Source organism: Morchella importuna (genome assembly GCF_003444635.1).
Source record: "Morchella importuna strain M04M26 chromosome Unknown Morimp01GS070, whole genome shotgun sequence".
NCBI lineage: Eukaryota > Fungi > Ascomycota > Pezizomycetes > Pezizales > Morchellaceae > Morchella > Morchella importuna.
In genome coordinates this window covers 31079-101208 of record NW_025763466.1, presented here as the reverse complement: position 1 = coordinate 101208, position 70130 = coordinate 31079, and the positions used below count along the sequence as shown (strand labels likewise).

Below are 70130 nucleotides of genomic sequence, written 5' to 3'. Positions count from 1 at the left end.
TGTACGCCCAAGGATGTAGTACCTCATCGAGGAACTACAGTACCGACCTTTGTGAGTACTAAATACCTGAAAAAGATCTGTCTAGAATGTAGGTCAGCATTCTCCCCACACGAACTCCCGCTCCCTTCAAGCGCACAGAGAATCCACGATTAATACGTGTATCGACGCATCCTTGCAACTCTGCTGGAACTCCACACCACTTCAACGAAGGATCTTCAATACATTCTTCGATCTCTACACATTCTACAGAGAATTAATTACACCAAAATTTCATTAAAAAAGCTGTCATAGGTCTGCCGTTACAAACACGGATACTAAGTCACTTCAACTATGACACCTCTACCGCTGTGCCTAGGAATCCAGAGTGCTATACCGCGATGCGAGCTGATGTGATACCAAAACAGACACCGTCGTTCGACCTCGAAATCGCAGTCGCTCGAAGGCAATGAAGCGTATCCTCACAAATGGTAAGCAATCTTGTAAGTAATACGTGAAATGGCATACGCTATAATTTCTGATTGTATTATTATGAGGAGAGCTGAGCGAGCCGCAGGGACGCTCTTAAAATAATCCTCCGACCTCCAACCATCGTACCGCCGTTCAACCTAAACTAATCCTAGCCCATTTCCACCAAGCCGCAATAAGTCTGACAAGTTGACGTGTGATTTTATCATGCAATACCGCATAAACCACGTGCATGATCTATAAAACTCACCTAATACTATCTACTACAGGACACAGCCTAAGACATTACTACGGAGTACACCCGAAGACCACCCTCTCTCTGCCCCCAATAAAGGTCTGTGGCATCTGGCCACAGATACCTTCTGCAGAAACAGTTAAGATCATCTCTCTCCATATATTGGAAAACCTGCAGCGGACTACACTGTCCCAAGGATATGCCCATCGACGTCGAAAGTACTGACAGTTGCCCCCAACTTGTACCAATGCGCCCAAATAGTGAATAAAGAAGATATAAAAAATACTCCAGGAATGACACCGCTCTATTCACATCCTCTGTGTGAAAATTGGTTATTATATTAATACCGATACACGCTCAACCAAGTGAGAAACCCTTAGTAATTTCTTAATTAATTACTATTTCATTGTATTTGTGACAGTCACTTCACTATAATATATAAAACCACTCAGATAAACTCATACGGTGCCGGACCACTCCGTGTGAGCGCACAACTAGTACGATACAGCAAGAGGACGTAACCCTAGTCACCACTTGACATGAAAATGCGATTTGCCTGAGTTGGGTGTACTTAGTCCGTTGCTTGCGCTCTCACAATTCTCCTATTCTTATTTCTGTGTGTGCTTGTGATATCCTCACACTACCTCGATAGTGAATTTTTCTGTATGCTTTCCGTATCCTATCTTCTTTTATTAACCCTTTGCTTCTTTGTTGTGTTCCTTATGCGTGCGAATGCATGCAGCCGAAGCTTCTAATTAATGGGCTCGAGATCGGTTGAATCCCGGCGTTGCTATAAGTCCTGTTACTTGCATATGAGCTCTAACAATAGGTTGGCGACTGCTTCAATTGCATTTGTGCAAATCCTCCGATCCAGTGTTTATATGTATTAAAAAACCTATAAATTTGTCAATATATTGCTTTAATTTAGCTTCTGTGTTAATAAAACTCGGTCCTTTTATTTCCCATAGCGGATTATGTATGAGATACTGGTGCGTCTTCTTAGTCGCTTAACTCTCGTCCCCTCTGATAGATTCTCTAATAGGATTATCTCCACTACTCAATAGATGTATCAGAATAAGTTTCTAATTTATAGATGACTAATTATGTGAATCAAATCGCGGTGAACCTCATAGTTGGTTCTCCAACTTAGACTGGTTTATATGCGTATCCAAGCGTCTTGACCATTTACAGCTTGCCCTCCTGGTTCATCTTCATCGCTTTACGATAAAACCTTCGCGTCTCCTTTTGTACGTCCAGACCTTCAGATCTAGACTATATCGACAGCTAACTGCGCCAAGGAGACATGCAACAGTTAAGTCCGTATCCTCAGTGTATGGGGGGCTAACTCAATCCGACACCGATGCAGAGAGATAACGTGCATCGCTCCATCAGTCGCATACCTATTTGCATGAGATTACGTGACTTGGAGATGTTACTGCACTCGCACTGATTAGAAGCACAAACTAAGAACTTACGTCTACTGGTAATGTCCCCCGATATCTCTACACTTACCTAGCAAGCACGTGATGGCCATCCTTACGATTTTGCTCACTTGGTAGTTTTCTACAAGGCTGGTTGAGTGTAGAGATCATCGGGCATTCAATGACAACCGCGTTGCACGCTGGGTCTAAATGTGATAGTTGCTCGGCTATAGTTGCGTCTAATTTAACTTGCTTGTACTGTAAATTAGCATAAGTTCTATTTACTAGACTAAACACAACCGCCCAGTGGTTTCTTTGATTCCCAAGTAAATCCGTAGTCAATCATCTATGAAGTTAACGCTAGGTAAATAAAAAACTACAATGAATACATATACATCAATCAAATCACAACTATCATAAACTGCACAAGGAAAGCAGGAGCTTACACCAAGATCAGGCCAGAAGATCCTTATATAGAATAGTATTCCCCTATCTTGCCTATGCTGGTCCATGCCCACGGTTACTCTGATAGTGATAGCTAGCCACCACGTGAGCCTGAGAGTACTTTCCGCCAACATGGCCCCTCAGCGTGTAGATGCAAACTGGGTTCTAAAAAATAACTCTCACCCGCAGTGCGCCTAAACCAGGACTCCGATGATTACTCTATTCCTATCTTTACATTTTTTTGTTCACCCTCCAAACTCACACCCAGCAAACAGTCTGAACCCCACCACCACCTTCGGACCTCACGTCTCCACCAATCTTCTCTCACAACAGAAACCTTCTCCCTCTCCCATTATTATTCTCTCCTTCACGCCTGTACTCCTATTACGCTAATCTCCCTCCTTCCGATGCTCACTATCCTCTCTCCGCCAACACGCTCGCCAGTGCCACTCCATCCAAAACTACTCCTCGGATGCTCCCGCTCACCTATGCCCCCCAAGCCACCTTCATAATCCTCTATCCCCTCCGGCCCCAAAGGAAAACAAAGACCATTCTCCTCTGAATACCAAATGAGCATATCTCACACACGTCTCTAAAACTGACCTAACACCCTGAGCTCCGGACAGATTCTTGCATTCCCAAATGCACTGTCGAAACAAAAGCAGGTGCACCTTGCCTAAAGTATCACAAGAATGCCCGGTACGCTTCGCATATGAACGCCTTCGCCTGCATTGCTTCTGGCAACTCGTTCCCTTATCTTGCTGGCAACGATATGCAAAACGCCCACCTAAGGTGTTGAGGTTTAATCCCGTCGTCCCGACCCTGTGAATTCAAACAAGTATAGATGAAGTAAAGTTGGGATCACCGAAGACTCCTAGCGTTCCAGCAAAGCCTGGAGGCGCGTGAGCGCGCCGTTTGGCGGCGCACCACGGCCGCCGGTTGTTTGGATGGTCGTGAGGTTTATAGTGGATGTAATTCATGTGCCGCTAGTGTGGCGCACCCATAATACTGATGTTATTAAAGTTGAGATTCAAAACAATGAAAATTATATAATATAGTTTGTGACTATATATAAAAAGAAGATAGGTCATTAATCTTATTCTTTATTCATTTGGGCGCCATTGGTCACTGGGAAAGTCTTCTCTTGGGGGTTCTTGATGGTCCGCTGCGGTTACATATGGAGAAATGTCTCACTCCAAAATCGGAATCACGAACACTTTTGCAGAGTGGCTGTACCATTTAGTTCTTAGAGAAGACTAGTCATAGCAACGTTGTAGAATAGGAATACGTCATACTTGTCACTAGGGTCAAAGGACTAGGATATTAGGAAGGAAGCGAGGATAACCCTCTCTGCCTCCTCCTCATCATCAATACAATCAGAAATAATCATCTCTCGTATTACTTCAAGATGCTTCATATCGATACTGCCTGCACACGAGCACTACCTTACATCGACGACAAACTACACGTGGAAAGGTGTGCCTTATGAGTATGTACGTTTAACACGCACCAAGTGTAAAAAATGGGTTCTTAACAATGTAGATCATAAGCTGAACAGTTATCTGGAGTTACCATCATATCATGCGCAGCGATTGGTTTGAAGGAACAATCATAATTCAGACTTATAACAGTGCCTAGTCCAGGTACATGCGTACACTCACAGTCATTTCCTATGTATAAAAAGCTTCTTTTTCTGTTGTCGGTGAATAATTCACCGTACCGACAATCTTCATCAGCCCTAAAGTGCCGAGACGAATGTATGACTCCGCATGACATTCTTTTTCTGTGCCACATACATACGATACGACAAATGTCAGTACACCACGTTTTCAAACGTCTGTACAATACACCTATGTAGATCTAGCTTAAATTCTCAGGTTATACACACATAATAATCACATGTACTTAGTTTTGGGTTGTGGAGGAGGAGGAGGAGGAGGAGGAGTGTGTAGCTTGTCTCGAGGTAATACCTAACTACAGCCCATAGATATCGCCATGAAAGCAGCATTGGATTTGTAACATAGCTTATTATTCGGCCTCATATGGCCTATCGTGATTAACTGGTTTTATATGGTCCGAATTCGAAATATGATGGTAAGCATATACATGTTCTAGATGATTCTGTAACCTGGTGTAACACTAAATTGTTAACCCTGCGTCTGGAGCTGGTTGGGAGGATGCGCTCCATCGTGTAGGGACTAGAGTTTACGTGTGTGAATTTCTACCTCTAGCCTCATATATCGGGCTTTGGTCGCAACGTGTATTTCCGCTTTTCAAGTAATGATTCTTATAAGAATTAAGCTAGTTTGAATAGTAAGATATAAATGCGCACATCCCCAGCGATCGCTCGGTGAGGCCCGTAAGCAGGACCCCAACATAGCATTCTTGTTGAGGGTGGGTTGTAAAGTATCTACCGGTACCAGCGAGTTTAATCCGTAGTACACTCTGTGGGCTTCTTTAGCCTTAATTCCAGTCATGGTTTGTGACCTCTTCTCAACAAATGTTCCCTCTCGAGTCTCAATCCCCTAGAGATTACAGTTTATATCTCTTATTGAGCATCACGACGCCAATTTCTGCGCATTTATTACGTACGAAGCTCGGGCCCAGAGTTCAGAGCTAAGACCTGGACCCAGAACATGTTTAGCCCCAACTATTCTTCCTTGGACTTTGAGGCTTCAGGCAACGGAAATAGAATCTAGATTAACAAAGCTCCATATGAAGTACTGTACCGAATAATAAGCGGCCAGCAATTAGTTCTATAACCTCTAAAGATTGAATTCCTTATCTTATAAATTCTCTTGCGTTCATATAGGTGGTTCCTTATATGTGGTAATGTCCATGAATCTCGTTAAGATGCCAAGAAGTATTCTGATATTGACACCACCGGCATACCCCGCTTACCAGAAATAATCTTGATTGGTTGATATTTGATGTCGAAAACCGGTCCAAGAGGTGAAGAGGCTAGTTACCACGATATTTCCATACGCGTTCTTAGTTTTTTCTATCCCGCTAAGGCCGGTAGTGTTCTAGGGGCGGAGAGACTATTCTGTTTGTGACCCGAGCTTCTACTCGATGCAAGGGATGAGGTTCCCAAATATACCTACCTGATCTAACGGCGCGTGTACGAAGATCGAAGAACATCCACCATAGGAGCACAGGAGTTAATTGCGCCTACTAGCTAGACACCCTTGGCGATCGTGGTAGGCTATATAAATAACTCATGTGCGTAGCTGATATATATGTGCATCATTCGCTGAACGTTCAGAGAAGGCATCCAATATTGCCTCGTACTCAATCATCCAAAGCTCATCTATCACATCCTTAACTTTCAAATAGCTCAGACCAGGCATCAGTTTTTCGCATACAAGGCAGTCCTGATAGATGAGAGGTGATGACATTGCTGGCAGTTCTCATATCGCACCATACCCGGTGGTAGCCCCAGAGCTGGTTCGAACTCCGATCCGGCTTTCACATGTATGTGCGGAATTCTGACCGAGATATCGGACTTTTTCGGGCCGGGCTACTCCGCTTTTACACATGATGGCTGTGATTCGACGCTCTCATGATTGGTAGGCTGCTAACTAATCTTAGTTGTAAGGCAGAAACGTTGAGGTCCGATGAAATATGCTTTTTATGCCCTTCTCCGCTGATAATACTCTTTTAGATTAGCTCAGCTTTGGCCACAAGGTTAAGAATTATAGTTGAAAAACTATCATTGACGTCTTGTCATTGCTGTGATTAAACGCCACCAGTTGAGTATCCCAATTAGTTTTATAATTTTTAGCCAACTCTTTACTTTTCTGTCGCGTTAAACTCTTTTGATTTTTACAGTCTCACAACGGTTCCTGCCTTAATTACGGGTAAACGCAAGTTGAAAATGTGGATGGTAAGGGTACGATATCATGTCCGCACACACCATCGTTTTGAAATATTTCGGATAGAAGCCCGAGTTCGCCATACAATAGGAGCGGTAAGGAGGCCGCTCAGGCCCAGGGGGTGTCTTTGCTGGTTGATAGCCCAAAAGCCAGAGGTATACCTAGGTTGATATCCTACCAGGACAGAGCGGCATAAGTCTAGTGGATGAGGCGGCGAACCTTCAAATATACTTCATTAATTATGAAGGATATGCATGATAATGAGGTTTGCTGAGTAACTTGAGTTGTAAGTCTATCACCTCTAACATCAAGGGTAATATACTGTATTCTGATATACAGATATTCAGCAGACACCTAAAATTCTATGAATGTAGACTGTACCTGTTGCTGTTGAACCCCCGATCTTTTGCTGTGTGTGTCAATAGACAAGACTCGCTGACCCGCCTAAATGCGTCTTCAGATTTCTCTGGGGGCGTTATAGGTATGTGATACCATGAACAAACTGTTATATACAATACCTAGCGTTTTCTGCAGCACATTACAAATTTGAGAGCTTCAAAAACCTCCCGGCAATAACAGCATTTGGACGACATATCATCCTAACTAAGGATTCACAAAGTCCTGGAAGCTCTGTTAGATCTAGCAGAAGCTAGTGTACCCAGTTACGAATCTGGCTGTCATGGCGAAAATATTAAGAGTGAGAGTACTATGACCGATATACCAATCTGCCTCGAACTATCAGCTCATAATTATCCCTCGCCAGAGAGGTCAACCAGCCAAGCCTATTCTTACCAACGACTGAGATTATCTTCTGATGTATAGAATTATTTTCGGAAGCCATAGCGTGAGGGTAAAAAGGGGAACGTATAATTTTTCATCCCCGTAGTTGATATACATATTAAAACGGAGTTTTTAATATGCTTTGTTTACCATAATATATCGAACACTACCCTCGAGGCTCTCGAGATGTGGCCAATAAGGGAATTACACATAAGACGATCCCCACTTCTGGCTTTAATAGCTTGAAGTTCAATTCACACTATACTACCATACTACAATTAATGCAATCTCGCTCGGCAAATTCACCCAGGATATCAAGGGACTTGTATACCTTTTAACTACCTAGGTCAGGTAGAGATATATGCCAAGCAACGTTATCCTATCCTCTAGTTGTCTATTAAGCGAGGATATCGCTTACGTGACAAGGATAAATATATTTATCTCTTTCTCCATTTCCTCAAACAATCAAGGTACATACACCTAATTAGCGGAGGTATCTGGAAGACCTTGCCTTACTAGTCCGGTAGACTTCTAAACCACGGTTCTTTATGACATAGTCATCATACGAACTAAACATCAACTTGTCCCCACTATCTTAATTCTAGGAAGCGTAGATGCTGGGGTTCCCAAGGAAGGAAGATTCGGTGACTATGCAGGCGGAAGTAGAGCCAGTGGGGGAGGCAACTCAAGACACGGGGGCCCGTTATGTGCTGAGAGTTATTGTTAGAAGCCAGTTGCACAGTGATATGCAAGTATCGGCAGCGTGTTTAGCTACCAGCTGGGCCCGTCTCGATTTGGCTCCCAGCCGCGCTGTGCTTGGCGCCATCGGCGGCTAGAGCGCCTCCTGAAATTGTCCAGAGCCTTTTTCTCTTTCAAGATTTTCAAATCGATTCGGTTTCGAGATTTTCTGAGGCCCTCGCCAGCAGCAGAAGTCTGCATGCAGCCTAGTGAGCGGCGAGTATTATTTGCCTCGGATGTGAGGGGTAGCTAGAGAGTGGAGGTGGGAGGGGATTTTCCGCTGGTTCCTCTACCTAAGTTATCTGAGAGCCTTATAGGTTAGTGATTATCTCGTCTCTCTAGCCTTATGCACAATCTGTACTCCCAGCGTTCGGTAACTGGAAGTGGATTCGAATCGCCCCGGTTCATAGTCGCTCACTCGAGCTCCAGGCCGAGCCCAAGACCTCCCCCGACAAAGGATCAACATGAGTACCATCCAAAATGATAGCCACGAGGCTGATGTTGATGCTGATGGCAACCCCTCCCATAATAGTGGTGATGAGGAGGACGATAGTAGTGATGATGGAGATGAAGAGATGAAGGTAATGACAAGGACATGGTGGATGGAAAAGCTTCGCAGTTGTCTTCCGCTAGGAAATGAATGACGGTTCAAATATGAACACGTTACAGAGCTACATATATAATCTACAAAACCTAGCTACCTGCCTCAGCACGGCGCGCAGATCAGAGTGATGAGTTCTACTTCCAATGGAAGGAACTTCCTTACTCGTCCACAAGCCCAACCCACGAGACCCAACGACTAGGACTTTCCAAACCACCATTAGTACTAGTACTCGCATACTTCTTACGAGAGAATTAAAAGTCATTCCAAGGCAAATATCTCGTACCGATCTGTTCTAGTTTGACCAGTCACAAAGTCGCTTATTTGGTTGTGTGGATTCTCGATTGGACCAGTCAGCCACTGCTACGAATCGTTACGACCCCGCAGCAGCCAACAATCATAAAAATATGTTGGTGTAGATCATCCAGCGTGTGATCTATCTCGTTTGAGGATTTATCGGTAATAAATCTACCATTGATTGTGGATTTTAGACCTTAGAGTAAGTCCACTGCACTGGTCAACTTAGGTTATGCTAGAAAATTTCGTTCCAACCTGCGTTGGCTGATACGGACAGACCCCAATCCCGTAACTTCAATTCCAAGTCACATTGGGTCTTGCAAGAATGAATACCAGATTAAGAAGGTCTTGTGATCTTAAGACGAGAAGGTGTTGACAGGATGGTGGGAGGGGATTGTATCTCGCACTGTCTAGAGGTAGGTATGTACGCCTTGAGGAAGTCTGTATATCACATATGCAGGTCCTCTACCTACACCACATACCCAATAATAATATTATCGCCGAAACATCAGGGATTACCACAATTAATACTAACCACGAAGTACGAAACTCCCAGGTCCAGTCAAGAGAAGGACGCCGTACCCTATTAGCCTAGTGAGTAGATGCGAAGAAGTACAAGGCACGCCTTAAGGTCTGAAGAATGCCTCCTCGTCACCAGACCCAATATTCTCGCTACTGACCATACCAGCATGGATCATATCATATCACTCGATCCAATCCTTGCCTATTGGAAGATAGGAGCACGGATAGAGTATAACTCTTATAAAACCTCATAAGAACCGCTCTCAGGTCAACGCCTGAATATGGTCCACCCTGGACCTATCCGGAGATATCCTCCGGATCCGGCGCCGCCAATTGAAATGGTACCACATGCAGTGCACCCCAACACTGCTCACCTATCTCAGGGCCGCCAGGTGATGTATCAATCAGACATAGTGCGTTTGGAATGTCACAGGTCCCTAGGTCCATTCATAGTCTATTTAGGCTATGTCAAATCTCAGCATGCGATTTTACATAAAACTCACGGGGTCAGTGAAGCCTTTAGGTGCATCACATTGGGGACGCCGAAGAGGCAGTAGGATTTCTTATTCCGATAGGCCCTGAAACAACTTCAGTTTTGACCCACAAAAAAGGTCTGAGTGTCCTTTCACAAATAGTGAACCAAAAGAGGACAATCGATAGAGCGCTAAGGATGTGACCTGAAATGACTCTGGTTGTGCTCCACTGCAGATGCACCTCGATAAATTGGTTCGGCGATGGCCGAATACCTATTGATTGGAGCACCAACCTGGGAATTACAGGTTGGGTGAGAACAATGTGTGTTTTTAAGCAATTCCGCATATTTTATATTATGATATATATAGATGGAAGTGGTATTGAGAGACTTAGACCGAAGCTTAAGGAGAAACAAAACGAACTGGAACCTAAATAATACCAGAGGCATCGCCCATAATAGACTGTACCCGAGATTTTATACTGATAGTTGCGATAAACGAACAAGTATTCTCTAGCTAGATAAATCTTCTATGGTTAACGTGTTGTGATTCAAAAGGCACAATCCTTTACCCCGCAAGTCAACCAAGGGCGGCAATGAAAAGGAATATAGGAAGAGGCAATAAGTTATTCCCTTTGAGTTGGTCGGCGTCTTACTCCATGGGCCAATAATGATAATGTCAAAATAACTTTAACTCACAAAGATCTCCATTCGCACAGATCTGATACCTGTCTATGTATGCAGTCCTTCATGTGGGCGAGCATTGCGAGATTTGGGTTGCGGTTCGGGGGCCACTGGATGACCAAATCAAGGCCTTTGCCTTTAGGTGGTCTCCCACGGCTGGACTATCGGTTAAAGGCTGATTAATAGCGGGGGTCAGGCGAGCGATCACTGCGTTAACTGCGCACGTAGAGAATATTACAGGAGGTCGCAATACGTGCTAAATTCAGACGAAGGGGTTATAGGTTAGAAATGAGATAACGCCGGGCGAAGTTTCATGCACAAGGCAATTTTATTCAAACCTGGGGTGGCCAGCTCTTATCTGTTCCTGGAGGGAGCAAACCACTCCACGCTGAGTGCAAGCACCGCAGCCACTAACCTTTACGTGCCTATCCATTCCTCCAACTAACAGATTGCACGGCCTATTGTACTTTTCACAAGCCTCACACCCCGGCGTTGATACCTTAGTATAACTATGCCGACCATCAAAGGTAATTAAGCCCTCCAAATATTTCCCCTTGATAACCTTGGCACATATCCAAAGCTCACGACAAGCGTCCTCAACGCTAGCGAAGTCCCCGAGGTCTCGGGTTGGTGGTATGACCTGGTATCGATCCAAACGCCGGATGGGTGGTGGGGCTGGGCGTGTTCTCTTGGCGCCACGGCAACCTTCGTTGGGGGAGGCGGGCACAGACAGCGGTCCAGGTTGAGTAGGAGATGGCGGCGGTCCATCGGGTTGATGAGCAGATGACGGTCCAGCAGCTTGATTGGCAGAAGACAGCTCGGCAGGTTGACGATAAAACAACGGTCTAGGAAATTGTGGGGCAGGCCACGGTTCAGCAGGTCGACGAAGAGATGGCCGGCCAGCAAGCCGAAGAGGAGAGTCTTCGATAGGCGGTTGCACACGGCTCTCCTGCTGTACGATAGTAGACGCCTTACGCTTGTTGGGTGGGCCAAGGATGGACGGGGCGCCATGGAGGAGAGCGAGCTGGCGGATGCTTAAAAAAGCTCCGGCCGCCGCTGTCTTGTAAACGTCGTCGAACAGACCTCTGAAGAACAGAAACATCTCCCTTGGGTCGTTGGGGACGTCGAAGTACTCTCCATACATGGACCATATGCTAGTTCTGCTGTCTGCGGTGGAGGCCGTGGGCAAGAGTTAGCAAAAGTGATAGTATATATAGGATAGATCCATTAACAAGCGGCCCATCGACAGAACGCTTCAACCGTCAAGCCTTACCTTGATTCTCGGCGTCGTTCCCAGTCGTGAATGTGTACGGAACAGCCTCGGGACTAATGGGCAGCGCAGCGATAGTTGGGACAGCTGTCCTGGGACTCCCGGCACCTTCAATCTTCTTGTACGGAACAATCTTGGGGCTATTGGGCGGTTTAGCAACAGTCGTACTGAGATCCTCATCATCGTCCTCAACTTTGATATACGGAACAGACTTGAAGAAATTGGGAGGTTTAGAGACAGCGGGGACAGCCGTAAAAGGACTCTCGGCGCTGTCTAGGTTGGTCTTGATGTACGGAACAGCCTCGAGCTTATGAAGCAGTTCGGCGACGGTAGGGACAACAGTAGGGGTGGAAGTCGGAGTAAACTTCAGGGCGGCGACAGTAGGGACGACAGTAGGGACGGTCAGACCGGGATCGTCCCTCCATACAAGCAGAATGCGCTTGGAGGGAGGCTCAGATGGCGACATGATTGCTGATGAACTAGCCGAAAATGAAAGGATCATGAAAGGACAAATAAAACTGTGCTTTGTGTGGGGGAAAGCCGTCGTCTGTTACGATTTAAATTTTTCGCCTGCATTGTTGTTCGCCGCTTTTCTATGGGAAGTGGGCTCGTCTTTTGGGGGCGAAATCCAATTCGACGCAGGTGAAGCCACAACAAAAAGCTGTCGATGTAGCCTTTGACGATGCCCGTAAGGTACTTGTAAAGAAAGCCATCTCGATTTGTTCTCACAATGCCGCACTGGACTGACGTATGATTAGTTTCCCGTCCTATCTGGTACATATTGTGACCTTTTTCTACTTACAGCTCGCTGCTTGGAGATACTTCTCTGAAGAGTAATGGAATCATCGACGCCGATAGCCAAAGCACCACGCGGAGTAAATAAACAAAAATGAATCTGGCTTTCCATCTCCTTGCATCTGTCAGTTTGTTGTCTCTCCCCCTCTCCCTCTCACTCCGCAACCATCACCGACGGGCATGTACTCTACACCTACTGATTACACAACCAATTGAGGGTACCCGGAAACAGGGAGATTGACATACAGGCGGCGAGATACCTTACAATTGGCTTATCCGTACTCAAGGTAAAAAGTTATGGCGGGCTAGTCACGAGGCACTTCCGACTACAGTCATATGCCGATCTCACGAATCAGCAGAGGGATCCCGGGGAAGAGTTTTCTAGATGAGGAATTACCTTGCAACCTTCCGGATGATCGATCGAGATCTTGCGGATGGGTTATTCGAACCGGGGGATTGGGCTGTCGGATTTATTGATTGTACATGTCTGCCGGGCATACTCTTGAGTTTGCGCGAGTAATGGGATTTGAATCGGAAGGCTGATGGATTCTTGTTATCTATATTTGCTTACCACATGTAGTAGTACTTTCTATCCCCATTTTAGATAAAGCGATTGAGTCAACCTATATTCCCAAGACTTATAATAATGCCATTGGCGTCAAAGATCATCACCGTAAGCTATATCGATAACAACAATTATCAAATCATAGCGGCCGCGGACATCTCAACCTGAACTCGCAAGCTTATCTTGGTGCAATTAAAGTAGCACATGCCCACGATCTGGAGAAAACCAGTGCTTCTATAATCCTGTCTAGGTCATATGAGCTTTCAGAGTTTCTAACGCGTAACTAGGTCAGCTGCCCCCATTGGCCAATCGCAAGCAATAGCTCAAGTAATGCTATATATCCCGTTATGGATGCGGGAAGGGGGGCATCATATCACTCGACTCGTGCGCACCGAGGATCGGGAAGGTGCGCAACCATAGACCTAGATTGGTTTGTTGGTAGCTAGCTGTCATCACGTGCGGGCGGGCGCGCGAGTGATGAGTGGTGAGCGGTTACTAAATAATAAACAATAGAAAAGTGGATACAAGCGAGATGGTCTTGGCGTCTCTCTCGACACACTCGAAACATTTCGATTCCTGTATACACATACTATTATTGATCACGAGAATTAAGGGGAAAAAACAAAGGCTATAGTCAACTCTCCCTATAGCTATGACGGCCCTCACGCGCACACTCGGACTCGCTGGCGGAGGTGTAGTAAGTATGTACTACGGTCCGCATGCTGTAACCGGCCGGAGCAGAACAACCTGGTTTGATTCAATAAGATCTGTCAAAATACTCCCCCACTTCGGCTGCAATTCCGGGGGAGGCATCACGTGTGTGTATGGTATTCTATATTGCTATATTGCTGACGGATTGCGTTTTTGTCTTTCTTCATAAGACGTTGACAAAGCGGTGCACCCAGAACCCAGGCGCTGCCAATATACGCACGTACGTGCATAGTAGAGGGAAGATACTAGGACACACCTCTCTGCTGTGAGATTGCACAACTCCTTGGCCTTCCTCTCCCAGCCGGGGCCATCTCGGTGTATTTAGAAGACAGGTTGCTGGAAAGTCCGGGGCGGCTTTCCACGACAAGATGTTTCCCGGAACGACGCGCTGCAGTTACCGGCGGGTTATTTTTCTTGGCGCAGTGTCTGGTTCGCATTGTTTAGGCACCGCGCGCCCGATTAGCCGGACGGGTGAATCCACGAAAGGCAGCTTACTGGGGAGTCCCCTCCTGTTCCTCCGAGAGTAGGACGCGGAGGGTCAGTGGGGGGGGGGGGGGGATTGCACGATATATGTACTCTATGTGCAGCAGCGGTGTCGGTGGTGAGGGTGGTGGCATGTTAATATGGGGGTGAGAATGGGGGATACATGTAGTTAATAGGGGAGGGGATGTGTGCCTGTAATTTAGGGCTGGGCCGTACTGTTCTGCGGGGGGGGGGGGGGGGGCCGACCACCAATAGTAGAACTACGGTTATAGAAGGTGGGGGGGGGGGGGGGATCTAGGTGTTGCTTGTTGTGGTTTGGTGTGTCAGGTTGACAGGCACAGCTGTACAGGCAGGGGTTGGTTGCTGGGAATGATCGAATGTCTGAATTCTTGGACTCTCTCTAGCTGCGACAACCGTTTTGAAGGCTCGAGCAGAACGTACGAGGGAGTAGCCTGCACCTGCCCTATTATTCACAGATAGTGCAATTATTGACTACCACTAGATAATTAGAGTCTTTACCAGGCGTGTCTGTTTTAACAACCGACGTTTTAGAGTTATAACGTTAAATCACAGTCAACATTAAGCTACCTACATACATGTACCTAGTCAGCGCCATGCCAATGCTAGTGCTGATCTCCTCAAAACCGCTAACACTATCATTTCTCGCGCCTGCTTTCTTTCTTGGCCTTTCAATATATTTTTTCCAGTACAGCGCCGCACAAAATATCCGCAGGCATTCGGGCCCGGAGTGCCTACTACCCCACGGACCCAGACGAACATGAACATGGTGATATTATATTGTCAGGTACCTGAGCCAAGAAAAAACCCAATATCACCATCGGAACTGCAGCACCAGCTTCCCTAATCCCAGCACGCCACTATCAAACTCCTTTTCTCCCTAGAGACCTCTCTCTATACGAAGATGAAAGGAGAATTAGAAGGGGAGGGGGGAACATCTATATAACGGCCTTCATCTCTCCCCAACTCGACTTCCCCATCCTCATCATCCTCCACTCCTTCACTCCCCAACGATGAAATACACCTTCTCTCTCGCCGCGGCGGCTGCCGCCCTCCTCAACGCCTCCGGCACCCTTGCTCACGGCTACGTCTCCGACCTCACCATCGGCGGCACCACCTACACCGGCTACCTCCCCTACAGCGACCCCTACTACGCCACTCCCCCGGAGCGCATAGTGCGAAAGATCCCCGGTAACGGCCCCGTCGAGGACCTCACCTCCGTCGACCTCCAGTGCAACGGTTACCTAGGCAGCGGGTCTGCGCCCGCCCCCCTCTCGGCCACCGTCGCCGCTGGATCATCCATCTCGCTCCACTGGACCACCTGGCCGGACAGCCACCACGGACCGGTCATCACTTATCTGGCCAAGTGCCCAGGCGCGTGCAGCAGCTACTCGCCGGGCACCGCCGCGGTGTGGTTTAAGGTTGCGGAGGCGGGCAAGTTGGCGGATGGAACGTGGGCGAGTGATCCGTTCATTACTGGGCAGGCGTACACGTTCACGGTGCCGTCGAGTCTGGCGGCTGGAGAGTACATTGTCAGGCATGAGTTGATTGCGCTGCACTCTGGTAGGTTTTCTTGGAATTCGAGGATTGGCCGTATGAACATAGACTAATGAGAGTAGCATATGCGTACCCCGGAATCCAATTCTATCCTTCGTGCTTCCAGATCACCGTTACTGGTGGTGGTTCTTCGACTGGTCCTTCGTAAGTCCTCCTGCTCGAGCAAAGTTACCCAATTTCAAAGTCAAGTTCAAATATTAACATTGAGAATAGAACCAAGGTTGCCTTCCCTGGTGCTTACACCGCCACCTCCCCCGGTATCGTCTTTGATATCTACCAGGGCACTGGTACATACACCATCCCCGGCCCTACTCTCTGGACTGGTTAAGCGGTGGGTGTTATTTGTAATAGCTTCGTATATATATATAAGTTTAGTGGGGACGAAAAAAAATAGGAGTGGTGGGTGGGGGGGTTTGGCTTGACGCCGTTTTGTATCTAAATTATATTCAGTCGTTTATTCTCGAGAGTTGTCTGTGCCTGGTCGTGAGCGTTGAGGCGCTTCTTGTGAAAAGTGACAGATGGCGTGAGATCTAGAGGTGTGGGAACTAGTGGTATGATATAAAAAAAAAAAACCTAAACTGCAGGTTTTATCTTTACTGGAGTTCTAGTATAAATTCCTACCCGAGCCTCGAATCACCAGTTTGCAAGTAAAACTCGAGAATCGAACTTATTCTTTGACTTGTAACTTCTTGCGAGATAGAGGGTTGATCGAGTGCTCGGGTTTTTATGTTTGCATGCCATTTGACATTAGAGGGGTTCATCTACTTGTACCCAATTTGGCTGAATTCCTATTGGTATGGACAAAGTGCACGGCTGAACCCAGTTACGCGGCTCTGCAGGGCGTCTCGTGGCACCAAGGATTTATGTACAGTACGATGCCAGTCGTGAGCGTCAGGCGCCCCCCGAACCATCACGGGTACCAGCACAGCAACCACAATTGATCCTTTGGAGAGCTGAATTTTTGTATAGTTATTGAATAGTAGAGAAATAAAAATAATTTGACATTTAATATCTTGTGTACCAACCCGCCGTGAAAAGGTTGTGAAAATTTGGTTGCGCGTGCGCGTTGAGACGCCGCGCCTGACGCTCACGACTGGCATCGTACTGTACATAACTCTCGCTAAGCGTAATTGAGAGCCAATCAGAACAGCCCTGATCACAACAGCTGCGGAATAGCTAGATACTGGATGATTTATATCGAGAACCTCGTTCTGTGGGTCCCAGACAGAGAAATTGGAGATGAATACAATACATATGTATTTTTGCCGTTAATTGTTTTTCTTCGACGCACCATATGACGCTAGAAACAACATGTCCTCATTCCAAGCGCGCTATCGGACACATGTTGAGCCACATACATCACAGTATCGAACTCGACCACGGTGTCACAACCTGAAGGCTCCTGGGCTTCTAATAAACCATACTCGCCTGTTTACATCTCTACAGTCTCCATCGCGACCGAAAAGAACAGAACCTCGGATCAAGTCACTCACCTAACGATCCACCAATACCCGAAATTTCCTTCATCCCCGATGGATCGATAAGCAATACGGAACTTTAGGAAACCTAAGTGAGCTACTGGGTATGTAGGAACCCTACGTTTTTTGATCTTTTGACATTTTTGGGGGTTAGGCTTGGCAACAACTCATTGTGGGCGACGTGGTCAACCTCGATCCTCTAATTAGGATTAAACTTTATAGATGGAAGCTTTAGAAGGAAGTTACGAGATTTCCTAGCTCTGCTGAGTTATGGGATATTATAAATTGGAGATGGGAATTGGTATCCAGTACTGTGCGCGCGCACACTGACATTAAAATAAACATGATCCTATTCCCAAGATCAACCGCATATGATATGTCAAATCCAATCTTCGTCGACACACAGTCCCTGACTCTCAAGCAAACACCGAAGCCTTGCACCATAACCCAACCAGGGTTACATCTCAATCTCATTCTTCATACAACCTGGGCCATCGATCTCCAATCACAGTCGATCACTCGGTGCCCAGACAAGCTTGGCACGAGGATCATGTTCTATATTTGGACGGCAGGCTTGGCGCGCGTCGGGAGTGGCTGCAGTACTGCGGTGGTTGCATGCCGATTCTATTTCTGACCCCAGCGTCGTACTGGCTACCACGGTTTGGATTGGATATAAACTTTAAATTTCAATAACCCCCTCTTTAATTGCGACTAAGGAAGAAAGAGAAAGACGCGGGTTGAGATTGAGAGCTGAGGCTCTAGATCTACTGGCTGATAAGGCCCATATGCCATGATAGGGGAAAGGATGTCCGTACCCCTAGCTATGATGTGCATGTACTGCAAGCAGCCATGTTGCATCAAAAATAACCAACTCGACGAATGCAGTAGTACCAAATCTACTGTCTCGCCGGTACACCATAGTACCTACAATACCATATATCCTGTCGATGCACCTCCACGCAGTGCATAATAAGGCCCACGATCCAGACCCCATGCCCAACTACGCACACCGCGAGCTTGAGAACGCTTCTATCAGAGTCCTCCGCAGAGAATAGTAATCTAGGCCTAGCCTTGGACCTTCCCGAACCGGGCCAAAGGCAGAATGACGGGAATTACACCTTTCAATGGCAGCTGACACGTGTTCATGAGTTGAAGCTTTTACATACAGCTAGCCGGATCAACTTCTTAATATAGACTTGATATCGAGACTGAAGTGTAGTTCATGTGGACCTGGAGACCATCCCCACGTAGTAGAGATGTAATTGATCTTTCTGCCTGCTGAGCCAGCAGCCAGCCAGGGAGTTTCGGTTGGCTTCTAGAGCTTGGACGCAATATATCACTGACCTACAATACGTGGAGAATGAGACCGTGCATGCATAGCTAGATAATATCGTGACCCTATAATGCGTTTTGAGCTTGATTCTGAGCAGACCGCTACTGACCCATGATCGCCACGCACCCACCCCAGCTGCACACTAAATGTTTTCCATGGCTCACCTATACAAGAACCGAGTCCAAACTCACATTCAGTTTCTAGTACCTTCGATCTACCGCCCCACCATGGTAGGGTCATATCCTAGGGTTAGGGTTTCCCAATCGTGTCTAAACACTATTTTTACCCCCGCCCCGTTTCCTCCACGAGAGCACGAGCCCGATCCCAAGAAACGCAGTCAGTAAGACAAGGCAGTCCCGATCTGGGTCCCGCACAAAAGTCTGCCTGGAAATCTTGATGATTTTGTGTGAGTAACCGGCGCACTGCTCGATGATCATTTTTTTCCCCCATCATTTTCTTGCCTTGCGTTGGAGACACACAACACAATGGTCGGCTTTCACTCATCCGTGGGTTGGGCAGCGCAAACTCCGTGCTCTCGTACGAGAGGTGGAGAGGAGGTAGGTTATGTAGGTGGTGGTGGTGGTGGTGGGAGGGGGGGGGGGGATTAGACTGATAATTGCGGTTTCAGAGTCTAAGCCCTGCTTGCACCCCCCCCCCCGGGTGGATCCAAAACGGCGCTAGGCCAGCTTTGGGAATTCATGGGGTGTGGAGGGGGGGGGGAAGAAACGAGTGCTGTAGAGCGTGATGGTAGATTATAGATACATGTTGATACATAGCTGGGTCGTGATAGTGTGCGCACCCATGGAGACGGACCCTGCGACATGGCGATTCATGGAATGTCACTCGGTGGGCGTTTGTATGTAGCTTGTTGCTTGCCAAGACCGCACTTGCACTTTCTGGGGTTGCTGAGAATAGAACCCTTAAAAATACGATGATATCATGCGGATCATATCGTTCTATTTTCGATCGAAGCAGAACCACTGTCAACGCGGCTAGCTCGTATCTAATCGGTTCTCATGTTCATGTCCATACTTAACGGTAACAAGTCCCCGGCCCGGGGGCCCTGGTTGTAAAATACCAGCCAGCTAGTGTACGTACGGCCGAAAAATGGAGTTTTCGTTTTCGCCTTTTTTCGACGTTTACGGCCCCGCGATGTGTTTCGGCCACGGTTTTGGGAGATGGTATTGCTCAGCAAGGTCCAAGTTTGTTTCTGAAACGAGCTGTCATTCGACGGCCGGCCATATCGCATATCTCCACGATGGGTCCGGGCCGACGACTAGGACTAGGACTAGGACGAGAAGGACGACGACGACGACGGCGCTTGGACGGTTCTGCGCAGGTACGGTGCAGGGAGGACAGGACAGGACAGGACAGGACAGGATAGGGCCCAATCATCTCGGAGATTGAGTTTGACATGCCTACAATCCCAGCCCCGCTAGCTAGCCAACTACGCCACAGCTTGCGGCGGGCCCAGGGTAGGGGTTGTTAGTCATGTCAGGAATGTCAACTGGCGCAGGTACGCTCAATAATCCTCCTAACTCCTAAAGCAAAGTCTGGTGTGAAAATAGTAAACCCCGACGACGAACGACGATGGGATCACTCAACCGAGCCTCGGGGTGTTTATTCTTTGCATATGGGGGGAGTGAGTGGGGGGGAGCATGGCAGAGCAGCCGTCTTACTGCATAAAAAAAAGGAGCCAGAAATATATCAATGTACTTATGCAGCTAAGCTGGGCTCGACTCTACTCGACTCTTGCTATGTACCCTAATCTAGCGAGTTTCTAAAAGCGGTGCTGCGTACCTGAAAAGTGCATTTCTCGCCCTTATAAAATACAAATACTTGCCTACACAAACACATACTAACCTGCTTGCATTGGACGGCTCGTTGCCGCTACTGCCTGTAGTTTACTCGGTGTCCTGGGCGTTGCCCTTGTGTAACGCGAGACGAGCCTCCTCCCCAAGAACTACTTTCGATCAGGTTTGTAGTGAGAGAAGAGGGGAGAACGCCTCGACACAGTCAATTGGTCGGGGGAGAGTGAGAAGAGGGAGTTTATTATTATAACTGTAGTCACCATATCTGTGTGTGCACGCGGAGAGAGAGTGTTACTGAGATCCTGAGTGAGGGTAAAAGTAAAAACAGTATATTGTATGTAGCTATATTAGATTATAGTCTACTCTAGATAGAACCGACTGGCTGGATCTAGTTGTCTATGGTTGATAATCAAAACCCCCCCGCGCGTGTGGCATCCTTGACCATGTGCCCGGGAGAGCTAGCTACCGGCTGATCGAAGGAGGGGGAGGAGGAGGAGGAGGAGGAGGGCATGGGGGGGGCTGGATGGGTTGGGTTTCTCGATCTCTGGCCAACGGGTAGGCATGCGGCTAGCACGGAAAAGGTAATGCGTGGGTGCATGTCAATGTTTGCTCCACATGTTTTTTTCCAGTCGGACATGTAGGTGCCGGGGTGCTATCGTGCGAACGACGTCGGGTTTAGGACAGAAAAGCGAAAGAAGGAAAAAAAATGCATGGCGCGCCCGCTATGACGCCAGGCAATTGGAGATATTTCTTCTATGGCCCTATCTGCGCTGTAGCTGTGTTGCCATTTAAACTGCACTTCGCCATGTACTTTCCCAGAGCAGAAGAACAAGTACAGCATCCAATACTGACTCAAGGCCTCTCACGTCTCCTTGCCTGACTGACTGACTGACTGACTCGGCCAAGTGGAAAAGTCTTAAGTAGCTGATATTGGGGCGTCCTTTTCCCAAACCCTTTTCTTCTTCCCTCTTTCCTGTTTTCCCTTCCCACCTTTGATATTTCTTCAGCCCTAGCTTCACCTATCATTAAGCAGCTGCTGTCGTCATATATATAAAAACTTTATATATATCATATTCCCTCGTTTTTTTTTAGAGCCTGGTTGAAAAGAGGTATAGATGGATAGATACAACGAAAACCCCTCGCAGACCAGTGTTGCTGCCTCTGCAATCTCGCAGCACGAGCTCATCTTCCACCGCGAGAAGGAGCCTCCACCACCGCCAGATGGTGGTCTCCGAGCGTGGATGGTGGTCCTCGCAACCCATCTCACTGTCATGAACTCCTGGGGAATCATTGCCGTACGTTCCCCCCACACTCACTCCATGATGACATATATACTGACTTAACAAACCAATGCACTAGTCCTTCGGCGTCTTCCAAACCTACTATGGCACCATCCTCGACGAGACGCGCTCCAGCATCAGCTGGATCGGGTCGATGCAGGTGTTCCTCCTCTTCTTTGTCGGCGTGTTTGGCGGGCGTGCCACCGACGCCGGCTACTTCCGCCTGGTGTACACGCTCGGCGCGGCGCTGCAGGTGCTCAGCATGTTCATGACGTCGCTGTGCAGCGAGTACTGGCAGTTCTTCCTCGCCCAGGGCGTGTGCAGCGGGCTGGCCAACGGGATGATGTTCTGCGCGGGGCTGTCGGTCATGAGCACGTATTTCAGGCAGTGGAGGGGTGTGGCCGTCGGGTTCGCGACGACGGGGAGCGTCACGGGCGGTGTTATATACCCGCTCATGGCACAGCATCTCATCCCGAGTATTGGATTCCCGTGGACCATGAGGTGTATGGGGTTTGTGTGTCTGGCGACGCTGTTGATGGCCTCGGCGCTGTACAAGACGAGGATCCCACCGAGGATCACGGGCCCGCTGATTGAGTGGGGTGCGTTCAGGGAGCTGTCGTATAACCTCTTTCTGATTGGTATGTCAACACTCTCTGACGATATGATGTGATATTATGCTGATAGGACTGCAGCGAGTTTCCTCATGTTCTGCGGCATCTACTTTGCCTTCTACTACGCGGGCTCCTACGCGCTCTCCATCGGGCTCGACAGCACCACCTCCTTCAACTCCCTCATCATCATGAACGCCGTGGGCCTGATTGGGCGTCTCCTGCCCACCTTCCTCGCCGACCGCTACTTTGGCGTCCTCAACATCTTTGCGCCCGTCACCATCTGCACGGGCATCATCATCGTGACGTGGATGACGGTCGAGACGTACAAGGGCATGCTCGTGTTTGTCCTCGTCTACGGCGTCTTTGCGGCCGGCGTGCAGGCGCTGTTCCCCGCGGCCGTGGCCGCGCTGACGGATGATCCAGCGAAGGCGGGGACGAGGATCGGAATGAGCTTCACGGTTGTGAGCTTTGGGTGTGTGGTGGGGCCGCCGATCTGTGGTGCGCTGATTGAAGCGGTGGACGGGGACTATGTGTGGGCGCAGACGTTCTGTGGTGTGGTGCTGATTGCGGGAGGGGTGTTGTTGGGGGCGGCGAGGGTGGCGAAGACAGGGTTCGTGCTGCGGGCGAAGAATTAAGGTGGTGGTGATAGTGGTGGCTGGGTGATGGATTCTGGGAGTGGAGCGGAGTGAATGGCCATGGACTTTGTGCCTCTTTCATTTGTAGAGTCTTTCTATTTTCCCTTTTCCGTTCCCTTTGTGGCATTGGAGTTTAAACGGTGCTGTCTGTAAATAAATACAATGAATGTTAATGAATTGAAGGGTGGTTCACTGTCCATACTTGTAGCTGTAGCCTTCCCAAAAAGCAAATGGCCAAATAGTAGACTCAGACGATAAGAGTCCGTGATTGGCCCACACGCACGTAAAAAAACAGGGAACGGAGGGCACAACCGGCGAGGATAACAGCAACTGCAACCTTCTTCCTTCTCCCTCTCTCTCTCTCTCTCTCTCTCGTACACACTCACCGAATTACTATAGATACACACAAGTACACAGCGCCAGCATAGATCGTGTCCCTCAGCTCTCCTCTCGCTTAGCAACAACCTCAGCCCCAATGACGCGCCACTTCAGCTGGCCATACGGCCACCAGTACGAGTCTGCTTGGGGGCCAGTGACATCCACCGTAAAGTGCGTCCAATACCATTATTCCCTTCCCTTCCCTGTAGTATGTAGTAATCAGATATTATACACTGCATGCACCCTGCTTACATACACCACAGCTTCTGCGAGATGGTAAACAACCCTAACCCTGCCCCACCACCACCACAGCTCCTCTGCTAAACACCCGCCTAGGACTACTACATCACGCCCTACATTGCAGAGTTCATCAACACGCTCACAAACGTGCTATACGGTAGGCAAACACACACGCACATATACACTCACATAAACACACATACACGCCTGGTGATATGACATATTTGTGGTTGGTTGATTATTCGTGCGGCGTCGTGTTGTAGTATATCTGGCGGCATATGGGCTCGTCAAGGCGCTGAAGGAGGACAAGGACTCGCTCTTTGTGCTGACATACGCCATCTACGCCGGCGTCGGCATTGGCTCTGTCCTCTTCCATGCCACGCTCAAGTACACGATGCAGATGGGTCGCTCTCCCCCCCCCAATATCTTTCCAGCAGCTGACATAGACATGTAGTGGACGAGCTCTCAATGCTCTACTCAACCTCCATGGTCCTCTACACCATCTGGTCCTTCCAGCTCGCGCCCACCTCGCGCCGCATCCTCGCCGGCGCCCTGGTCCTCACGCTTACCCTGCTCACGGTCGCGCACTACCTGCTCGGCGACAGCACGCCGCAGCGCGTCGTCTTTGGCTGCCAGATTGCGTGCGTCTTCTTCCGCACCGTGTTCCTCATGCGCACGCAGGTCGAGGACGAGGTTGCCCTGCGGAATATGAAGAAGCTGGCGACGGTGGGCGCGACCACGTTTGTGGCGGGGTTTGCGCTGTGGCTGGTAGATGATGGGGCGTGTGGGTGGTTGACGGGGATGAGGGAGTGGACGGGCATGCCCGTGGGGTTTGTGTTGGAGCTGCATGGGTGGTGGGTTGTCTTTCTTCTACGGGCTGCCCTTCCTGTGGGGGATTGAGGAGAGTGGCTAATGTGAGTGCGTGTGGCGCAGGTGGCATCTACTGACGGGAACGGGCGTGTACTGCTTCCTGGTGTTTGTGGAGTATCTCCATGTACAGATGAACGGGCTCCAGGACGAGTGGGAGTATTCGGAGGACGGGTACTGCGTCATGTTTCCGCGCGTCTCGAGGAAGAGTATGACACCAGTGCCGTTGAAAAAGTCTTTGTAGCGATTTAATCGTTGTGTCTTTTTGTGCGCTTTGTTGTTTTGCAGTTTTTAAAATGATGGCGCTTTTATTAACGAGTGGGTCTTTGTGCAGAGAATGCGCCGTTGGCGGGTGCCGCTGGGGATAGTACTAGTGGCGGTGGTGGGTATGGCGCAGTGGCGCAGAGCGAGTGATGGGCTGTGATGGAAATTGTGATGTAAGTATATTTGTGAGGTCCTTGGCTAGTGTGGGGCTTTGAAGAGGGGTGCTCTTTGGCGTGAGAATGGGACTTTAGGGCGGTTGGCGACTTGATGGCGGATGTATACAGCCTAGGTGGCGTGCGGGTTCGGGCCTAGATGAATAAATGAAGGGTCTTTGTTTGGTAGTGTGTTGGTCGCTACTGTGCAGTGGTTTGCTGGGCTTGCCGTAGAATCTACTATTATGGGCTCTGTTTTGTCCCATCGGGGCGTGACGTTAGGAGTTGATATTCCAGATTATTATGCGGTGAATACGTAAATCCCAGAACCACGGTAGCTCGCAAGAGAGAACGGGATATCACTAATTGCAGCCAGCGTTACCGAACCGACCTCAGATCCCAAAAACTACTGCGCTGAAGTGTTTCCACAACTACATGGGCCAAACTACAGGTGTGAGTTGTAAACTGGGTGGCATGGTTCCGGAACTCTTAAACCGAGTCCTCCCGGAGGGGGGACGTGGGCGAAGACTGTGTCTTGGCGTGAGGGGTGGGTTTTATCTTGCCAAAACAATGTGCCCGTCTCTGTCTCGGCCCCCTCCCGGAGCACCAGGTATCCCATAATCCGGTGCTTAGATGCTGTCTATTTTGACAGAACATTATAATTACTAAAAAAGGAAGGGTGGCAGCCGAATAGGTGTGTGATCCAGACACAAGCCACAGCTGAAATACGCCGCCCGAATCAATAGGCAGCTTTAACGAACTATGGGATAAGTCTTCCGGAGACATATTGGTATGTGGGTTAGGTTGTGGTAATCTGCCTAGGTGTGGACCTGAACACTCCTTGTCAATATTTTTCGTTGCGTCTAACTAGTATTGTTTTACGTCTCATCTACACGAGTGGAAGAAATCCTTGTAATGAGCGTTTTCAAAGTTTGTGGTTTTTCGTGTGTTTATACATATCTCATCTGCTTGGTAAAAGAGTCCGACCCAACATGTTACTAATTTTCATGTTTTCATAAGCTGCTGTTTCTTTGTTTTCATTGTCAATACTGTGTGAGAGGTGGGGGAAGTCATTGGGAAGTTCTGGGGTAGTGCGATATGTATTTTCATAGACTACGGTCTGAATACAATTAATTAATGAATAAAAAAAAAAAAAAAAAGAGTTGGACCGGATCAGACTTGGAGATTTGGGGAAGTGGGCTCCTCTAGATAAATATAACCCTCGGTCCTTTAGTAAAAGTACTAAATCGTTCAGACATTCTCAAGAGGCTAGAGAGAATACAAATTCACATTTATACCAAGACCTGGTATCAATTCGAGGTTTTGGCATGTTTGTGAACAAAGCAAAGTGCTCTACTATCAATCGGTGATATGATGATTTCCCTAGGTGATAGGACCGCCAGGTTGGTACAATTTTCTTGATTAATAGATTGGCTTTTCCTGATATCTCGTGCGGTGATATACGTCACCGTGTTGTATTTACTGTGTATCGATCTCTAACGGTATCAGGGTAATGTAGCAGGGCCAGGCTGTCAGTTTTAACAACGGCCTAAGTCTGACAGGCCGATTTGATGAGGGGCTAATTGGAGATGATTTGAATTATAATTAATTTACACAGTAATCCTTTGTCGCCCACATGCACAACTGTCCACAATCCTTAGCAAGAGAGTCCGCACTCGATGCGTATAGGTTTGATACTTTAGAAAATGGTAAAGCCTAATCACGCATTTTTATATGGGTTTCGAGACTAGAATTTCCAAGAGTTAAGTATGGGGCTCAATAAATTGCTGCTGGGGCAACCCAAGATGAAACCAGGTTAGACAGACCTGTCTTTCCGACTAGGATAGCAATCAAGCATTTGGGCACAACCTACGAAATCACGAACGCCAACAGCCTGATAACTTTCAATAGGCAAATACATTTGCCAAACATCCTGTCAATCCTAACTAAGCCCGAACCAGTCACGTTGTTTGTCCTTGAATTGTAGCCCAGAGTAACTGTTGCCATTCCACATGTTGGGGGGAGAGGTAACTTAGGGTTCGCCATGCATGGCTTAAAAATTAAACTATATGTCTCGGCGCCACGCCCCACTCTACTAGTACACTTGTGGCAACGCAAGAAAGCCCCACAAGGTCACTACCGCCCCATAAATTATGCAGCCTCCTATTGATGGAACAAACAGCCGAAAATCAATCAATCAGTTCTGAGCCCTCACTAATTTTCTTTGAGCTTCATCGAATGCATGGCTGTTCAAATAAAGATTTGACTGTGCTACCAGATCCACGCCATGATGCGTCATGTCAGTGTAGTTTGAAATTTTAGGCAACTTCACAACTGGTGAAACACTTAATTGACCTACTGACCCTACTCACAACGCAAAAATTCGACCTTTATCTCTCGTTGAGTTGCTGCCTGTCTGCATGTTGCGGAAACAAATTTAATACTGTTGACCTACTGACCCTGCTGCGTGGGCCTAGCTCTCTAGCTCGTGAGCTGTTCAAACATGTTATATGTATGCATGTTTTCAGCCCTCATGATCAGGCATCTTCTGACAATAAATTGGCCCTCCAAACAAAGGTAAAAAAAAAAAAAATGGCCTGGCCAACACTCCTAGCATATGGTGTGCCGTGCATGTGTGTGAAGTGTGAAGATTCCCGAGCCCATATAAAAGATACATTCGATATTCAACTATCAGTACCCACACCACTACACGTGGACCCAAAATCTACGCTGACGGTAACATGTCATTGCCGCGCACTGTCCATGACCGTGTCCGTGCCCATGGTGTTGGGGCCAGCAGGTATAACTTAATGCAAGGCAAGATGGCTTGGCAGCCATATGTCCGGCCAGAGCTCATGTTCGTAGGCCCAGCCAGTAGATATTAAGGATGACTCGGCTAGCATGCCTCCGTGGTGAGATTCGTTAGGCGCCTAAGGCAACAAACTGTGCGCGGCCGGGTCGATCCGCTGTTTTGGGCTGAATCGGAATGTGGATTGACAAGCCCTAACCGTGCAATAACTCTAACCTAACGCTGTGCCTTGGGTGATATGGCTCGAGATAAGTGGGAATGAGATGCCACTGCTTACTACGTAGTGTTTTTTATGGTTATCATTAAGAGTTTTCAGCTCTGCAAATTCCGTGCGAAATTGTACTTTTACCAGCGATGCCTCCTAGAACCTGCAATAGAGTAGCAGAAGCGATACCTGGATGCTGCGGTCCGTAGTAGGCTCGGGTCTCTGAAGTAAAGGGACTGGTCTTTGTTCGGCCAAATATTAGAAATGCGGTGTCTACATGTACTTTTTCACGAGTTGGATTAGATAGGGTTAGGTTTAACTTGCTGGATCAGGGTTAGGGTAATATATGCCAGGGTCTATATTGCTCAGGAAATGGGTCGAAAAGAACGTTTTTCTGGCCTATCATGATCAGCACTGCAAGCTGACTACACAGGCGATGTGTGAAGAGAATCTTGCTACAATATATCTTTTGTGCTGGGAGATACCACTCAATGGTCGTGGAGCGGCCGTTATACTATGCAGATACATGTATCGATATCGGTGCTTTATATGTGTTTACGATGAATACCAAAGTGAGAAAACGATATTTGAGTACTTTTCTCGATTCGCGGTCTTGCAAAGTGTATTTTTGGTATCCGGGTCGGGACTGATTACTTATATGTACATGTACTTTTCGCTACCCAGCGAATCAGACACCTGTTTCTTACTATGATAGCATTCCAATCATTGATCCAGGAATGTTATTACATGTAGATAGATCAAATCTAGCCCAAATACTACCACTGTTTCGATCAAGTGTTACTAGAATTGTAATTTTTAAATCTATATTCCCTAACATTTGCGAGCTACCCCCCCCCCCCCAACACCAGCCAAAGACAAAAGAAATTACAAATGAACGCTGTTTACCATGTAAAAAGCCCCCCCCAAAAAAACCACATCAAATATCCTTATTCTCGTTTCCGAAGAATCTCTCAAACTTCTCAATAATACCTCCAACCTAGTTTCGACTCCTCAACGGATCAGTAGCCTTTGCCTCATCCCAGCTCTTCCGGATAACCGACGCCCTCATTGGGCTCCTCGCCACACAATCAAACTGGAACGGCTTTGCCCTAGAGCTCAATCCCGAATCATAGTCGTAGTAGGGAATGTCAATCTCGTTACCGCTCGCGTCCCTCTTCTTGTTCATCTGGAAGCCCCACAGCAGCCGGATCGTCAATAAGTAGAGAGATCGTTCGGCGATGTTCATTCCAGGACAGATACGACGGCCGAAACCAAACGCGGAGAAGTTCTGGAGGTTGGGGTACACGCTGAGAGGCTCCTTGTAGGTGGGGTAGGCGGGATTGACCCAGCGGTCTGGGTTGAAGGTCTCGGGGTCGGGATACTGCTCGGGGTTGCGGTGGATTGCCCTGTTATGACGTGAGTACATAGGATTATCAAGAGTCCATAGGGGCATTCGATCTACTTACCAGAGGTTAGCGTGGACAACGGTTCCCTTAGAGAATTTGTAACCCTCATATTCATCGTCCTTGGTCAACTCGTGCGGCATACCTGAAACACAATTTGTAAGTAAAAAATTCATGTACAACAAGGGTCAACAAACCTCCAGCAAGAACCGGGCGCCATCTAAGAATCTCCTTCATTACAGCTCGTGCATAGGGCAAATTTGGCAAATCCTCAAAGTCGGGCATCCGGTCACCGCAGACAGCGTCTACTTCAGCCTGACCTCTTGTTTGCACATGTGGATGGAGGCACATCGCCAGGCAGAAGGTAAGCATAGCTCCAGCAGTGGTACCACTACCAGCCTCAAAGAAGGTACCAATGACATAAGCAGATTCGTCGGAGGTCATGCCAAACTCTCCTTCATTCTCGAGGAAGGTTCTGGTCAGACACTCTGGTGCGCTTCCGTTTTTGATGCCAACACGGATATCGTTCTGCAGTTCGCGGAACATCTTAATTTCACGGTTGTGTAGCCATTTAGCCTCCCTCTTGAAGGGTGATAGGAACTCGGGGATGTATCGAAGTAATGGGATGGAGTCACAGAGGTAGGCACCAGGGGCAGCGACGCGTTCGACGGTGTGCACGATATTGTAGATTTCACGAACGTAGGGCTCACGGCCAGTCTCGACTGCCTTTCCGAATACAAGGCGGAAAATGATGCCAGCTGCGTATCGCTCAAAGTGGTTCTCGTAGCTCTCGGGGTCTTCCAGCATGTCGTGAAGGAGCTTTTTTGCTTCGAGGGATTGGGCGGGACGGAAGGTGTCTACAACCTTTGGCATACCGAGAGTGTGCATAAGCTTGCGTCCTCGCCTCCAGGTATCTAGAAAGAATTAGTAAGTGATAGAGACAGGCAAGGAAGGGTTGGATTGAATTAGTACCATTGTATGGAAGTAGAAGTGGTCGGAGGTTCTTGGAGAGGAGCTCCGTCGCAAAGTACAAGAACTCTCTAGACGAGTAGATATTTCCTCGTCCCCGGAGAAGATCGTTTGCAATCTTCTCAGTAGAAACCACAATGTTATTCTTGGAGCCGACCTGAAACCTGTAGATTGGTCCGTAGATGTCTGCCCATTGTTTGAAGTGAATCCATGTGTGGGTTTTTGGAATTTGGAGGATATTCCCAATAATTGGGGCAGCTATAGGGTGAATGGTTAGTTTTATTCCAAGTGAAGGGATTCATTGCTACTAACGTGTTGGTCCCGGTAGAACTGTGCCGCATGTTTTTGAAGATTTCAAAGATTGTTCATTTTGAATGGAGAGGTAGGTTTGATATGCCCGATATGCAAAAAATAGGACTGCACATGCCGCGCCAACTATGACGATCTGCATTTTGTATAGAGTCTATAAGCCTGTCGAAGCTCTTAGAGATATGAGGGATGTCGAGTTTGTGTCTGTGGCAGGAATTGAGGGCTCTGAACTTGGATTTATATCAAATATCTTCGAAGTGTTCTCGAGTTTCAATAAACTAGTATGTAAGTAGCCTTGGTGGACTTACTGTGTTTGTGTTCTGCAAACATCAGCATACTCGGGTTAATTAAGCTAGATGTTTATACATTCGATAGTTGGATAATAGAGTTACATCGATACCGGCCCTAAGGAATATCGGGCGTCGGAGTACACAAAGACTAACGGTCATGAGGCGATATGACTTCACGTCTTACTCCCAAAACTTCAGGTTCACGCAAGCCAAAGTGGGGACTACCCAGAAGGACAGGGTTCTAATCTGTATCTAGAGATAGTTGTTGTAGTTCCAACTTTGAGATAACTCGGGATACAATAATCGGGGTTCAATGCTGATACACAACTTTATTAAGTTATCAAGAGTCACTGCGTCCAATGTTCACCAATAGGCCTAGTGTATCATCTTTGACAAATGCTTCATGACATAAATTACTTTAATAAGCATCTTATGGGCATAGTACAAAGGTCAAAAGCCTCTAATCACGAAGGACACCCGCGGGAGTGAACCGGGGCTCTTCGAGTCGGTGAGCTCTCGTCAGCGCCTCAAACGGCTTCTTGCACATTATGCGGATACATATAACGGCGATAAATAACATGCTAAGCCTTGGCTGTGCGTAGCTCAGGTAAAAGGTTGAGAAAACACGTTGAGTTGAAACTAAACTCACCGGCGAATTGAAAGTGCAACACCTATGATTGCGGCAGTTAGAGAATGAGACATACTAACCGATAAACAGAAACAAACTCGGCTAGATCAGGCCAGGTGTAACCACGATCAGGCGTTAAGGGTTGCATATACCGCTGTATTTGAGAAAATTCGTTGCACTGCAGCAGGGGTATGAGCCAACCAGGGGCAGTATTTGGACGTCAATATGCAAGATTTGGTAGAGAAGACCCCTGCTGCAGCGCAACGAATTTTCCCAAACACAGCGGTAGTTTAAACTAGGCCGATCGGGGTGCGGTTATGTTTCTCGGAACCGAGTTAGATGCAATTCAACTTAGGGGTAACGTCCACTGCAAAGTTTAACGTTGTAGAATGTTCCGCGGGGTCAACTGATCCCTTCACCAGCATCCAGCATCTGTGGCTACTGTGGCTCTCTGTGGCAGAATCTCCAGTTTGAGATAAAAGCCTCCGATCCTGTGTCCACAATTCCATATATAATTCGAGCAGAATCAATCCGGTGCTTCCGGCTTCAGCTACCACCGTTGAAACTCTGCTTATCTCTTTGTGCACTAGATACAAGTAGTTACTGATCGATCGCAAAAACAGACGCTTAACTCCGGCTTAGCCGAGTTACAGAAACAACAACAGGTATATCATCAGTGCAGAACCCCAGAGATGGATATATCACTATGTATGGACATAGAACAAAGACTGAATCTGAGTTGAAGGCCATATTTGGAATTCTAAAACATGCTAAGGATTGACTATTGTCTCTTGGCCTGTGTGGATATGGGCTTAGATGATGGGCCCGAGTCAATTGACAAATACCAAGTACAGAATCACGGATGAACCGGAAGATCCGGTACCAACTTGTACCTAGTAGTACTTATGAAACTATCGCCAATGCTAGAAAACATATTTACTAACAGTTTACCCCGATCTTGGTCGACTAAAGAAGCTGACTATATACCAAGAGTCTTGAGAGAGGGGTTGAGATACACTAAGAGTCTTAGGATGGCTTAGGGAGGCTCAGATGTGGTTGTATCGAGTCTGTTTGTATATATGTACGTAGATAGTATGACTATAGCTAACTGAACTACAGTCGTCTCTGGGTCAACGACGAAACCGGTCCGATGGCGAATAGGCCAATCGAAGCCAACAAAAGCCAACAGAAGCGCTCCGACCCCTTTGCTTTGACTGACTATCAGCCCAAAAAGTAGTTATTCGTCATTGAGCCGGTTTCGTCGTTGACCCAGAGACGACTGTATATGTAAACAATACTACGTTTCGGATATTCTCGCCAAGAATCAACGAGGCACCTTTCTGAAGCCATCCAACGAGAACTCGGCCCGGGTTATGGCTAGGTACATAATATGGTTAGTTATCTCTGTTCCGGTCTGAGATGCTGTTTACTCGGGGCCAAACCCTAACCCACATCACCTGACCTTGTTCCGGCCTTGGCACCGGGAGCGACTCTTGACGTGGGTCCAAGCAAAGTAACAGCATAGCTGAGATTATGTATTATGTAGTCTACATTAGTCTGGATAGCCTTCTAATTCGGTTGGTTTATCGAGACGGGTTAGAACACAAGAATACATTAAGTACCTACATACATACATAGCCACAACGTCCATGGAGATGGAGATCTTGAAAAGCTTAAGGTTCGACCGCGTTATAAGGTGGGGCACAGATAGTATTTTCCGAGAAGGGCTCTATAGTGTAATATCAAACCCCTCATGCGAGTAATAGGAAACAAGAATATTACTATTTCATGAAATTATAAGCGACTCTAGATAATTAAGCCCAGTATATATAAGTACATGTACATATGTCGAACTACCGTGTACCTCCTATCCCTTAGGCCGTCAGCTCAGCTCGTAACGGATCCGCCTACCAGGTGGGGTAAAATAAAGAGGAAGTTCCGGCGTCAGCTGGTTGCAGTGGCTAGGCCCCGATTGTTTCTGCCTTAGTCTACCTTAATATAATGCGACTACTTAGATTATAATGAGTCCTATTGGCTTGCCCAGCCATAGAAACCCCATTTTAGACCCCTATTTCTACAATAATTTTACCTCTCGCTGTATATGGATTATCGATCTATATGTATTAATCTTTCCCTCAATACCTACATATCATGGGGTACGCGATACCGGGGTGCCTTCGGCACCCCCTCCTCCCGACCTCTGGGATCCCCTTCGCTCTCCTCTCTAGCTAAGTTGACCCTGTAAAAGGGACTGACTTCAAGATTCATATGTGCCAAGGAATGACCGCCAGAGACTACGCCGGAAAACGCTCCCCGGCTGTGATAGATTTGGCTAAATAATTGATTTCATAGCAAACTAAACTTAGATAAGCGATTGATTTTGGACCATTCCACCTGCGACCCACTCTGTCTCCGACATTCGGGGCACTGGAGCATTTCATAGCGGCAGAGCCCGCTATCTTAGAAACCCGTTATCTAAACTATATAGTCTTCCTCATCGTCACCAGGAACGTCTCCTATTGGTTGCAACGCACTACATGTATTTCTAATATTGATTCGACAAAGAACTACTCCCGAGATGGAAGGGAACTAGCATTAAAAGGCGTGTAGCTATTTCAATTGATGGATATAAAAGAACAAACACTAGTGTCAGAACCACAGCTATATTTTTATATATGAAGGTCGAATTTCCCTGATACCATTTTAATTTTATCATGAACTACATCTACACACTAACGCTACTCATTGAATGACTTAGAGTGCATACTAGAGCTAATATATCACAGATTACATAAAGGAGAGGTGGAGATGAGGTTTAGTGCGTGCCTGTACCTTTGAATGACCCAATAATCCAGAATGACCCAATAATCCAGAATGACAGCAATAATCTAAGAAATTACTATCCCAGTACCGCCCGCACCTCCATTTCCTCACTACATTTGGGCGGCCGAAGGCCGCACTCCGCTTGTAATATCTAATGTGATTGTACTCGCAGTTTTTCCGGACTGGACTGGGTCTGCATATGGGCGTAAATCGTGCTTGACAACCATATTTTGGTGCTATGCAGACCGAGTCCAGTCCAGAAACGCCAAAAAAACTACGAGTAGTTGCGAAAGTTCGAAATCAATGTTAACCGTCGTTGGGCCGTGCTACTGGCCTTTTTTACATCAATTTGTAGCATACATATAGCCACTCATTAAAAGTGTTCGTGATGTAGTTTTAATGTGTGGCGCACCCGTAATACTGATGCTATTAAAGTTGAGATTCAAAACAACGAAAAATATATAATATAGTTCGTGACTATATATAAAAAGTAGATAGGTCATTGATCTTATTCTTCATTAATTTGGGCGCCATTGGTCACTGGGAGAGTCTTCTCTTGGGGTGTTCTTGATGGTCCGCCGCGGTTACATATGGAGAAATGTCTCACTCTGAAATCGGAATCACGAGCACTTTTGCAGAGTGGCTGTATATACCCAAAGCAGTTAAACGGATCAGGTTACGAACTAAGCTGCCGGCCTAATTAAAGGGATAATACACGTATTTGAGCTTCAGTACCTGAGTTTCTGTCATAGGAATACTGGGCGGACCCGAAGGTAACCCCTGATAAGGCTTTAAATTAATATTTACATATATAATTCCTTTGGTGTTTCTAAAAAGCTTTGATGATATGTACAAAACACGTTCTTGGAGAAAGAATAATCTTGAGCTAGACAATGCTATCCAATCGGATTTTACGGGGATAAAAGTCGTTTCCCCGATTAAAGAAATACTACGCAGCTACAAGTAGGATCCGCGAGGTACACATGATCAATTATTACATACAAGGTTGGAATGTTAATAATGTGTACGTTTTCACACAAATATCGCGCGTTTTATCATCTTCTTTAGTGGGTCAACTAGCTGGGTCCCACACTTGGCCCAGCGTTAGATATATATATGATGGCGATAGGAAGCATGAGAGTTTCGAATTTGTTTCTTGTGGTATCCGAAATATTATATTTCACGACTTGCGCTCTTCTATCGAGAAACCATCCAGGCAGACAACCCAAAAGGAAAAAAGCGAAAACACGGCCCCAACCCCGCCTCACTGAAGATAAAGATGGAGACAAAGGAAAGGAAACAAAGGAACGATCGATATACAAATGACAACGAAATCTATATCCATGGAGTAGTAAGGAAATGAATCAAAATGAAGCCCCCTCCCCCCCCTCTTCTGCTATATTGATCTACGCATAGTCCAAGAGCTGACGGAAGCCGTCAAAGCGACCCTCAGGATCAACCCTCCGCTTCAATTGGATAAGTCTCTGGACCTGACCTTCATAGCCCCAGGAGTCTTCAGCGGTATTGTAGGTCCCCTTACCGTAGTTGTAGTAGACATGCTTTTCGTCATATCCGGTGTAGTTGTTGAAGATCTTCTCTTGCTCCATCAACCAGTCGTCAACCAAGGTGCTGAAGCGCCCGTCTGTGTAGGTTGCTTGGAAGATTCTATCCAGAGGTTAGCAAGGCTCTTCTTCATCAACAGCTAATATGAGAGCTATATACCCGAAGTGCTTGGACTGGCCTCTCCAGCGGTAAGCAGTGGAGTCTACATCAACGGCTACGACTGCTTGCTGAGGGAAAGTCTCGAAGATAAAGTTCATAGTAACATTGGCGCCGTACGACTCAACAAACCTCTCCCAGTTATCGAACAGACGCTGGATACCTTCATGGTTGTATGTGTCCATGGCAAGGGAGTAAGAGTTTCTGTACTTGTTTGGTGTGCAAAGCTCGCTGTTGAGGCCTGCCTGGACTCGCCATGGAAGAGAGTCCCATGAGACAACACGGTCAGAGAAGGAGATGGGGTTGAGATCCAGCCAATCCTGGAGCAGTCCCTCGGCATCGGCTTGTGGCCCGGAGTAAACAAAGTTGACAGCGATAACAGGGCCTCCGGTAGAGCCGACTGGGACGGTGACGAGGAAGAGAGCAAGATTCTCATCCAAAGGCTCATCGGCCTGAGCATTGATCACATCGAGAGCATCATGAAGCTGGCTCATGGAGAACTCCATATCCACAGCGTAATGCATTCCATTGTTCACCTGGTCATAAACTTGATATGTTGCTGAAGTTGCGATACCAAAGTTCTGACCGGCACCACGTACACCCCACCAGAGCTCGGGATCCGTTTGATTATTGAGTGTGATCGCGGTACCGTTGGCGAGCACATAGCGCATCTCAACGAGGTTGTCAATGATCAACCCGTGCCTTCCCATCAAACGGCCAACACCACCGCCCATGGTAACTCCCAGCACACCAGTACAAGGACAAGATCCAGCAGCTATTCAAGGTCAGAGAAGTTGATTCTCTCGTTACAATTGTGGGGAAGAACATACTGATCTCTTTTCCTACAGCGTGGGTTGCGTTGATCATTTCACCGGTTGTAATACCACCGCCGACAGTCACCTGAGAAGTCGCATTATCATATCTGGCGTAATTCAATCCTCTCATGTCAATCATGATAGCATTGCGGACACGAGACAATGATGTAGATAAGCCGTGACCGCCGCTCTTAGCAAGGAAAGTGATGTTGTTTGCTGTTGCGAATTGCACCTATTACTGAGTAAGAAATCTGAAACTGACAGGCTTGGAGGGACGGAGGGGGTCTTCAAGTGGGATGGGACATACAGTAGCTACAACGTCATCTTCAGAAGCAACATGTACTACCAGTTGGAAATCAGGGCGATTGAGCTCTGTGAATCGTTCGCTGGAAACCGTGAATCCGCTATCCATAGGGTAGTAGATACTGGCATTAGATGAGAGTAACGGAATAAGTCCAGCTTCAACTTGGCGCTTCATGAAATGACCGGAAACGGCTGTAAAGGCATATGCCGTGGCGAGAAGAGTACTGAAATACATCTTGATTCTTTTTCCTCTAGAAGTTTCAACTCGAGAAATTGATGAGATGGAAGTCTGATCGAAGGAGTTGATGGTGGAAAGGAAGAACTGGAAGCTGATGAGATGAGGAAATCCAGAGGTAAGACTTGCTCATTATATATTTGTCTTTGATATCAACAAACTCAACTTGTCACTAGAACTTGAGCTTTGCATGACTGATTATGGTGCCAACATCGCCTGACAATCTGAGAGTAGCAGGCCTCGTTGTATCGTCTCCCGAGTAAGACATCTCAGATACTAGCCTACGAGAAAGAACTATGGTCCCCAAATCCACTTCACACTCGAGGATTTCGACAGCAATAGCAACGACGAAATTAGCATCAAGATTACCGGTGATGATTCGACAATGGAACAGAGTAAAATGTTCGTCACTTGAATTGAGGCCTAAGCTTCTTGCTTCAAAAGGAGTTAATTCGGATGATAGTGTGGGGTCAGTGAGGCTGAATTCAAGACGTGATGATTGGGGGAAATCCTTAATATCTATGCATGTTCATGCAACTGTATCTGTAATCCATGCAATTCCAACCCGCGGACCAGAGACTGCTGCCCATGAATGTTCCTGCATACTATTGCAGATCTATCGAAACAAATTAGGACTTATAGCAGTCATATGCTCCAGGATAATTCTTGTCTTTGAGGCAAAAACCAATTTACATTTTCCCCATTCGTATGGTGTGGCTGTGGAGGTTCGACAGGGTTGTTCGCGCAGCCCTTGCAACACCCAATAGTAGGAGGCCAAGGACGAGCCAAGCCGAACAGCCGTCCTCAAGTAATACTTCTGACCCGAGTATTCGATACATGTCACTTTTACCTGATTTGTGCTGCAGAAGGGTTCCTCCGGAAGCAATTAATAGCATCAGCGTTGGGAAATCCTGAGTTGATACTTAAGAAACCTAATGGAGGCGAGACTTTGTGCAGCTACTATGTATGTACTCTACGTCGTACTAGTATTTACACATGTATTGTGCAACATATGCATACACACACACACTCGTTTACAACGGTCGTCTACTGGTCGATTCTAACTACATCTTAGCGCGATGTAGCACTACATGTACATGTGCATTTACAATGAACTATGAATTTGAGTCTTGTTTATTTTGGGATTCTCAAACTTCCATTGCTCGATCTCTGTGGACTAACCTCTCCCCTGCACTAGTCACGGCGTGCACGGAGTAATATTACAAGGGTGGTCTCATAACCGAGTGAATGATATTGGCCAGCCATGCATACCTAGGTCCACATGAACATACATGTGTACTAGGACGTACTTAATAGCAATATACGTATGTAGTTGCACGAAAATAACGAATTTCTTAAATAACTGCAAGATTGCAAAGTACTCTACAATATAATGTGTCAGGTTATTAGATACACACATGTACGTTCTGCCACCTCATATCCACACGTAAATACACGCCTGCTTTATAGTTTCGAAGCCGGTTTTCCGACCTCGACAGGTTGCTGAGTGTTCATAGACTTTGCAACTGCCTCAACGACCATCAGAGATTTGCAGGCCTCTAGCGCCGAGCAGTTGGGCTCCTTCATTCCCTTATGCATTTTCACGAAGTCTTGTAGCTGCAGCGTAAGAGGCATAACATCGTCGATCTCCGACTTCAGGCTATCGTCGTATTCCATCTCATTGTACCAGCTCCCGTTACCATTGGCCGAGTCGTAATGCCAGCGACGAAGCTCCGGAAGCGAGAGAGAGCCTCTGGTGCCTAGAATAGTGTATACGGATTGGCCTAATTTGGGGATGTATGGACTCTCGCCTGTGGCCGATTCCCAGTTGTACGGCGATGCACAGCAGTCGGAAACGATGAATGTCCCAACAACCCCACTGCCGAATCGCATTGTCATGACCACCGTCTCCTCCACCTCGTAGCCCCGAGTAGACATCCCTTTCTCAACGTAAACTCGCTCGATATCGCCGAAAAGATAACGCAAATTGTCGATTTCGTGCACCAAATTGACAAGAATTGGTCCGCCGGTCCCAACTTGCGTACGCCACTCGTCTTTGAAGTAATTGAGATCCTTCAACAAGGCCCAGGTCCCCTGGAACGCAACAATCTTGCCAAGTATCCCGCTGATGATTGCTTTTTTTGCGGCACGAATATAGGTATTGAAGCGTCTATGATGGCCGACAAGAACCGCTGCAGACGAGCCACGTCCCTTGGCCCTCTCCAATGCCTCGAGTAGGGCAGTCGTAGAAGAACTATCAGCTGCTATGGGCTTCTCTACCAGCGCCGTGATATCGTTCTCGATAAGAAGGGTACCAATTGGGACATGGGTATTATTTGGAGTTGCAACAATGGCAGCATCGACAACGATTTTTCCTTCAGCACGGGCTGCAAGAAGTTCTTCTGTGGTTTTAAATATCGGAACAGAGTGTTCATTGGCCAACTCCTTCGTGCGGTCTGTTTGAGAGGCATCCACAAGTGCACTAAGAGCTGTCAAAGGCTCTTGCAAAATATGGTCAACATGGCGAACTCCAATGAGCCCCGCAGCCCCGATGACAGCCTATAAATCAATCGTTAGCTCGAATGGTTGGAGTTTAGGACGGTAGTTGCACATACAATTTTGATTGGAGTTTCTTGGCTCGAGCTCATTTTATAGGATATCGTTGGGTATCTTGGAAGACGTTTATTAAGTTTCGAGGGTGTTCACTGATGAGAAGCTAGTAATAGAGATAGTGGCTGATCCAAAATCTGTCTTTTCATTAAAGTTCATTTGCTTTATATCATTATTCACACTTTGTATACGTCTTTCAATGAGTTGTACCCGAGGTTAACCCCCGCAAGAAGGCAACTAAAGCTCACGGATCAAGCTATCTACGGGGATTCTTCAATTATTACTGAGAAAACGGACTTAATATTATCCGCGCATATAGAATCTTCCATATAATGCACTAGATAGCCGAAAACAATACTGTTGATCACCAATTATTTGGATTTCGGCGCGGGGGTTCGCCGATATTACAGAAATGATGACCGTGTCCAGTTTAAATTCCACGATTATTCTACATGTGGGCATGATCTTCCCCCTGTAACCCCAATTCAGCCGAGAGTGCCGGGCTTAAGCGCCGATATCCGACCTCGATTGCGACTGCGGGGACAATTCACCACCGAGGTTTGTAGATTCTATTTGTCGGTAAAGGATTTAAGCTTTGGGTACGTGCATCAACAAAGCTTGTTCCGGTGGCGGCTTTTGTACCTACATATGTACATCATCATGTAGAGTATGCAATGCACTTATGCAAGGCCAATTGGGGTTGTGCCAAGGCTACCCAGGATAACTGGTCTGATGAGATGACACCGCCAAGGTCTGTAGGTACCATGTATATTGTCGAGTGTACCTACATACAACATGTACTCGTCTTAGTGAACTCTGCGTAGGAGCAGAAGATACATGTTGTTCAAGGTTGTCGGGCTGAAGAGTTCGCTGTAACTTTGATAAATAAGTTGGACTTCCTGACTTTGTCTTGTACCTCTAGCCTTTTGATTGGACTGCGGGTTGCAGTGCGCTCACCACATATAGACTCAAGATTACTGAAGTATGGTCCGAGTAATCCGCCAAGATAATTCTGGACACCGCATTCAGTGAACAACGAGTATTTACCACTGCGGTTCTGTTTACCCTAGCCACCAAGTACTTAGTTCCAGAGCGCGGGGCGGTCATGTAAGGAACGAGCGTTCCGAGTGATGTCTCATGATTCGGAGATTGCCGCACTCGACTGCCGCAGCACGAGTTTCGGCCTCGGCCGCCGCTTGGGGGGGATCAGCGTTTAGGCATAAAATTTAACTCGGAGGCAGGTTAAATAGCAGTGCCCTACGTATGTCACGCTATTAAGATAGGATATCAATTTCCATCACTTGCAGTGGCTTGGAACATCTTTCACTGCTCTCACGCTTAATCCTTTCAGTCTAGGCTGCGGCCGACACTTTCTGTCTTTTGAAGTTATATTGTATAGTTCTCGTTCAAAAATCATGGGACAACGCAAGCGCGAGTTGCTACGGGGGCTTGTCCCAGGATTTTTGACATGGAGTTATACAAACGCTTAGAAAGTATATGCCGTTCGAGATTCCCGTGTAAGTCTTAATAACGGAAAACGCTAGGAGAGCACTCGATGAAGTCTGGGCTAGGGGTTGAGGTTTGCGGTTGGGGAATAGTCCGTGGCGCTAAGCGGCGAGAGAATATGGTGAGACTTGCAAGAGCAGTTAAGTAAAAAGATAACTGACTTATTTTTCTGTCCTCTCGCTTTGGCAGGCCTGCCCACTTGGTTCGGAGGGAGGGGTTCGCAAGTATCTTATTAATTGCTCGAAACTCAACTTGGAACGGAAATATGCAGGGATACAAGACGAATACTGGAGATTTTATTTTGTATTCTTAATAGAGCAACACGATGGAATTATGAGCTAAAGATTTACAGCTCTAACAAGTGATAAGACTACGTGAAGCGAAGCACTCGCATGTCATGCGCACCGACTGTAAAGACTGCGGGTTTAGATTTTACTGGCTGTTGAGGGTTAATATATTAGTATTCTCCCAGCGGGTCAGAGAGACAATAACTTCAGAGTTCAAAATCTTCAAATTGTTCTTTGCCCTCGGTTATATTAGATTTGTATCGCGTAATGACTGCCATTGAACGTTCGAGAATTTTCTGATCCAAAGTGTCAGCCCTTGATGGAAAGAAAGTTGTATATAAGCGAGAGACGTACCTTGGTCACAACCATGGACTGCATGATTTCAAAGACGGAATGGAACTTCTCAAGGGTTGTGGGGACAGTCCGCAAATGGCCCCGCTGAAGCAGGAAGACATTACTACTCACGGCAGTCATACGAGAAATCTGGATAGTGAAACCTTGGCCGGAATCAATAACGATAATAGCCAAAGAGTGAGAATCTATGCTTCTTACCAACATGCTGTATTCCCACCACTTGCAGCTGTTTCACTACCTCCCAGTCATCGTCAACCTGTCTCTTTAGCTGACATAGCATAGAACGGAGTATGTTCTGAAGCTTGGTGCTATCGATTGCCCTTTTTTTCGGGGCAATGGCGTCTGCAGTGCGGGCGACCTCGATAGCGCCAAATTCGCTGACCTCGATACCGGCGAGAGCAAGCATAATTGCATCAAACCGTTTGTTGTCTTTCAGCTCTGATTTTGATTTAATCTCAGTACTGTAGGATGTTTCTGTGATTAGAGCTGATACGAATCATGGGAGAGAGAAGCTCACCGTGAGACAACGAGGTTATCAACGCCAAGGAGACTTCGATCAACAATAGGGCCCCACACATTGCTACCAAACCAGCCTTCGCGAAGCGCCTGCGGGCCCAGCCACTCACATGATTTGAGAGACTCCATCATTGAGAGTCTACAATTAAGGTAAGCTCACACGGAAGTTATGGGGGTATCGACGTAATGCAAAAGACACCTACATCGAACCAGCCGCAGTGTTGACATAGGTGGCGTCAAAGTTCCTTGAGCGGTCATAGAGCTCACTTGGAGGACGGGGCGAGGACTCCACAACACTCCACAACTCCTGAACGGTCGTGGCTTCAGAAAATCTACGGACAGCATACTTGAATGATTCGTCTACTTCTGGTAACGGCGGCAGAGACCCGCGCAGCTCTGCTAGCTCAGACGCCTTGAACCAACTTGAGACATGGTCGTCATCAAGGTCAAGGATACAACGAAGGATTGGGTTGCCCTCGAGTGACGATACATTGTCACCGTTGTCTTGAACTCTGTCGTATATAATCTCCTCAAGGACTCGGCCTGAAGTAGTAAAACGTCTTTGGTTTTTCAGGAATGGAAAGCCTGAGTAGAACTCGCCATAATCGGGGTCAAAGTCGCACAAATTCTCACTCGTTCGATTTAGTCGCTGCGGGTGGTCTATGGACTGGCGAGGATGGGCAGGATCCGCAGATACAGGCTGGGCATCGGTGACGTCGTCATCAGTATCTAGAATAGTCTGGGTACAGTTAGTACATATGGGGAATAAAGAGATACGGGCGTCAGGTTAAAGAAGTGACAAGATGTCGTACAGTTACGCGATCGCCATTGACAATTTGGACATCATTACGGGCCTCAACCATATCTCCCAGGCAAACAGGATCATCAATTGATTCTGCTACGTTATCGGGGCTTTGAGGACGATCCGGATTTAAAGAGGCGGTGAGTGCCCTACGTTTGGCACGACCGGCGGTCGACGAAGACTCCCGTTTTCTCACAGTGGTGGTGCGATTGCCGTTGTGAATTGAAACATCATGGCCTGAGTGAATAATATCGCCGTGAACGACGAAACTTGGGACGACCTCGTTGGTACTAGATTGTGCATTGGAGTGCTGCTGATGCTAAATTATGTGTTGATTACGGTCAGCAAGCCAATAAATAACCCAACCACTGGACAGGACCGGGCATCCGATTTAGAACCTGCGTCCAGTGGGGGGGAAGCCGGGCCCGATGCACTTGAGGTGGAAGGAGAGCGGACAGCTTGGGGAAAGAAGAAAGCGAGCTTACAGCATTCCTATGCTTGTCAATCAGCGACCGTGCCTTCTTCTTCCTATCGGCGCTTTCTTCCGGGGAATCCTCAATCTTCTCGAGCGCTTTGAGATAGCGCGAATTCACGATGTCGAGTCGAAGTGGTGGTACTAAGGTAGAGTAATGAGAGAGAAAGCTTCGATACGTCCAGGATGAGGGTGGATTGTCTCGAAAGTATTTGTTGCAGAAGTCGATGCCATCGCTTGATGGGAGTTTGCTCTGAGGGGTGTTGGGAGTTTGTTGATCCATTTGATGAAAAACGGGTTCGTGTTGGTCCTACGCGATCTAGGACAGGTTTATCTAACTGATAGTGGCTGGGATTGGGAAAGCGTGAGGGCTTGGCAGATCCCGACGTACAGCTATCGGTAGAATTATTGCGGAGGTGTGGCGTTGAAAAATTGCCCTGCTCTCGGCGTGATCGTCGGCCCCTGTCTCCGCAATAATTCTACCGATAGCTGTATATAATTAGATCTACTCTAGAGTACTCCACATCATAAGAATTGCCAAGATGTAGTGACTGGAGCTTAGCAACGCCCTGCAGCTGGAGCTCAGGTACATGTACTCTAGTATCTTTATAATTGAGTTATGGCGCATGCATGCATGGCGCGACTCGTACTCCTACTCTCTTTATCTGGAGGGCAGCTGGCACTGCAAATTAAATCGCAATTCTTGAAAAGTAGAAACCTGGCAAAATTGAGAACGGATAACTGCTTGACGGTCGAAATCCAAGCTTAATTGAGCTGCCCAGCAAGCTAGGTGATGGATGACCTAGGCTCGTCCCCAACCCGTCTGCTTTCATGCTTCCAGCGGACGGGCTGGTTGTAAGTCGCGTACTGTAATGTAAGATCGAGTCTTGATTGATGGAGAAGAGGATTAAGTCCTCTTCTCGTGGTATAAAGTACGTAGCTATGATAAGTACAAGTGGCTTCCACATTATGGTTACAGGTTCGGTAGTCTCTTATTGAGGCTAACCCATAGTCTATTATCTTCTATTAGGTACTAGATTAACGATTTTTCTGAACTCTCTGGCATCTGATTGGTCGAGAGCTGTGACCCTAACCCTGACTGACTCCTGCATGGCAACCGGTCCACCACACCAAATCCTATGACATTGCTGAGCAACGGAAGCTCTACGGTTCACGCCCGAATATTCATTTAAAAAGGTCTCTGTATAATTATATTTATTTAAAAAGGTCTATGTTTAATTGTAATTAAGTTAATGATATGATATGATATGACTGGGAGCACTAGGTGGAGGAGGTGGAGGAGGTGGAAGGCGGTGGAAGGTGGAAGAGGTAGGGGAGGAGGGAGGTGGAGGAGCTGGAGGAGCTGGATCGAGGGGGTGGAGCACGGTGGAGGGGGGGGGGGGTTGGAGGATTTGGAGGGAGTAGGTGGGGGGAGTCCACTCCATCGAATACCTCCCAATATTCCAATATTTTCAATCCTCAGAATCCAACAGCTCGTGGACGCGAGGTGGCATACCCCTAGTAGTTAAGTACATAGTTAGCAGGCTACATGTAGTCCTGTACTGGTGCATGCATGTATCTTACGACTTGGGTGAGATCTTTTTGTATGGGGTGTCGGGCTGTCGGGGTAGCTGTCAGGCTCAATTTACATACAGAAAATCAAGTATTTTTTAGCTTCTGACATCAAAAGTAAGGTTTATTTTGACCCTAATATCACGTTTCGGGCTTTGATATCACAAGTCGGGCTTCTATATCACAGGTCTGGCTTCTATATCATATTGTCTGGCTTCTATCTCGTATTGTCGGCTCTTAGATCACATTGTCGGACTTTATATCGCAAGGCTCCTACATCATAATTCCCGAGTCCGATATCACACTCCCGAGGCCGACGAGAGTGTCGGTCGACATTTGTCGGGAAGATAATGTTCCAGACCCTACTGGTGAGCAGCTTGCTGCTAAGTAGGGGATGGGTACGAGACTAATGATGACTTAAGGATGACTATGTGAATATTGGGCGGATATGCCTGTTTAATTCTGAAGTAAAGTTCAGGGCATGCATGGTATGAGCACAAGACAAAAAGTCTCGAGACTGTCTCAAGACACGAGACAAAACAAAACATATATAGCTAGGAAAAGAGGAGGCGAAATACTCAGTCGTTAACTAAAAGGTCGTAACTTTTAGTAAGCATTTGGTTGCAACGATATTCGACTACTTAATTAACGCGCAAGTAAGACGAAACATGAAACAGCCTAGTCTCGGGTCTTTTGGAAATATGCGAGTGATTGACTATGACCCAGCCACCAGCATCAAACGAAGGAATTACCTGTACTTAATGAGTTAATCAATAAGTCAAACGTGAGGGGTCAGGCACATAACCTTATAGAACCTCGGAGATCCTGCCGGAATTTTAATTTTGGGGTGTCTGCCTGGGCAGCAAGTTCCGATCCCCGCCGCACAAAATTCGATACCTCACCCTAAGTCTGAAGACTTTGCACAACGCATGGCTTAAGTATTGGCAATCCCGGCAACTCCATCGACTGTAATTCATCAGAAAAAAGGAAACATCCTCTAGTGATGGGCACAGGGCGAGATAACTTGGGACTTTGCCTTGAGATTTAATCTCGAGACGAGGAAATACCTGAGAGGACAGCAAGGGGGCAAGACTGGAAAGAGGTTCATTTGGGCTAGCTTGAGGCCTATATATCACAGGACTTTTTGCCAGTGCTCTTAATCAAAGGGTTGGGGGAGGCGGGTTCAAACAACCCTAACCCTGGGACCTTTATTGTTGCACACATTGTCACAGCTCCACAAGACCGCAAGACCAGAAGCAAGACTATATTCCTGTCTCAGGACCGGGAACAGTTGGCTAGTACAATCACAACATGAAAGAGACTACCATCAATCCAGTTTTGTCTCGTCCCTTCAGCAAACTCTGGAACGTAGGCAAATGGGAATTTACGTTTTTCCTTTTTTTCTTTTTTTTAACGGGCAAGGAGTTAATATTATTAATACACCATTCAATACAGTTTCCTAAATTGGTCGTTGTGTACTTTACCTGACATAATCTGCACGGGGCCAGGGTTTTGTAGCATTTTGTCAACCTCTAGCCAGGCCCGCCAGAGCTCGTACCAGGGTCTTGCCAATAATTCCCGTCTCATCTTTGCCCACATCAACCCTATTATATGTAGGAAGGTTCGTGGTAAGACTATCAACCTCCTCATATGCTGGAGGTGAGGCCGAGGGCTCTGGTACGGAAGTGAGACTATGCATATTGGGATTGAGAACCAAATATTCAGTTGATCCGGGGGTCGGCAGGGCTAGGTCTTGCCACTTCAAGCTCTAGGAGAGGGCTTCTAAGAGATTTATAGGCCGTAGGAACTACTAGGAAAGGAGAGATGTGCCTCGGAGTATTAGGGTTTCTTGCTTGGCAAGGAGGATATATGATTAATGTGTTAGAGGGCAGTGACTGCAGGCAAGAATAGCGTTAATCGAGATAGTTTACGTGAATTCTGGGTCTACCGACAACTCAGATAACGTTATCTTCCGTGTTACCAACCTTGGAGCAGTGCTGAGGTAGTGATTTGTGCATGAACTAATTCGAGAATCCCAAATTTTATGACATCTCCGTGGGTCAGCAGCTTAGTTATTTAAGGTTGATAAATGGAGAGAAGGGAATTGGGGTACCGACATAGTATGTGTTGAATGCGAGATTCTTTTGACACGATGGCCGCTGGAGGCGTGGGCTGTCGTGACCATATCGATCATACGCAGGTGCTTGTCCAACGGTAGATCTTCATCCATAGAAATATGATGTTGAATTTGCTTTTCCGCGGGATAACCCATCAAAGCGATCGTACGGGTAAATATTGTGGCGTTCTCCCCGAAACCAGATTTGACCTTGAGAACCTGCTTACGATACCAGTAATCATAATAATGATTCGTTTCTTTGGCAACAGGCCTTCAAACCTGAAATATTGATGGATTCAAAACCGAAGGGATCTGGTGCTGGCTGGGTTCGAGGTCCTAGTGATATGTGGCGCCCTATATAATAATAGCAGGGTGAGTTTGCGATTTGGCCGTAAGTGTTGGGAATTAGATTTTAGAGATGGTTGGCTGTGGTAATAATCGGGGGTTCCTCTGGGGCGGGTGGGTTTTTTCACCGCTGTCACTTGAAGGTAATCACGTACTGGAGGAAATGGGAAATCATTGAGCCAGTGATCTAAACCCCCAAATTTCGATGCACCCTGGGCTTTTGCGTCGTTCACAGTAACCTGAAGATGGCCCGTAGGTCCTAATAAAGCTTTGTGAATTGGATAGCTTACTCTCACTGGATTTAATACACATGGCTATATATAGCCCTATATTCCTAGGGATATATTTAGAGTCTTGTTAGCTATATAAGTGATGATAATGACTATGACCTGTTTAATAGCAAGGAAAATCTCTAGAGTAGGCAAGTTGACGTAACGAAATTTTCGCTTTACACTAGAAAGCCCCCCTCTCAAGGTATCTCGGCTGGAGAGAGCTCCTAATCTTCCCAAGTCCTGTCTGATACACACCCGTTTTCACAATAGAGAACTCCGATATATGTGCACCCGCCTCGCCCTGAGCCCATATCACCACGCTAACTGTGTTTTCCCCTTGATAATTTAGTATACCTTCAGGTACAGGGAATAAATGTTGTGGCCCAAAGTTCCCAACTGTTGGTAGGTTAGCGGCGCAGCAATCATTAGTATACATAAATTGAAGGACTTACTGTATCGCCCGAACTGGTATCCGTTCACAAAAAACAAAACACGGGAGTCCGCCGAGGCAGTCAGATTGAATGACAAGGGGATATCATAACCAGGAGGCAGTTTCAGTTCAAACTCAGTACTGCAGATGGTGTAAGCAGAGAGAAAAAGAGATGCCTTGGTTTATAGGGGTGAACATACGTGTAAAACTGCACGCCAGCGGTTTCCGTGCCCTTGAACGGAGAGAGCGTCGGCCAAGAAGTCGTATCGACACCAGGTTGGTGAAAGCCTAGGTTCCACATATTAAAGATCTCGAGTATCAATAGAGAATCAATGCTGGACATTTTTTACCTTTTCGTTCGGCATATGTACCTCCTTCGTTGTAGGGTCCACGTGCTTTGTCCGCATACTAGATGAGGATTAAGGCAGTGTTAGTGGTGAGTTTGTAACCATGGGGTCGTTTCCTCTGATTACATACGTTTTCACCTCCGTGATTTCCTTGGATCTTCCAAGTGACAGCTGGTGTTGCACTCCCGAAATTGTAGTTCCAGATACCTCGCGGATTCTGTAAATTAGGCAAACGTTATTATATTATCGACGAAACAAGGGGTAGAGTTATTACTGTAATGCCGCCTGATTCGTTCTCATTGTATCCCATTTGTTGCTATCAACTTGTTTGTGAGTAATTCGCATTTACCAATGTTTGAAGAAATACTGACATAGATAATTGTCACTACATTCTCTGTCCCCGCTGCCAACTGGCTAAATGTGAATGTACTTTGACCACCATGACTGGAAGCTGATCCTGTATTAGAGCCAATAAAAATGTCGTTGAGCCAGACAGAATATCCGAATCCCCATCCACCTAGCATTTGAATGTAGAATTCGGTTTCGTTCCCGGTAGCGGTGAAGTGGCCCCTGTATAGTATATATCCTGTATGGAACTATAGGCCTTGATTAGCTGACATATATCTATTTAGGGTACGAAATTTTCTCTACCCCGTATGTTCCCGAGTAAAGATCCGTGGGAGTCGTTAAATTGCGGACTCCATTGACAGTTGTGGTGTTTGATGCGTCTACCCATTTCGAGTCATCGTAACCCGAGGTGACTTCCGGCAAACTGTCGATTGATTTCTATGATACATTGATGTCAGAAGAATCACTTAGAGATTAGTCCTGAAATGATGAGCGTACCCATTCCAGTTCGCTCAGAACAGGAATGTCGAGTTCCGGGCTAGCAAATGTGATTAACCCGATAAGACTGCCGGTGGCCGATCTAGTTGTACTGATTTCTTTGTCGTTCCATTTAATTGAGCTGATTTTGCTGGACGCAATCACCTCTATTGGAGCGGTAGCGTTGGTGTCTCCGGAAACATGAAGGGTTGAATCAATGATACAGGCATCACGAACAAGATAAGGCCCTTTGACAATGACATTTCCCTCTCCACCGCATGAGAGTGCCGAAACCCAGAATTTATACGCTTCAAACTTATCGAGGAGGTAAAGTTTGATATCTGGGCCGATTGACACAACGGATTGTCCAGTTGAGTTGTAGTTCAAGATAGCGGTGTCATTACTTATCTGCTTATCAAGAAGTGCGTTGCCTTCTAGAAGAGTTATATTAGGTGCTTTGCCAGGGAAGGTGAATGCAGTCTCGTGGATTTCTCCGGGTGAGCCATAGAGAACCGCAACGTAAGTATCGTCGATTTTCTGCCTGTATAGGTGTAAATAATGGGCACAGGATAATAGGTAAGAAGGGGAGAAGGCTCACCATGTGAAAAGCTCGGCAGAGGAGTAGAGCATGTTGTACGGCCCAAGTTTATAATCTGTTAAATAGATCTAGGAAAGGGGTTAGTAAGTTATACTATGAGGGAAGATTAGAACACCATGTACCCGCGAGTCTTTCCCTGGGAGGGTAAGAGTGCCTGAGAGCTGTGGAATAGTAATTTCCCCTTTACTTGTAGGAATCGTCAAATTAAATTGAGAAGTATTCGGCGATAACGGGCTTGAGTGTCTAAAAATGATGTGATTAGACCCTCCCACAGACTACAGTCATGCGCTATAGGTCGATTACCTCACAGTCCAAAAAGCGGTCTTATTACCAATTTCATCCTTTGTACACGAAACAACGACCTCAGTATTACTAGTATAAGAATTCGTCGACTTTACCAAAAGTCTGGTGGTTAGGAATGCAGGCGAGACAGCAAATAAATGTGCCTGGAGCTTCATCTCGGAATACTTCTCCCTGGTAATTGATCGATCTTCCGATATTGCGGTTACGAAGTCATATGTTGTGGGGGTTCTGTGGAATGAAAGATGACCCCAGTTTGTGCCGCCGTAAATCTGCGAAAAACAAGATGGTTAAACTTCCACTGTCCTCTGAAATTGGGGAGCTTTTGAGAATTACCATGTAAATGTTCATCGCTGTCACAGACATTGAGTATTGGTTCTTATACATGAGACGAAACACGAATGGATCCATAAATGAAGGACAGTTATTGTTGGCATCCGTCCATTGGGCATAGAACCCGCCGCCATTCTACGGTTTATGACATAAGGTTCAGCATTTATTTGACACGACGTTTGGACGCCTCTTACCTCTCCTAGAAAATGAGGATGTCCTGGAGCAAAGCTTAAATGCTTGTCCCAGTCCCCTTGGCTCAGTGCTCCGTTCCAGTTCGAACAAGCTAAACAATGTCAGTCACAATTAATTATACGGAGATATGCATTCCTTGTGCATACTGATTGGATATGTGTCATAGGTGTAGATATCAATAACCCCCGAGGTAGCATAGTAACCATTATGTGCAACGTCGTTATGAATGAGAGGAACATTGATACCAGCGTCGATGAAGGTCTCCCGAAGATATTCCATATATTGATTAGCCGGCCAGTCATATCCTGGCGCAGCTGCCACCGAGAGTTCGTTCTCTAGCTGGAGTAAAATAATCGGTCCCCCGTTTGTAATCTGGTGTGGCGCCAGTCGCCGGCTGATTTCATTGATGTACGGAGTTATTTGCTTGTAATAGGCCTCGTTGCTTACACGCCAGTAGATTCCCTCCGGGGCATGTTGGCGCCAGCCTGGAAAGCCACCGGCACTCAATTCTGAACGATGATGATGAGAATTAGAGTGTATAATTCAGGTGAGATACAATCCTTTTGTGACGATCTAGTTAAATTATATCGATTGGGGTCAACTCACCGGCATTGATATACGGCCCCGGCCGGACGATAACATATAGCCCTACTTTCTTTATTGCGTCGAAGAATGGCTCCCAGTTGAAGATACCATTGAAGTTGAAGACTCCCTGTTCGGCTTCAACTAGACCCCAGTGAACATATACCGAGACGGCATTGTACCCAAGTGCTTTCAATTTGTGCAGAATATCCAGCCAAAGGTCAATGACCGGGAGTCTAGGGTTAGGGTTTTAGCAGTGGTGCACAACTGCACATAGGGTGTGGGTGACAGCTTTGCATACCTCCAAGGGTGAAACTAAACACATAACATCGAGGGTTAATATGCATCTATATGGAGCGTTTTACCTATTTCGGGCGTTGGAATTTCACCTCTCCGCTATATACATAGAGCCTCTTTCCGTTCACCGACATCGAATATTTATCCCATGTAACCTTGAGATCCCAACATTAGCATAGTGAAAGTGAGACAACGCGTGCTAAGAAGGCGATATACATTTTCCTGTAGCCCATTCGTATCACGACTAAGTAGTAGTTTTGATGGGACGAGCGACTGGTTGGGGGGTGTGATATGGCAGTAAGAGCTTGTGATCAGGGATCCGAAGATCGCGAGTGTAACGAAAACGAAAGACTGCATCTGAACAGAGAGGGCCTGTAGCGTAGCCCATAATAAGCCCGCCGTGGTATCCTTTTGGTGGATTGATTGAGGCTATATATGTGGCATTACTTCCTACGTATGCGCATTAGATGTCAAGCTTTCTGCGCGATGTATAACACGTGCGCGGGACAGATGCCGGACCCCCCCGGTGCGATGTAGAAATCTTGATAGAATACAGATAGGATACTCACAAGATATAGAGAAAGGAACATGGAAATGTTTCCGGGAGAAATATGTATCCCGGGCCTTTTTTAGGAGCATGCAGTGGTTTGGCCGCTCTTGCATGGTTGTGCGGGTAGACACCCCGCAGATTCACCGTTACTCCGTGCAACCCCCGCTGATTACGCCGCTACCCGCATAACGCATGAAAACGGATGGTGCGTTCCCCCCGGGTCACCCACCATAATATATGGTCCCATTCTAGAAAAGTACTTACTTTTTTGGACGGCGACGGAGCGCAGCACAGTTCCATATGTGGTTACCTGACATCCGATCAAATGGGCTGCCTATGTTGCGGTGGGAACTATGTCCTAGATACTGGAAAAGTCAATTCAAGCTAAAAAGAGGCTCGCTGCATAATATATATGTTTGACTAGAATCTTAGCGGTGTTTTTCATCACGGAACGTCTTTGTTGCCTATAGACTATAGGTATTGACGTATGTATGTATTTATGCAGTGTGTCGTGATGCCGTTAATTAATTAGTTGCCCCATCAATCTATATGGATGTAGCTACTTTTTATGAATGCAGGCCAGTATCGGGTATAGGGAACATAATACATACAAGCGACTGCCCTATATTAATTCATATATCAAGAGAGGGCTCGAATGGCCCCTGGATATCCTGGGTCTAGATGCTTGGTACGGTGGAGAGGGACCATAGTATATATATAGGGACTAGGAGAGGGTTGAAGGCGATATAAATTGAGGGAGGAAATATAGAACTCTTTCGCAATATCTGCGTTGGGGGAAAATCCCGGCTCATCTGTACAGGTAGACCTGTATTGTGATTCCTACTGCCATAATATTTCTTCAAATAAGCTACATAAGCTAAATCAACAAAGTGTCACAATCTCGGTATCCTTGTTTCAAGAGTATGGTCAAAATGCTATCTGGAATAATGATGCATATAATGCTCACTGTAAAATTGTATCAAGCGAGGTGTCATGTTGGATCATATAAAGAGAGCCATTAAGCATAATAAGAAAAATCATTTTTCATCTTCCTGAGCGCCAGGCGCCAAACCATTGAGTCGCTTTGTCTGAAAGGAGGACTAAGGTGATGGTTAATATAATTATATAAGAGACTAGTAGCTAAAAATGAACACTCGGAAGCACTACCTATGAATATCAAGACACAAACTTGTGGAATAGGCCATGATCCGCCTCCTGAGGAGTAGAGGGCGCTTGTTGAAGATACCTCGGACATGGCGAAGAAGACTACCGCCGGGGTAAATCGAAGACCCACGCATATCCAGTCGTAGACATCCAAACGACGTCGCACAAGAATTGCAAATACGCCGTACATGATAAAGACAACTCCTAGGGAAAGGAAGAAGTATTTAAAGACCAGGTCGAAAAGCTGCCTGAATCCGCTGAACCTGTCGCCAGAGTCCTCGGGCTTCCGATACGGGAACTTGAATCCGTAAAACTCACTGAGATAGTAAGCGAGCTTTGCAACTAGTGCATTATACAGGTCGTTGTATGCTTCCATGAACTCACGATCCCCATCTTGTAGAACGGAATTGTACATAAAGGTTTCCAGCTCATTCGTCCAATTCGTAACAATTGGCCACTCCTTGAGAACCGTCTTGGCGTAATCATCGTTGTAGAAAAGGGCAAACGCATCGTTGAACTGGTCTATCATGTGGGATCGATTATTTGGCCTCGTAGGTCCAGTAAACTTCCCCATCATATCGTCGGCCATGAGCTCGTAATTTCTCAGAGTGGCGAGCTGTCGTAGACCCTCAACAGAGAGTACGATGGCTAGATGGAATGGAAAGTGGAGAAGGGTCCAAAGCTGTTGTCTGAACCTCCCGTAATAGATTTTCATTGGATTGAAATCGAAGTAGAACATCCAATATAGATACTGTGTCATAAAGAATTATTAGCCGTAGAATATTATAGTAGTCCCTCGTAACATGGTCACACTAGGATAATTGCAACACGGATGGAATGGTGAGCGGTGAGGTAGGCCAGGCATAAGAGCTAGAGTGAAACGTCGGCAAAAGAAAATGATGGTGGGAAATGAAAACACACAATTAAAGCAATTGAAGAGGATACCACTCCAAGGGTAGTCCAGGTCCAACCGAATCCCTTGACAATTGTGTTTATGGCCTTTAACATGACGATGATGCCCTCCCCCAAGATAATCAAAGTCAACAGTCCCATTCGCTCAATTAAATGGGTCCTTTTAAAACTAACACATCCCCATATCGACGATGTAGTGATGACAGATATCACTTCAAAGGCTGCCATTATATACCTAGAAAGTACGGCAAGTGTCAGCAAACGTGTGCCAAGAGGGGTTTCAAAAGAGTGGTCTTGTACCAGGATAGGTAGTATTTCTCGGTGTGGCCATGACGGAATGAGAAATAAATCTAGATTAGATCAGCGCCTGGCGGACTTAAGGATGTGAGGACTTAAAGGCACAAGATCAATAGGCAAGCTCAAATTTGGGTCTAAACCGAGCTCATTTTTGATCCGCTTCTTCTGAAGTCTCTCAGTACGCGGCACTATGGGGGGATTATATCTTACACCGAGATAGACAGAAGCTGAAATAATCATGACCGTGCCATGAATAGCAAGCGGAACGATAGTTCTCGGTTTTGACCTCCCGAAATACATGACAACAAAATACTGGATACTCAGAATAAATCTTGAGAACATAAGAGTGAGGGTCATCGTCCTCAAAGCGGTGATGGTAATATCGTCGTCCGGACTGAATGGATCCCATGTTGTTGAGACTGACGCAAATGCACCCATTACCGCAAAGTGAAGGGCTTTGCATATCCTCTCGTAAACCGAGTCAACGGAAAATCTCACATCCAGAAGTGTAACATGGAGCCAGGTAAACCATAAGATGATAAAGTATAGAATATAGGAAGAAAGCGCTGTCACGATGATATTAGCAAGCTATTGAGGTTGTTTCACTAAGCCTAAGAGTGGAATTACTTTTGGATTCAGTGATATAGTGCACTGATGTTACGGTTGTTAGATTTGCAACAAAGAATAAATCGTAGAATAACTCAATCGGTGTGGCTTCCTCAACCTCCTCGGCTTCAGCGGTATCCTCAGTTTTCTTCTCTTCCGGTTTCTTCATAGGCCCATCTGCAGGTCCAATTACATCTTCAGTAGAAGCACCCCGCTTATCTTGGGGTGACTGAAGTGTCATTATTGGTTGATCATGGTTTGAAAGATTTGGATGAGTACGGAGTTTTGCGAAAGGATTCGCTATCCAAGGAAGCTGAGCTGCTCGTCTCTGGCGCGCTCTCTGCCTGTTCGGTAAAAGAATACAAAATTAGCAGAAATACACACATGTATCATCAGATTGCATCATGCAGGCGGAACCTACTGCCTGAATTCTGCTGGTGTCATTGCCAATTCTTATTTGGAAAGGAGCTTGGGTAGCTATGTTGAGCGAGGGATAGGCTTGAGTTGGGTATTTGGGGGGGGGGGGGGGGGTAGTTACCGCCTTAAATCAAAGTTTCCTCGACTTATCACGAATTGGCTTATATGCCTGGATGTAACATCAATGTAACCGCGATTTAACTGTGTAAGTTGAACTACGTATACATCAACTATAGGAAGGCGTATGTTTATCGTCGTATGAACCTTGCTATCGTATTCGGGAACATGCATTGGTGTACCCTTGACTGGCCATATGTGATACGCTGTGCGGGAGTGTTCCTGATACACGGTAGTGGGACGAATGCTTCGAGATAATTACACTGAGAGCGGATGCGCCGGGATGGAGGAAGGTATTTGAATCGATGAGCCTATTTACCCAGAGTTGTACGTTCTTATGAGACATGGCTCCATATTACCTGGAAATCGAGGAAGCGGGAGTTCAGCACTTGTGTAGCATTTAAACGGAATCTCAAAAGCCTATGCAGGGGGCCGAAGTACAGCACCATACGAAATAGAAGGTCGACTGGCTTCTAGAAACAAAAGCGCACGTATAGAGATGTCTTGGGGGTAGGGATTTCTTGAAAGAATCCTATGGTGTCTACAACGGCGTCGCCGATAGACCTAATGTCATACGTGGGTCAGAGAAATGCAATGTCTTAAATTTCGCCGGCAGATGATATGAGGGGCACAACAGGACATTCGAGTCATTTCACATTGTGCTCAATAGGCTGAGTCATGTGGCTAACTGGTAGTCTGTGAGTTGTTTTTGTTCTCCTCTACCAAGTAAAATCCTCGATCTTACTCACCGAAATAGGATAGACTGACTTTTCCAATATCTACGGGGGGGGGGGGGCACCCCAAGGTCTCCCAAGTTTGTGTGGATTATCAGGGTTTAGCAGCGTTCTGTTTTTATTTCCGGTGATTTTCTCCGATATACATATCTGGGTCTCGATGAAATATGTATGTATATGTGGTGCGTGCAAGGCATAGTTTATACATGATAGGCCAACTACATACTTACCTGTTTAAACCTAGTATACATGTGGATGGCCACATATCGCTAATCATTACTGCTGTTGGACGTGTCACGTTATATGGACAAATAATTAGTCTTGGAGTCGTCAATCTGATGACAGACGGAAGAGGGAACCCCATACACTTAAGATATATAGTATGCATGCACTGGAGTAGGTTCTCTTATGGTTACGGGGAATCCGGATGGCTCGAGGCAAACGTCAATGACTCGATCAGTAAACTGACGCCCTATGAGGCGTGACGTCACATGATGTCCACGTAGGCTATAACCTCAGGGCTCAAGTTCGGGATCTTCGCCGGTCTTTGCGGCTTTGAGAGAGCGCGGGGTTGGAAGGCGTTAGGAAAAGCGGAGATAATTTGCTGATTCACAATCTAGTGCGGTAGTGGGAAAGAATAGCGCGAAATCAAGTTTTAGGCCAGCTTGGCTATGAAAGGGTTCTAGCTACGAAGGGGTTCTGTTGAATTTGGAAGCTGGTTTATCTCTATCTGAATGCTTCATGACTCTTAAAATGTGTGTCGTGCTAAGGTAGCTAGGGGTTGTTTTGCTGTTAATGCGCGGATGTTTTGTTATCCAGGTATACTTAATTTCTCACAAGGGTGGTGAAATAAAAATTTGTTTCCACACACGCTAACAGAGTTAGAAAATGGACTGATCGAATAAAAGCAATGATTTCAGAGTAGAGATTTTGAAAATAGGAATAAATTTTTTATTTTTATTTTGTAGCTTTATAATTTAGGTATGTAGCAAATACTTGTACTGTAGTATTTCGATATTTATCAAGTGGGCCTTCAAAGATAAAAGTTAACCTTGATCAATGATAATTAGCGCGAAGTTACAATTGATGTCCCGCTGATATTCTTTAGTATTAATAAGTGTACGGAAAGGGGCTCAAGCCTATTGGCGTGGGCACTGGAGCTACGAAAGGCGCTGGATCATAGAACATCATTCGGTCATGGTTAATCACTCGCTTCTTCAACTTGTCGCCTCTGTTCCGTGTGGGCATGAAAGTGTGGACGTAGATTGTAGTGTGCGACAACAAGTAGCTACTTAAGTGGGGGTGTCGAACCGGACTATCTTAGTTGACCGATAAAACCTTTGGGATGCGCGGTAGTAGACTGACTTATAAGGACCATAGACATCGATCCTGTAGGTTCCTCAGCCTAGACCCCAAACTCTGACCGGTATGTAAGGCGTGCTGTGTTCCAATGGCTAATAGATGACTAAACTAATCGATGACAAGAGATGCTTGATGTATTAGAAAGACTAAGAGAATTTCGAGTTTTATCTCGCTTAATGACACACCTATGTCTTGCCATGAGTCCACAGTTTTGCCATACGTAGCCGATAATAAATGTAGTCGTATCCTACGCGACAGTGCCCGGAGAATCCTAACCCTAACCCTGTGCCGATAGAGGCGCAGTGAGATAAGGCGTACTATCCTATTAGTGTAGGGAAAAGTATATCGCTAAGCCCTTCCAATGGCCTATATGATAATGGATACCAATGGCTCATCTTGCGCAGATATATCTATGAACCACGATGCCCAGGGGGGGCACCAAGGCATCTCAAATGTGCGGCAGATGGTGTTGGGCAAAGAACAACGAAACCCAACAGGAGGTGACTACAACTGTTTAAGAGTTCATAATTGCTTATTTTTTTTGTATTATATCTACTCAATCGCTCAGCGGAGTGGTAAGGCTGAATATACACTTTCTCTCGTTACCTATTTCTTTGAGTAATTTTTTCTTAATCTAGTTTTTCTCTATTCTGTTAAGCGTTCGATCTATGAAACAATTTGATTATTCTTCAAAGAAGCAGTATCTATGAATACCATGACTGCGTTTCATACTACATTATCTCCAAAGGAAGACCAAACGCGGTTTGTGATTTTCCATTTTAGCCTTAGTTGAAAGGTTGAATTAGAGCAGTTGGAAACGTGAGAAAGGAAACATGAATATTATAACATGACTACACTTTAAAGCAGATCTGGTCCCTGATTATCAATAGTACAGTAGCGGTAATACAGAGGATTGGTAACGCAATCGCGCAAAATAAAATAAGAAACGTTGTACCTAGACGAATCTCTAGCATAAGAACCGACAAGAGACGTTTGAGCCCGTGTGGGATCCCCCGAGGTTCTAAGATTTTAATCTTAAGGTTCATAGCGGCGAAAGCCGTGAAGCCTAAGAACTGACCGTAGAAAATCTAAATGAACAGCCAATATTTGCCCAGAATGGCGCCTTCCGGTCGTGGTTTAGGATGTAAGGAAACTGTGGTATCCATGGGAATAAACAATTCGGCCTGCTTGACATCGCGCTTTCCATACATCATCGAGATGATAACTATGTATGGTGCTGCGACTGCGAGAAGTATGAGGAGTGAACAAAGGCAAATCAGCAAGTATTCTTTCTACACCCTATGTCAGCGACAGATCCCTCTGGCAATGCGACTATATTACTCAGAATCTTGGATCAGGAACTCCCAACATATTTGCGTGGTCCTGTCGTAACAGTCTCTCCGTAAACAATTCCGACTGCCCCGCCGAGCTTTTGTTCCAACTCCTCTTGATCCTTCATATATGGAACTCTCGGGAGGCCGTATGTGTGCACTACGACATGCAGCCCAAGCCTTCTACGGCTGTGGGTCTCTTGGGACCACCGTAGAATACTAGAAACATTGCTGGGTACGTAGGCTCGAAGAGGGCTACCAGTAGATTGATTAACGACATGATTAAATATGGTATGACGGCGAACGAATAGCTACCAACACCGAAATTCGAAATTTGGTCCCCACTGACATTATATATATAGAGCTGATAGGAACCATAAATAATCTGGCCGATTGCCGCAAGATACGTGATAATATTGTAATTATATGCCAGTTTGGGTAATTCTGACTGCTGGTTTTGCTTTTCTCGGCAGGTCTCTCCGTGGTAGTTAAATATTGAAGGCGTCAAGGTTTTGGATTTGGGGAGATTGACGTTGAGCAAGGGAAAGACCTCAAAGTCTGTTGGGACCTTTATTAAACGGCACGCCGCATAATCCCTGGTGCTAGACCCAACGGGTGTAGGCCCACTTGTCTCGGAAATCGGGTCGGGGTCAGTTGATGTAAATCCGGGCTCCACGGGACTATCGCTGGGCAGCACGTTGTGGGCAGGGCGACCAGCTATTTGGCCTGAAGGGTGGAACGGTGTGCCCATGCCTAAGTAATTCCTCAACGATAAACAACACCCAGCTAGTACCCAGGGCTCTGCACCGGGTGTTCGCCATTTATTTCGATTAATATAGGATCTATTTCCTGCCCACTATCGTTAGCAGTGGATCCACTGTTTTCGAACGGCCCAGGTTTTAATTTTCATACGAGTCTTGATCAACTTCAAGCCGCAAGGGAAACCGGGTGACTTTCGTCCGGGTTTCCGGTCCGTCTCTATTTTCATTTTCTTCAATTCGGGTTTCCTTCGGCTCTTGGATCATGCACAGTGCTCCTGCTCTAAGAGTAGTCTCTAGAGGGCTCCGCTCGCCATACGAGAATCGATATATCGAGAGGACTGCGCTTGCAGCCTCTAGAAGTGGGAAACACATAGCTATGATTATATCAACACACCTTTTTACTCCACCTGTGCCTGGCCTCGATCTGACGGTCACCGCATGAAGCACAAAATTGAAGAAAACGAATTTGACAATGTCAAACCAGTCAGTGGGTCGGCAGACTGTGCTTCCTTTCGGAGCAGTGATATGGGGTGTCGTTGAGTTCATGAAGAATGTGTGTGATACTTTGGATTTGAGCCCATCGTTCTTGTTTCATGATGCAACGTGCGCGGCGCGAAATATAAAAGTGAAGCTCGACCCAGAGTATCTCAACTTCGCTTTATAGTGCGACGGAATTATTTCGCTGTGAGGGTTGAGCGGGGGGTTAAGATGGTTGGATAAAGGTCTTGAAAATTTGGGTATTGACTCGAAGGGATACAGCCAGCAAAAGTTGCAGGAGCGTTTGAATGCTTAGCTTGTCTAGTTTTCAATCGATAGGTGCCATAATACAGTCGCAAATCGATATGCCGGATCTGAAATCGCCGGATCTCTTGCTATTCCGTACGAAATCCTCTGGAATATTAATTTTTTTTACTGCAAAATCGATTTGCTATCCCAGATTTTTTTGCTATCCCATACGAAATCCTTCGAATCTTGGCAATCCGGCATATCGAGTCGTGACTCTAGTAGAATCACATCGCGGGTACTCTATCTATCGTGAGTTAAGCATATACACTTTTCACAACAGGTATCACTGTTGAGTATGTATTGGTTCCAGACCTCGCGTCAAGATGTTGCTGCCGTGCTGTGCGGGGTGCTGAAACCTTATGTGATGTGCCGCGCCGCTGCAGCTCGACCAAGGCGGCTTTCGGGCTCTATACATTTAAGCCATTTATCCCCGGTAAAACCTAGACAAACCTATCTTGGTCATCGATATATGATATATCTCGGGATACGAAGAAGTCATCTTTCACCGCCGCGCGCTTCCCCGCTAGATTCATACGGTGCCCAAGAGCTCGAGGAGCGAATCGGTGTTGTCGATTCCGTAGACGACCTCGATCTGGTGGATTGACCATTGACCTTCGCTCCTTGGGGGAACCTTTGCGTTGCTGGGTTCTGTTTCTCATAGGGCGTTGGGACGGGCGATATTCCCAATAGAAAGAGTCCCGTCAAGGTCAAAGATGAAATATACCATGGCTTATCCCTTGGACGAATGAGACATTGGAATATCTCTCTCATGCATTAGCGTGCTCTATAAAGGAAGTGATTGACTGAACTTAAGGCAGCATCCTGCGAAGTATACGGCATACCAGCGTAATATAAAGACTAGCTAACGCAGCAAGCTGTTTGCCCAAATATTTTCTCACCAAAATATGGAGATCATATGATATATATGCATGAGAGAGACTTTCCAATGTCTCATTCGTCTAAGGGAAACCGGAAACGCATGATCACTAGGAATCAAAAACCTAGCCAGTAGTGCGAGTGAAGACATATCACAAAACATGATTTCCGAGGGGGAGAATTGTGCCAATAGAGCTAGAGCTCCGCTCTATGAGAGAAGAAATGTTACGTAATAGTGCTACTCACGTCATCACAGTTGTCATGATCGGTTTGTGAATTCATTATCTGACAAATGGGATATCCCCTGGATGTTCAAGACATTTGAGAAATCTCTCTCATGCATTAGTGTGGTCTATGATCCAGGAAGTGATTGACCTCAAATAAAGCATCGCCGTGAGAAGTTTATGGCACATCATCGTACGCAAGCGCAGGAAGCTGTTTGCCCGGATGTTTTCTCACCCAAATATTGAGACCATATGATATGTACAATACCATGGATGAGAGAGATTTCACAAATGCCTTGAACATCAAAGGGATAGGATAGGTTCGGGGGATACGTCACCGTTGTGTATTAATCTTGGTATTGACAAAGGTAAAGTCGGAGATGAATCCAAAGAGATATATAGGTAACGCAACAGTGTACGGCGGTGAACGGACCGTCACTGTCCCTAAATTTGTCTACTATGTACCTACTCGTGTGTTAATATTTAAAAGGTCGGAATTCTGTGTGGGGATTTTTACTCGCCGGACTTTTTCTTATGTCCAGCGAGCCTCTTCCCGATTGGGCCTAGTGCAAAGCGCCCTATACAACGGGTAAACATCACGGCGCCGTGAGAAAACGAGGGCTGTCGACCATTACGACGGCTATCTATCACTAGGCAGTTGGCAGTTAGCTAAGCGTCAGCAAACAAGATCAATAGTAACCTACTCACCCAGACCTCTTATGTATAGAGGGGAAAATGCCCTGGTTGTGGTATATATTGATGACATGAGATGGAGGATGGTGATGTGATAAATTAAGTGAGCGATGGGGTGTGTGTGTTTATATCTTGTTTTAGATAGCGAAACTCCTGTCATTCTATGTTTTTCGTTTTGGATAGTTCGGGTATGTAAATCAGGACAATGCCATGGTGGTACATATAGTTCATCACTTGTTCTGCGTAGGTCGAGGGTCAACGTTGTAGACCGCTGTAGACCGCCGAGGAACCCGCCGCTAATGAAAATGGTAGTATACCACCGCGGAGCAGTCTACCTATCATCGTCAGTCAACCACACTGCAAATAAACAGTGATATCGCCCTCTGTCCTTTCCGACCGTAAATTTCGGACATATAATCATAAAATATCACTCGCGACAAGAGCACAAGCGTGTGATCGCGATTGGGCGCCTCTCCAGCGCAACGGCGCTCCTCGAGCTTTGCTCTTTCACCACGGCGTTTCTCCAGGGATTTTAGGTTCCCCCGCGTGAGGCTGGTCACTGGACGAGGTGATGGTTTAGTCACTGGCGGAGATGCATTGCACCGGCTGTGTCTTGCGCGAGTGATATTTGATGATTAATTGTGCGCAGGATACGGTCAGGGTGGAAGGGGGACAGTGCTATTTATTTACAATTTCGAAGGGTGGGGATAACAGAGTGAACACGAGAAGTTGACGTGCTGCGGGCAACGGCTTGACCCATATATTTGCTGTAATTACGGCGTAGACTCTGCTACGCCGTGGTCCTGAGCAACGACGTAGATTTGGTAGTGGCTGCAGTCAACGGCGTAGATTTGGCGGTGCTACGCCTTGGGTCGCTGGATGAAACGCCGTGAATATAGCGCTCAGGGCAGAGAGTGTTCTCTCGGAGGTCTTGGCACGAGTGATGTCGCCTGTTTTACTGTAGCAAGACTGATGTACTGAGTAAAGTAATGTTTGGTACATGAGAGTGATATGTTGTGGTGGGTCGTGCCACCTCCCCCTCCCCTTGTTTAATTCGTTAATTTGATTAGTTTTCCAGTATCTACGGATGGTGATGAAACCGGGATGGTATCATAGGTTATCCACTATCTGCGGGATGATAGATCACTTCTATGGGGTGCCGTGTTGAGTAAACCTGCGGTTACCCAGCCAGTTAGAGTAAGACTGTGAGGCTGGGTGTGGGCCTACTCAGCGTAGATCCGCCTGTGCTATGCCGTAGCTTGCTGAAGCAACAGTGTGGAGAGCGCTCAAAACCTCACTAGTGGGTCTTGGCGCGAGTGATAGTCTGTGATTAGTTGTGTGGAATCTAGGGCCCGCGATGAAAGCGGGGTGCCATAGCGAGTTGTTCACTACATGTAATTGTGGGGTTGAATATGATATAAGAATTCTGTTGGGCGACGCACATCTGTGAATGTGAGGGGCTGCTCGATCATGCCTAGAGGAACGCCGTGGTGCTTGGCCGCGGTTCTATAAAAAACACAGGTAAGACCTAGGTACCCAGCCGCGACTCTTCCGCCCCCCCCACTGGAGCAACGGGTGTTTATGCGGGGAAGTTGGGTAGGTGTGGTGTAGTGCAAGGCTGTGGGCGTGCTGCGCTTTCCTTTTTGCGGAGTGCGGGAAACACTGGTCTACGTGATACTGGCTGGGACATGGTGCTGGTCAACAGCAGATTTGGCTGTTGATTTGCTATGCCGCAACTTGCTGAAACAATTAAGGGCCCGTTTGGCTGCCTGTCAACACGGAGTTTTGGTAGAGAAATTTGTATGGCAACGGAGTAACCCCGTTTTGTTTTTTTCATAACTCCATTTTACAAGAAATATTTGTGTTCGGTCAACCAATTTTGAGACTGCGTTAAGGCGTTGCAATGGAGCTTTTGAAAAGCAGGGGGCACCTACTTTTCGTTCCAACGCTCAAACCTCCACTACAATACAATACTGTTCGGCAGGCCCAAACTCCGTTTTCAAAAACCTCCGTTTGCATTCGCCTAACAAAATCCGGCGAACGGACCCTAACACTATGGGGATCGCGCCCAAAACTCCACTCGGAGGCCCCGGTGAGTGTGATGTCGTGTGTTTGGCTGTACATGTAGCGACAATGTTGATCAGTATGAGATCATGTATTTGCTTGTGAGCTAGCGCAGTGTTATGGTGGGGATTTTGAGTTGTTTCAAGCGAGGAAATATTTCACTTGAGACTTGAGTCACTGGCGGAGATTCCGGTCAGGATGCTTCCTGAGTCCACTCACCGCATCACCGGTAAACTACCACTGCAGAATGTAGGTCTCGTTTCTAGCTACATACATAGCAAGGTCTTCTTTCTTTACAGTAGTTGACACGCGCACCCACTAGTGATCCAAAAATGCTCGGTGTCCGGTATTTATCTAGGTTATCACTCGGTTACAATGTTCTTCTCGGATGCCTCGGGGTCTGTCCCCCACCCTGTACTGGGGGCAGGAATAATGATTGCATTACACGTGTGAGGGGCTCACCGGAACCTAGATATGTCCATCAGCAATAACTACTACTTCTTGGATGAACTGGTTCACCCAGCTAATGGTAATTCTGGTACTAATAATGCAATAATTACGAAGGGACCGTTTAGGAGCGTTTTGTTGGTTGTGAAGCAACCACCAATAATGTAACGGAGTTCCGCGTTGAAACGCAGTTTTCGAGGCGGCTGCCAAACTAGCCCTAAATTCTCTGGTGACAATCCTGTGAACACACAAGAGGGAAATAAAATAGTTTGAATCAAACGAAATATCGACACGTGATTTTCCGTATTACAGTTCTTGGTAGAATTAATGCGAGGATCAGTACTAAACGCGTACGAGTGGGTTTCTTAGTCCGTGCTTACAGAAAAATTCCTTTAAAGGCCAATGGGACTATCAGGTCACGGAAGACCCACATTTGCAATAGTTCTACCAGACTCTGTAGAGTAACTTCGGGACCTCCCGAGGTCCGCAGGCGTTGCGAGACTCCCGAGACCTATTCCCTACTCATTGTGGATGAGACAAGACTACCCAGGATCCGGCCTGATCTCTTGCCAATCACTATGAGTCCTAACTTGGGTTTTGAAAGACCATAGGCTCTATATTTATCACCACATATATGACAAGGCCTTGACGACCGGAGTCTAGTACCATACCTATTGACATATATACTGGGGATCAATATCATAAAAACGGACAACATACACCATAGGACATAAGCCACAGGCTCGGAAGCCTCAACACAACAGGGACTGTTGTTGTGTGTGTTGCTTCCGCGCATGGTCAACTAAAGTGCGTAGGACTACATATATGTCCGGTACACACATATGTTACTGTGTTTTATGGGTATATAATGCATATAGTTTCTACTCAGGTCAGTTATATTTGTTAAGTCTTATTATATTCTATATATCAAAAGGTCAATCTCAAAAGGGATGATAGAATAACGAGCGAGTGATTGCCTGTGATTGGGGGCGGGGGCCGTCCCCCGAAAACACCCATGGGAATATAGATTTTGTGTAACCAGCAGTGGTGGAAAGGGTATACACATTGCTTGAAACATTTCTTGTACAAATAGGAATTAGGTTTGTGGTTGACTGATTTTATGTTTGGGAACGGCTGGGAACCAGCTGGCAGGTTTTTTTCTCCTCCTTTGTTTTTCTTTTATTTATTATATGTATGCGGCCTTAAGTTATAATACCAAAGATTTAACCCTTCCTCTCTTTGCCCTTCACCTCATGACACTCCGCCTCCACATATAAAAGCAAGCAGTATAGAACAAGATACAATAGCATGAACTAATATAAACAAAATATGCAATAAGCAGTGAAGGCTGGGAACCGAAAGCTAAAACTAACTATACAAATAAAACGAGAGCGAGGACTGGGGGTTGGGATAGGTCTTAAAAAACCACCAAACCACCGTCTTTTGAAGTCTATCTTCTTCAGCCTCCCGTATTCTTCTGTCTATGAACTCTGTAACCAATACTCTGGTTCCTCATTGGTTGTCCACGGGGCCGCCCCACGCCTTCTCCGGCCCTCCTACGTCCCTTAGCCGCACCAATTTTCCCCTTTTTCTCCCTCACTTCCTCCAAAATCTCATTCTATCTCTTGACCGCCCTGTGTAAACCCGTTTTGGTCCACAACAGCTCGACAAGGCTAGTATGTCGATGTCACTTTCTCTGGTCGTACCTGTCAAGACACACCCCGTCAAAAGATAACTTAGCCAAATCAAGCAAGCAGTTTCTCGGTGGTACGAGCAATCGCTTCGTAGGATCAAATGTAGTAAAGCTCGATTGGAAGCCACCCCTGAGTACCCAGGTATAGAGTTTGGGCTGATGAATTTTAGACGGGAATATAGCCCCCCAGGAGTGTATCCGATGACAAAGTGAAGAAGTATCCACAACGTGAGGCAGGGCCTGTTCTGATCCTACTACTGCTCACTACCTCAGACGCCAGTTTTGTTTATCTGCCGCGCTCCCGGTATATGCGCAGAGAGTATATGCCCGTGGAAGATATATAACGTAGCTTTTGAACAACTATCGCCCGGAAAATTGAAAACTATCTCCGGCAAACCGGCACAATATCATCTTTCTCTGGCTCATCACCTTCAGTAATCCTTACCGACGCCCTGTGCTATCAGGCCAGTTTCTCGTCAGCCCTGATAGGTTCCCGTATTCCCATATGACGTGCCCTAGCACACTAGCCCGATCCGCCAAAGGGCACCCCCCTCCCCCCAACGACCTTCCTTAAATTAGACCATTTCGATGCAAGATCCATCTTTTACCTGGTGACACAAAGGTTTGGGTTCTGAGCCAGTGATCGGGTGAATACGAATTTTGCGACAATATATACAAATCGGGAGCTGTACTTATTTGATGGGTGTACTCGTAATTTCATAGCGTTTGTGAACACAACTGGGTGCGCATATATAGCCGCAAAATCCAGCGTGAGGTTCTAGATTTTGGGCTATGCAGACCTAGCTGTGTTTATAACGGCTATGAAATTATGAGTAGTGGTACCTACAAAGGCCCCCACTTCTTGTCCCTCTATTATTAGACATTTCTTTAGCGAAAAGCTTGACCCCCAGCTGGTCACACGTGATTGGGCTGGGCACGAGACAGAGAAAACATTCGAAATGCACTTCCGACTAGGTTATCTCGCAGCAAGATCGGCAAAATCGGGATCTCCTGGATGCTTTGTGCGGTCCAAGATTAGCGATGTTGCCCAAAAATACATGACTTGCACCATCCTGGTGTTACCATAAGCAGGTTGTGCTAAATATAGCAGCATCAGCCCAGTAATCTGATATCGATATATCGCGAAATATGTGAACTCAACTTACCAACCATGTGACTCATGATACGAGCTCTGATCGTTCCACTGATGGTATGCAGAACCTTGAAGAATAAGCGGAAGCTGGTGGTACATTATGGGATCGGGTATGAGGACTATTCCCATCGGATTGGCTGAATGGGAAAGAAACACACTAAGCAGGCCAGCAGGGCAAATCCTATTCTCATCGTGAACTTGCAATTCAATCATTATCGACTCCAAGTACATAGGTATGGGTATGTGAATAAATACGCAGGTATTCCGCACTACCTTTCCATCCTCACCCTCATCCTCATTCTCGAAGACTACCAGCAGCTTCAGCCGTCCCTGCCTAGATAGCCACCGCTTCACTCGTCTTTCGATATCAATCTCCAAATATGAAATTCTCAATTTTCGCATCGCTACTTGCCTTTACCGGCCTGGTCTCTTGTGCTCCGGTTCCTGATGTTGAAATCGAACGTCGCGCTGTGACACTAATCTACCCATCGCTTGCCGTCAATATCTTTACTCCCAGCAATGGGGTTGTCATGGGTGATGTCTACGTCTTCAGGGTATGTCGATTCTCCGCATCATGATGCACAACTGGTACAGGTACTAACATGAACTTTAGTACACCGCACAAGGAATCCAGCACGAGACCAATTCCCTTCTCTCGTTTGACTTCCCGAGCGGTTACGGAGGCAAAACCTGCAGCTTCTCCTTTGCCAATGGGTGGGCACAGCCACCCAGCGAAGTTTCAAACTCGCGGAAGGTTCAGCTCTTCAGCGTGGGTGGACCGATTTCGGCGACGAACACCTACACCAGCAGGCCGTACAGGAATGTCTCGTACGGGATTTTCTCCGTTACTTCGAACGGTGCTGTGGGAACCTGGGATGGACAAACCCCGACTTTCCCATGCCCGGCTTCGGCGACGACAATCGGATTTGAGGTGGCGCCCCAGGGTGATTACGATGATGTTTCCTGGCCGCTGAAGGCGGGGTTGGCGGTGGTTGTTTTGTAGATGGGGGTAGGAATCTCGCTTCCACGCGCGGTTTTAATTATTTGATTGGACTCTGCCCGCAGATATTAATTCATTTGTTGAAGATTGAGATGGGGAAGTGGTTGCTGGAGTGTTTGGATATTTGAGTTCTAGTCAATCCTTTAAACCTTTATTATTTAAACTGTTACCATTAGAATATATTTGGGATATAGCTTCAGTTGGATCTTAGCATACTTTCTTGATCTGCTGAAATCGAACCCGCTCCCGAGGTACATGTCCGGTGTTGATCAAGAGTAGGTACCAATTAATCGATACATCTGCACTGAAAATTATGCTTCCCGTGATTATCGTTGTATCTGAAATTCGACCGGGTCATCGGGCGTCAGTCCTGCCATGATTGACTTTAAAAGTAGACAACCGGGTCTATTGATGTTGGTATATGACTGAATAAGTTGTGAGCTTTCAGCAGATGGGAATGGCATGACCGGCTATGAAAACTAGCGGGTTCGTTTCGTTTCGTTTCCAAATTGTTCCCATCGATAAGGTTAGTGGTAGCGGGTTCGGGTATATATTGGAATATGAAAATTCATACTAAAGGTATCAATTTTGTTGTCCCTTTATGGGATGGTATGATGGAGCGCGATGTGTAGCTGGGACAGGGAGCCTAGACCGTATCTAAGCACAATGATTGAGCGATGACAAAGTGATGCTATGC

At 46.6% G+C, this 70130-nt stretch overlaps 15 protein-coding genes across 15 annotated transcripts; 5 read left to right on the top strand and 10 right to left on the bottom strand.

Annotated features, from left to right (window-relative positions):
* Positions 1-10363: 10363 nt before the first annotated feature.
* LAJ45_11493 (uncharacterized protein) lies at positions 10364-12650 on the bottom strand (the record flags this gene model as incomplete). Its single annotated transcript, XM_046121000.1, has 7 exons — positions 10364-10367; positions 10550-10690; positions 10759-10790; positions 10950-11701; positions 11808-12283; positions 12359-12547; positions 12607-12650. 7 exons carry the CDS (start codon positions 12648-12650, stop codon positions 10364-10366), a joined length of 1638 nt encoding a protein of 545 aa, XP_045965822.1.
* A 1148-nt stretch (positions 12651-13798) lies between these two features.
* LAJ45_11492 (uncharacterized protein) lies at positions 13799-14312 on the bottom strand (the record flags this gene model as incomplete). Its single annotated transcript, XM_046120999.1, has 2 exons — positions 13799-13911; positions 14132-14312. The coding sequence occupies 2 exons, from the start codon at positions 14310-14312 to the stop codon at positions 13799-13801; spliced, it is 294 nt and encodes a 97-aa protein (XP_045965821.1).
* Positions 14313-15389: 1077 nt separating this feature from the next.
* LAJ45_11491 (uncharacterized protein) lies at positions 15390-16261 on the top strand (the record flags this gene model as incomplete). Its single annotated transcript, XM_046120998.1, has 3 exons — positions 15390-15939; positions 15996-16077; positions 16147-16261. The coding sequence occupies 3 exons, from the start codon at positions 15390-15392 to the stop codon at positions 16259-16261; spliced, it is 747 nt and encodes a 248-aa protein (XP_045965820.1).
* A 5409-nt stretch (positions 16262-21670) lies between these two features.
* On the top strand, positions 21671-23081 carry LAJ45_11490 (uncharacterized protein; the record flags this gene model as incomplete). Its single annotated transcript, XM_046120997.1, has 3 exons — positions 21671-21850; positions 21915-22473; positions 22528-23081. 3 exons carry the CDS (start codon positions 21671-21673, stop codon positions 23079-23081), a joined length of 1293 nt encoding a protein of 430 aa, XP_045965819.1.
* Positions 23082-23556: 475 nt separating this feature from the next.
* On the top strand, positions 23557-24980 carry LAJ45_11489 (uncharacterized protein; the record flags this gene model as incomplete). Its single annotated transcript, XM_046120996.1, has 7 exons — positions 23557-23630; positions 23723-23735; positions 23796-23856; positions 23963-24103; positions 24154-24553; positions 24633-24775; positions 24901-24980. The coding sequence occupies 7 exons, from the start codon at positions 23557-23559 to the stop codon at positions 24978-24980; spliced, it is 912 nt and encodes a 303-aa protein (XP_045965818.1).
* Positions 24981-28993: 4013 nt separating this feature from the next.
* LAJ45_11488 (uncharacterized protein) lies at positions 28994-30819 on the bottom strand (the record flags this gene model as incomplete). Its single annotated transcript, XM_046120995.1, has 5 exons — positions 28994-29402; positions 29463-29544; positions 29597-30313; positions 30372-30626; positions 30681-30819. 5 exons carry the CDS (start codon positions 30817-30819, stop codon positions 28994-28996), a joined length of 1602 nt encoding a protein of 533 aa, XP_045965817.1.
* A 5005-nt stretch (positions 30820-35824) lies between these two features.
* On the bottom strand, positions 35825-37490 carry LAJ45_11487 (uncharacterized protein; the record flags this gene model as incomplete). Its single annotated transcript, XM_046120994.1, has 4 exons — positions 35825-36083; positions 36141-36912; positions 36968-37184; positions 37260-37490. 4 exons carry the CDS (start codon positions 37488-37490, stop codon positions 35825-35827), a joined length of 1479 nt encoding a protein of 492 aa, XP_045965816.1.
* Positions 37491-38954: 1464 nt separating this feature from the next.
* LAJ45_11486 (uncharacterized protein) lies at positions 38955-40138 on the bottom strand (the record flags this gene model as incomplete). Its single annotated transcript, XM_046120993.1, has 2 exons — positions 38955-40049; positions 40106-40138. 2 exons carry the CDS (start codon positions 40136-40138, stop codon positions 38955-38957), a joined length of 1128 nt encoding a protein of 375 aa, XP_045965815.1.
* A 1430-nt stretch (positions 40139-41568) lies between these two features.
* On the top strand, positions 41569-41948 carry LAJ45_11485 (uncharacterized protein; the record flags this gene model as incomplete). Its single annotated transcript, XM_046120992.1, has 3 exons — positions 41569-41593; positions 41645-41727; positions 41796-41948. 3 exons carry the CDS (start codon positions 41569-41571, stop codon positions 41946-41948), a joined length of 261 nt encoding a protein of 86 aa, XP_045965814.1.
* Positions 41949-42099: 151 nt separating this feature from the next.
* On the bottom strand, positions 42100-44320 carry LAJ45_11484 (uncharacterized protein; the record flags this gene model as incomplete). Its single annotated transcript, XM_046120991.1, has 7 exons — positions 42100-42189; positions 42248-42390; positions 42446-42708; positions 42765-42902; positions 42967-43502; positions 43576-43884; positions 44051-44320. The coding sequence occupies 7 exons, from the start codon at positions 44318-44320 to the stop codon at positions 42100-42102; spliced, it is 1749 nt and encodes a 582-aa protein (XP_045965813.1).
* Positions 44321-48061: 3741 nt separating this feature from the next.
* On the bottom strand, positions 48062-52603 carry LAJ45_11483 (uncharacterized protein; the record flags this gene model as incomplete). The annotated part of the gene is made up of 21 exons (XM_046120990.1): positions 48062-48079; positions 48226-48329; positions 48598-48738; positions 48795-48913; positions 48973-49060; positions 49123-49180; positions 49250-49336; positions 49394-49435; positions 49491-49715; positions 49771-49905; positions 49966-50485; positions 50543-50610; positions 50665-50785; positions 50846-51114; positions 51179-51310; positions 51370-51458; positions 51514-51876; positions 51974-52185; positions 52251-52264; positions 52339-52401; positions 52463-52603. 21 exons carry the CDS (start codon positions 52601-52603, stop codon positions 48062-48064), a joined length of 3009 nt encoding a protein of 1002 aa, XP_045965812.1.
* A 1230-nt stretch (positions 52604-53833) lies between these two features.
* On the bottom strand, positions 53834-54675 carry LAJ45_11482 (uncharacterized protein; the record flags this gene model as incomplete). The annotated part of the gene is made up of 2 exons (XM_046120989.1): positions 53834-53896; positions 53986-54675. The coding sequence occupies 2 exons, from the start codon at positions 54673-54675 to the stop codon at positions 53834-53836; spliced, it is 753 nt and encodes a 250-aa protein (XP_045965811.1).
* A 557-nt stretch (positions 54676-55232) lies between these two features.
* Positions 55233-56016, bottom strand: LAJ45_11481 (uncharacterized protein; the record flags this gene model as incomplete). Its single annotated transcript, XM_046120988.1, has 2 exons — positions 55233-55735; positions 55797-56016. The coding sequence occupies 2 exons, from the start codon at positions 56014-56016 to the stop codon at positions 55233-55235; spliced, it is 723 nt and encodes a 240-aa protein (XP_045965810.1).
* Positions 56017-68195: 12179 nt separating this feature from the next.
* Positions 68196-68732, bottom strand: LAJ45_11480 (uncharacterized protein; the record flags this gene model as incomplete). Its single annotated transcript, XM_046120987.1, has 4 exons — positions 68196-68298; positions 68364-68378; positions 68447-68614; positions 68707-68732. The coding sequence occupies 4 exons, from the start codon at positions 68730-68732 to the stop codon at positions 68196-68198; spliced, it is 312 nt and encodes a 103-aa protein (XP_045965809.1).
* Positions 68733-68813: 81 nt separating this feature from the next.
* LAJ45_11479 (uncharacterized protein) lies at positions 68814-69436 on the top strand (the record flags this gene model as incomplete). The annotated part of the gene is made up of 2 exons (XM_046120986.1): positions 68814-68987; positions 69047-69436. The coding sequence occupies 2 exons, from the start codon at positions 68814-68816 to the stop codon at positions 69434-69436; spliced, it is 564 nt and encodes a 187-aa protein (XP_045965808.1).
* Positions 69437-70130: the final 694 nt, after the last annotated feature.